The 64,447-nt window shown below is 37.6% G+C and overlaps 1 long non-coding RNA gene across 1 annotated transcript; it reads right to left on the reverse strand.

The window, feature by feature from the left end:
• Positions 1 to 10,968: 10,968 nt before the first annotated feature.
• LOC112629736 lies at positions 10,969 to 47,887 on the reverse strand. The gene is made up of 3 exons (XR_003120748.1): positions 47,805 to 47,887; positions 13,472 to 13,668; positions 10,969 to 11,176 (listed from the first exon to the last, which is right to left on the reverse strand). It is a non-coding gene; the product is annotated as an uncharacterized LOC112629736 (long non-coding RNA).
• Between the last annotated feature and the right edge of the window lie 16,560 nt (positions 47,888 to 64,447).

Raw genomic sequence — 64,447 nt, forward strand, 5'->3', positions numbered from 1 at the left:
AGTTAGCCTAATTTAATCATTCTGCAACATGTACATGTCCCACAACATCACATTGCACCCTATAACATATGCAATTATTATCTCTCAGTTAAAAATAAAATACAATTTTTAAGTGAAAAAAATATTTTTAAAATCAGAATATTGCATATAAAATGTGTATTTCAGCCTTCTATTAAAAATCAGACATTCTAGCAACACTGGCACCATATTCCTGTATAGCACAGTTGTCTGTAAGTGAGTATTAGCTGCTCTCTGGGAACAAAATTCTCTTCAGTTTCCTTAATCCCTAAAGTTCCCTAAAATCTTACTCAGGGGCCATCCACATAACCTGCTGGAACCTTCAGATATTAAGTTTACCTGCCTCCCCCAACCAAATAAATAAATAAATAAATTGCAAAGGAAGATTAGATGTTAAGGCCAATAGTTAGTAGATTTCAAGTGTGAATGGATTATATTCACACTTTTATCAAGTCACAACTTGAAAAATATAACTGACTATCCCTACTTACTTGGAATTCCATTGCCTGAATTAGATTTTTGAGTCTGGGATCATTAAAATATTACAGGAGATAACCCATATACCACCTCTATGCAATGAAAGTGTGGGCCAGTAAAAACAACCAACCAAACAAAAAGCATGCTTTTTAGAATGTAGTTATTCAGGCTACCAAACAATATTAGGAGACAGATGACTTTGCCAATAAGTATAGCAACCACTTTCCCAAATTTAACTGCAATTTTTTCTAGAGATAAAATGTTAAAATCTGAAAAACACAAACTATGTAGCTGGGAAATTATTTTAAATCCCTATGCAAGAAGACTTAAAGCAAGCATCAAATTTGAATCAATAAGACATTTTCACTTGAGAATCTTAAAAATCACTAGATATCGTTCTAGAAAAGCTAACCTCCCAATTATAACTTTTTAAACTGCAAACAACATTTTTATCTTGGAGGTAGAAATTAATTATTCAAGGCCCAAGCCAAGCCCTTTTGACTACTTCAATGACCAGAAGAGGTCAGGTTGCTTAGACACAGACAATAACATGCCATCCAAAAATGGGAATGCCATTAGGAAACATTTCAAATTCAAGAGCAGAAATTAGCCTACCTTCTTATTTTCTAGTGGGGAGGACCCTGGTCATTGTGAGGCAAGACTTTAAGTAGAGGACCTTAAGACTATGTGTAAGATGAAGAAGGAAGTAGAAGACTATAGGATGATTGATGCCCTGGATAAGAGAGTTACCAGAGTTACCAGTTTAAGAAGGCAGACAGGCAAGAGTTCCTGGGAGTACATTCATCCAAGTCTTATCTGCCTTCAGATAAGACAGAGTGCTTCTAGCTTACGGGACCAAATGGAATCAATTAAGGGGAAACACACATATACTTGACACTAACTTATCTAAGGGGATTGATTAATTGATTGTCTTTCTTTTTTCCCTCCCTGCCTCCCTCTCTCCCTTCCTTCTTTCTTTCTTTTGTTTTTTGCACTGCTCATTTTCAAATACTCTTGGTTCCAAATGTTAGTTTCCATTTGCATAGTCAGGCCATAGGACAACACAGATGATCTACCTTCTGTGTGAGCCTCTCTGTCTCTGACACCACTTAATGCCGGAGAAGCCACAGTGTGCAACTCAACCTTTTCCTGCAACTGGATAGTAGGCTTCACCTGGTCTTTGCTTTTTTTTTTTTTTTTTTTTTTTTTTTCAGTCTAAAATGGATGGACACAAGGCCTCAGCCACTTTTCTGTTCTCAATTCTAAAGCTTGTTTGTCCGAAAAAATCAGCTCCTCTACATCTAGGTATAGCTTCTGAATCTAGTCAAACAAATCAGAAGAGGCATTGCCACAGACCTCATGATTTCCACAGGCTTACTTCAGTAGAGTTTGATTGTCAACTGTCTTTCCATCTGGTGACTGGTTGCTTCACCGGTTGGTTGGTTCGGTTAACAAGAGATCTTTTCTGGTTATACATAATCTGAAAGTTATTTTCTAGAGAAAAATCGAGAAAGGAATATAAAACTTCTCCTACCACTAATGTGTAGTCAGCAAAGTGCAAAATAGTGAGAAGTTCTGATCAGCAAGGGAGAATAACAGATATCAGTTTCAAGAGATAGCAGCTTTGAGTTCATTTTGTAGAATACAAAGTAGTTGTTAAAACGTGGGGATCATGGACACCCTTTGAAGACACTAAGAAAACCATGAGCCTTCTCTCCCTAAAAATGCACAATATTAGCCAGTTAAGAACTCTCTACCCCAATCCATAGACTTTAAGAGGTACATGAACCTCAAATGAAAACCCACAGTGAAGAATGTAAATAAACATGCATCTGTTTTCAATCAAAATCTTGGTAGAAACATCAGTTATACTATCAGTTATACTATACAGTTAACAGAAAATCTGTAAGAGACCTTTGCAATATCAAAATATCATTTTATGTACTATAAATATATACAATTTTACTTATCAATTAAAATTAAATTAAGAAAAATATTAAAAGAAAAATGTATCATGATCAACCAGGGGTGCAAGCAGAGCTTAATAGTTTAAAATATATTTAAATTTATCACATATATAGACCAAAGGAAATAAACCATTTGAGCACCTTGATTACTGACATTTGATAAAGTTGAACAATCAATCCTATACATATATACTTAAAAAAAGAAGAATAAAAAGATCCTTCTTTAACATGCTTAAGAATGTTTCAAATGAACAACCAACGTAATACTTACTAAGTGTTCTATGATGTCAAGAATTAGTCAAATTTTCCACTACAATCACTATCATTAACTATTATTTAAATTTTGGAGACAGTCACATCCAATACAGAAAGATAATACAAACCGAGAGGGAGAGAGATTTTTGGGTAATTGCCAACTGAAAGATTAAAAATTTAGTGCAACTTGGATTCGAAATGCTGATGCACAGGAAGGATTATTATTTATTTTTCCTGTTTTACACATTAGAAATTGAGGCCTAGAAAAGGTAAGTTGCCCAAGTTTACTGGCTACTAAGTAATAAAGCTAGAATTCTAATGTACCAAAAATCTATGTTAATGGTGGTGCACTTGTGACTCACCTCAAAATACGTTAATGTATATTTAGCAGGGTTCATAAGCAATAAGTTTTTTTCTCTTTACTTTGTAAGATCACTTAATCTGCATAGAGAATTTATATCTTGATTGAAGTGCACATGACATCAAAAAAAGTGAAAAGTTCTATAGAAAGGCAGAGGGAGAAAGAAGACTATTTTATCTCAATCAAGGTATGAGTATTATTAATTTATTTTTAAGACACTGCCTAAATAAGTGATATAATAATAATAATTATTATTATAATAAAGCGTAACAGTGTCTGTTTCCTTGCATTCTTGCTAAATCTCTATCAGTTACTAGCCAAATAACTTGCCTGAGCCCTCATTTGCTTCATCTGTATACTGAAGGCGCTGACATAAATATTTTCTAAGATTCTATGAGTCTGTGACTCAAGTTAGTGATAGAGAACTTTGGAAGGCAACCTAAAGTTTAGGATTCTGCTAACATATCATTCCAAGGACTTGTCCCTAATGGACCAAGACTGGGCTGGGTGTCCCCTCTGTGTTCCCTTGGAGTCCTCCACTTCTAACACAGCATTTATTACACTATTTATGTGACCATCTTTTTATCTTATTAAAATGTAAGTTCTTCACATGGACACAGGGAGGGAACATCACACACCAGGGCCTGTTGGGGGAAAGGGGGTAAGGGGAGGGAGAGCATTTGGACAAATATGTAATGCATGCAGCGCTTTAAACCTAGATGATGGGTTGATGGGTGCAGCAAACCACCATGGCACATGTATACCTATGTAATAAACCTGCACGTTCTGCACATGTATTCCAGAACTTAAAGTAATTTTTTTTAAGTAAGTTATTTGAACACAGAGGCCTGAGTCATTTTACCATTTGTTGGAGAAGCAGAATAGCATATGGCGCAAGAGCACATACTCTGAAACAACACTGCATTGCCTTTCACATCCAGATCCACTGTCTCTAGCTTTGTGTCCTTGGGAGAGTTAGCCAACCACTCTTTGCCTTGAAATCTTCATATGCAAAATGGAGATATGATGACACCTAACACAGAGAGTTATTGTGAGGTTTATGTGAGCTACAGCATGCAAATCATTCACAAGAGGAATTGGCACATAATAGATAATAAAGTCAGGTATTATTATTATCACTGGTGTCTGACGTTTCTGGTATGTAGTAGATGCCCAGATATTTGCTTAAAAAAGTGACAGATTAACTGTTTTCAAAACGTTTAAGATGTGAAACCAAAAGACTTCAAATTAATAACATATGCCTATGACTTTGGTTTAATACAAAATGAGGTGCCTCTATTATCTAGACTCATACTTTATATTATCTTAGGATGTATTTAGGAGCATTGTTGAGTAGTAACTCAAAATGTTCTTGTGACTGCCTTAAAGTTTTAAGTTCTGGTGAAACCCTGCCCAAATTTCACAGATGAGAGGTTGTGACAAAGGAATCATCCCAATTGCCAACCATCTACCTTGGGATATATACATGAACAAAGACTCCAGTGGGATTTGGTCAGATGAGAGACTTGGAGGCGCTATGAAAAATCTCTATGGCATGACATTTTCTGATGGGAGCATGGCCTCAACTCTTCTTTCTAGTTAGTGAGCCTTAACTTATGAAAGTTCCTGTCTTGGTAGGTTTTGCATCATTCTTCACTGCAAATCCCTCCATTCTGTTTCCACTCTGTGCCTGGGTATGTGATCATAATATTGCCAGTTTTCCTAACACAACGCTGCTAACTCACTTATAACAATAAGCCCATTTAGAATAAATTTAGCTTGCAAATCATGTCTTGGTGTACCACATCTTCAGCTAAATAGACATATATATACCCAAAATAACTTTTAGAAATCTGCGTCACAGTGTCACTGAGCTAAACAGCCCCATATTTTAGCTTCTCTGTGCTCAGAAAAAATAAAATCCTAATAGCAAGTTCTTATTAATTATTTCATGAACAGGACAAACATTTAAAAGGGAGCATTTTTAAAAGGTATTCAAGAGATCTGAACTGCTGTTTCTCCAAGAAATAATTTCTATGCTTCATAAAATAATTGTTTCATATACATTTAAGCTCGATTTTCTTCAACGGATGCCGCAGTAGAAAGGTATCACCCTGCTCCATGTAAGCATAGATTCTTAACTGTGTACTCTCTCTAGAATTTTGACCTGAAATTAGGGGAGATTAAAAAAAGTGAGGGGGTTGGGACTCACCTCCTTGAGTAAGTGTCTTGACCTCTCTGAGCTTCAGTTTTCGTGTTAGGTAACCAAAGGACTGCCAATTTACCATTCCGCTATAGTACTCCATAATCCTATAATCTCACCTCTGTCGATCATTAGACCAAATAAAACTATTTGCCTTCTTTCGCTCAGTAATAAGCAAACTATACTGACAAAATACACAGCACACATGTTAACTTTGAAACATTTGGCTTCCAATGTGGTTTCTTAAAACAACAATGATGCTATGGCAGTTTAATTTGTCAGTAGGTTGACATTAAATTGTTTTCTCAGCTGTGTTAGGCAACAAGAATCAGTTCCACACATTTATCACACAGACTATGATTTATAATTCCTGAAATAAACTTGATATTTTCTTTCACTTATATATTTTTAAATTTTAATTCAAATGCCATTTCTGCAACCCCCAAGTATTATTGTTTTAAAAGCTTTCTTAATGACTATATCAAGGTACAAGAAGAATCTTCAAATACACTCTCTTATGCTACTTCAAAATACATTCTTTCCAGTTGTAGAAAATGAAGCAAATAACATTGAACATATAATGCTGCATATGCACTACAACGAAAGAACCGGCAAAGCTGCTTCAAAAAAAAAAAAAAAAAAAATCTCTCTTAACAATTGGGCTGTATACTGTCACCACCAAGGCAACGCCAAATGCTGACAGACAAAAATGCATTAACTTTCAGCGTGAACATATTTTAGATAAGCTTAATTGTGAAAGAAATTAGATCAGTCTGATTTTATGAGAAAAGGCAGAACTTTACCCAAATTTCCTCATGCAATGGGATGTGGTCTATTTTCAGAGGTTGAACAACCCCTAGACTTCCATTCAATAATTCACCATAATGTCCTGCAAGACATATTCATCCCAGCATCACTGCCACCACCAGCTACAATACATGACTAGTCCATCAAGAAATAAGAGGCCTAGTGAGATCAGGTGGTTGGCCAAAGAAGTAGAATATTCCCAGGTTCTTTTACATGTATCTTTTAAACTAGATTTCCAGAGATTTTTCCCAAGGCTAAAAGGGAAGACCATATCATGTTTTCTAAGGGGAGATGTTTTATTAATTTGATTACTAGTAAATGTAGCAACTGAAAATAAATAATAGAGGGCAGAGATTGGCACTTTTAATAAAATAATACCTTAGAATAACCCATAAAAAATGACAGGGTCAAATAAGTTTGTCTGGGGAGAAAAGTATTGTTTGGGATGAAAAATACTGTTTTAGAAAATAATCTACATGTGTAGCACTTTATAAAGATGTTCTGTGTCCTGTAGTGTAATGCTAGCATGAATTAACACAAGTAAATCAAAAGGTTGAAAGATAAGATGATTTTATCATTGGATTTGCTTCTAAATGTACAGCTAAAATTTGATTCAGAGTTTCAATTATTCTGTTAGAACTAAAAGCAGTGGTTCTCACCTCACATGTTGTGAACATGCATTAGATTATCCACAAATGTTTCTTGAATAAATGATGAAAAACTGAACATTGTTTATCTATTCAAGTTTTATCTAGATACCTCCTGCAGTCTGAGATTTCAGTCAAGGAGCAAGATGCTGATAAACATGCTGCTTGCTAGCTGAGACCCATGAGAAGATTTTTTTTTTTTTAAATTGTACTTTAAGTTCTGGGATACATGTGCAGAATGTGCACGTTTGTTACATAGGTATACATGTGCCATGGTGGTTTGCTGCACCTATCCACCCGTCATCTACATTAGGTATTTCTCCTAATGCTATCCCTCCCCTTGCCCCTCACCCACCGAAAAGCCCCGGTGTGTGATGTTCCCCTCCCTGTACCCATATGTTCTCACTGTTCAACTCCCACTTATGAGTGAGAACATGCGGTGCTTGGTGTTCTGTTCCTGTGTTCGTTTGCTGAGAATGATGGTTTCCAGCTTCATCCATGTCCCTGCAAAGGGCATGAATTCATTCTTTTTTTATGGCTGCATAGTGTTCCATGGTGTATATGTGCCACATTTTCTTTATCCAGTCTAACATTGATGGGCATGTGGATTGGTTCCAAGTCGTTGCTATTGTGAATAGTCCTGCAGTAAACATACATATGCATGTGTCTTTCAAAATTCTACCACAGGTTCTGTAACCAATTAATTCCATAAGCTGAAATTTGTGACACAAAATCACAAATGCATGTTTTAGCTATCTCCCCAAGCCTTATCTCCATCTCTATGCTTAGATAAAAATTCAGGAAGCTCCATAACTTAAACTTAAAAATCTGCATCTTTGCCTGGCATTTTACTTTGATATTTCATATCTATCGGATCCAGTTGCCACAGTTGAAATTTCAAATTCAATATCTTGTTACCTACCCAGAGCTTGTGTTTCACTTTGAAATTTTTGTTATGGAAAAAATAAGTTATCCCTGCATTCTTTGGGAAACATGCAAAACTTGAGGAGAAAGGGGCAACAGAAGAAAAGAGTGGAGGAAAATTTTTTAAAAATAGAACAGAGTACAATGAGTTGTCATTTTCGGTGTCATACCACAATCACATGGATTACTTTGACTTTTGATAATTGTAAAAAGAGACCAAATATATGTATGTGCATGCACACCCACAACCATACACATACATTCTACTTAACTCTTATAGAATTAAATAAGAAACTTAAGTCTTCCATAATTATGTTTTCAATACGAACTATATCAGTGATGTAAAAAAGTGAGCATCAACATACCAGATAAAACACAAACTTCCACATAAAGAAGTGATAGACTGAATTTTTTAAAAAATGAATGATGTAGCTGTTTCTACTTTTATTCTACCTCCACAAAGCAAACTTAAGAATTCATTTACAGTGTGTTCTACGGATTTTATACCAAAAAACAAACAAATGAACAAACAAATTGATACCAGAAAATAGTGTGTGAGGGCCTACTATCCAATAATAATGCTATCAGTATACTGTTACCTGGACATTCACTATGGTGGCTTATTTTCTTTATGTTAACATAGTATTATCTGATAGAAAGCAAGGCTTCTAAGAAATGTAATGCACTCATCTGTTAATCAGACAGCCACATCTTAGTGTGCACCAGAGTGCTGCCTGTGTTCCAGAATTTTTTTTTTTTCCAAGACAGTCTCACTCTGTCACCTAGGCTGGAGTGCAGTGGTGTCATCTCAGCTCACTGCAACCTCCGCCTCTCAGGTTCACACCATTCTCCTGTCTCAGCCTCCAAAGTAGCTGGAATTGAAGGCATGCACCACTACACCCTGCTAATTTTTGTATTTTTAGTAGAGACAGGGTTTCACCATATTGGCCAGGCTGTTCTCAAACTTCTGACCTCAGGTGATCTGTGCACCTCAGCCTCCCAAAGTGCTGGGATTACAGGCATGAGCCACTGCACCCAGCCAGAATTCTTATATTTTAGATAGCATCCTGTATAGAGAGCTATAGCATTAAGTGCTGAGCACTGCTTAGAATGAAGGTCCAGCAAATTAGGAGTGCAAAAGTGCAAGGGATGGATGAGGATGATGAGAGTGGATCCTAAATATTTCTGTATTTAATAGCATCTCAAAATGATTAAGATTAAGCTAAAATACATAATTTCCCCTACAAAACTGTTCTTCCTTCATTCTTCTATCCTTCTTAAGTGGCACTACCAGTTACTCACCAAGTTACTCAAGCCAAAAAATCTGTGAGTCCACCTAGATTCCTCTCCTTCAGGCTCCACATCAAATTCTACAGCACATCCTGTTGTTTGACACCATCTCCATATAATATCTGAGATCCATAAACATTTGTTGAGTCAATCAGTGAGTTCATTTTGGTCTGACTTAGGCTGTGCCTACACGATGCTAACATACTTAGAAGCAAAGTAAGAAACACAATCAATCACCCAGATATTTTATGCATGGAAGATTAAACCTTGAGACACTTGAGAATGTGTAAATAACTTGATTTCCTACTGAGTAACCTGAAAACATATCAACAGAGATATGCAAACTTAGATTGTCAAGTTCTCAGAGACTGAGTCTGTGTAAGACTTATTCTTCTTAGTCAATTCTAAGTAGAGCACAGTTCATACATTGAGTATTAACTGTAACTTACTGAGTGTCTGCCATGTGCCAGGCACTTTACTCAAATGTTCTTGAGAGCAGTAAACAAGACACAGCTCCTGCCCTCATGCAGCTTACATTCAGGTGTTTACTTTGTATGATGAAGCAGTTGGAGAAAATAAACACAGTAATAAAAGTAAATAAGTTAATATACAATTATTTGGTTTACTAGAGACTTTATAATTACCCAAGAATTTTGTTAAAATGAAATCCATTAAGAGTTGTTTTATTTGTCTTTAATATGTATCTTCTATGTACCAGGTACTGTCCTTGGTGCTAAACATACAGAAAGAAATGAAGTACCATTCTGCCTTCTAGATGTTCACAAATAAGGGAAATTGTATGTACATAAATGAACATTTTACAGTCAATAAAAAGAGAAATACACATCCAGGATTAACTAGGTTGAGAAGTCATCTCTTCCTCTTCCTATTTGAATATGAAGAAAAGATTATGGATAACATTAACTATAAACTAATGGATATCTGCCAATCAAAATTGTGGATTAGCATGAGAACCTAATAATCATTTTGCTAATAATAATGATTTACATGTATTAAGTGTTCATACACAGTATCAAGTGTTGTTCATATATTATATAACTTGATTCTCATTTATGTTCTATGAGGTAGGTATTATTATCTCCAGCTTACATATGAGGAAACTAAATCTAAAAGAACTTAAGTAATATGCTGACACTAAACTTACACAATCTTTAAGTGGCTGACTGGGATTACAAAGATAATTCAAGCATTTTCCCCACAGTAGGGTCACCTGAGATGGTCTTCAAAGAAGTAATTTTAGACATTCAGAGATTGAAAGGAAAGGCATTCCAGGTATAGCAAATAGTTTTACTTCTAACTACAATTGTGTGTGGGCCTGGCCCAGAAGAATGGAAGACAAATCTTTGGTAATCAGTGCTGAAATCAAAACCACATATATTTATTTACCTATATGATTATAAGCCCTTTTTCAACAAAGAAGAGAAATACACACATGATTTTAGATAGATTTTGATAGATATTATAGTTTTTATTGAAATTGGCTTTGGATTTCCAATTCTTGTCCTAGGTTTACCCAAAGCCAAGACTGAAAAGAAATGACATTGAGGTAAGAAGGAGTAAACACTCTGAAAAAGAATTAACCAGAAAACAATGGGTAATACATTTGGTGAGGAAACACAAAGGAAGCTCCACTTTGCCAAAGAGACTTAAAAGTAAAAATACATTCCCACAAGGCATAGCAAGAAATTGACAAGATTTTACTCAAGATTATGAAATAGCTCATAACCACAATATCAACACTGAGAAATACATTGTTGAATCATCTGCCCCTCTCTTAGGAAAAAACAAACAAACTAGGCTTGGTACATCAGGAAGAAAATCCACAAATAATTGAGAAGAATTCAGACAGACCACTTATGGCTGAGGCAAAACTCATTGACCATATACAGAAAATCATGACACATGCACAAAATTTCAGTATCTTAAAAGATTAAAGATTTTCACATGGGAATGGAGTGTTCTATAGTTAATTACTCACACATTTAGAGTTTCTACGTCATAACATTCTTATAGTTGGGTGAGACCCATTTTCATAGGTAATCTGATCAACAATTTTGGCCAAAACTCAGATGATTATTTTCTCTTCAAAGAGACCATTACCACATCTTCCAAGAAGGAGTTGCCCAACATCTCAGAAACGAATACAGATTAAGTTGCAGACACCTTCCAAACATCCATGCAAATCATGGAATTCAGTCTTGGTTCCCTAAAATGTGAGTTTTCATCCTCTGAAAACGTAACAGACAAAAATCTTCTGTTCACATACATAATACCTTGCTCTCTCCTACCCAAGGGAAGAGGGCCAACTTACCTGATGGGTGAGCCTGGCAGACAAATAGGAACATGTCTAGCTCAGCAGCTTTTTCCCTCCTATTGTGAAATCTACCTATTCCTGGAACTAGTGAATTTGGTTGTGGACTTTACACCAGAATGTAAGAACTCATGGGTTACGGCTCATCTGCTAGAGTATTTTGTTTCTGTGATTACAATATTGGAGTTTTTGTACTAAATTTAAGGTGCTGCTTCTCCTTGTCTTCTCTGCAGAACTCAACTCCTTCTACTGGGTTAACTCTATGTCTAGAATTAAGGAGGTAACAATGAAAGGCTCCATCTTCTTCATGAATCCAAGGAGCATTCTATGACTTAGTTTTACCAATTATAGAGCTAACATTTATAAATCTCTATCTCTGTGACTCTTGTATCTTTTTATTAATTTGTTCCAAACACAAAATGAGCAGTCAGAACCATAAATAATTATCACTCCCCTAACCCCTAAAATAGTTATCCAATGCAAAGATTCATAGATAAGCCTAGCAACTTTAAAAATCAGGCAATAGGAAATAAGTGCCCCTTGGGTTTTGCCACTTATTCTGGACTCTTATTTTGGTGCCACCTCTTAAAATCACAGTAATCTCAAGCAAAGACTCATTCCCCTATAGTTTTTTTCCTCATCTCTACAAGTGGGATAATAATAGTCCCTACATCAGAAGTTATCACGGAGCTTAGTTGAGCTAAGTACAGTGGCTGACACATAATACATACTGTAAATCTGTTATTAATATTAAGAAAATGTGTTTCTGTTACCTGAACAAACAAAAATTCATCATTAGTCTCGGGACTGAAAGAGGTAAAGAACAGGTACAGAAGCATATTGAAGAAAAACAAGAGTCAATTTCTAAAATTGAACTCAATAATTCACATATAGACCATTAAGAGGACTACATTCACATCAGAAGAAATGTATTTATTTTCAAAGAAAATTTGAGTTATTTTAGACCCATTGATCTAAGCACAGTCTAATAGTAAATCAAAAGACTTCATTAAATAAAACAAATGGAATTTATTAATTCATCATATAATTATTGTGTCTCTCTAAAGTACCAGTTACTATTTTAGTTGCTGAGGATACAGCTGTGAACAATATGACAAATATGAGTGTAAACACACACAAAGTTAGTTGCTTGTTAATGAGCTATTCCCAGTATAATACAATATGCTTTATCTAATGTCATTCTTATCCATCAGACTCTAAAATTGCCTCTAGCTTATAACAAAAATTTGTTTATACAGATCTGTTCCTGCCCCTCCACTACCGCCAAGGAAACACCTTCCAAGGCCGTGTATTTTTCCTAGCAGTTATTTAATGGTTACAACTAACTGGGGCATATCACTAAAACTACTGTGCATATATGGATTTTTTTTTTTTTTTGCTTACTTCAGACATGCAGCCCTTTTATTATTCCAGCAAAACTTTTATTATAATTAGCATGACTAATTAAATTTCAAGAAACAGTAGGCTTTCTTTTTCAAGTTCCTAAGATGACAGCATCCTACATCCACTGAGGAAAGAATCATCAGAAGCCAAATGCCGCTACCCAAATTGCCTTGCTCTGGCATAATTATTCCAGCTGTGAGTTTTTTAAAAAAAAGGACTTTAAAGGGGAATAGACATAAGGAAGCTCCTGGGCCTATTATCTGGAGACATAAATATCTTAATCTTAATATCTGTTTTGTGTAACAAACTATTCTAATACTTAGTCATTAACACAAAATAGTATTATTGTCTCCCATAGTTGTGAGATTGATCTCATCTGGACCACTTGTGCAGTTGCAGTCAGGGGTAACCTGAGGCTGCAATAATCAGAAGTCTTACCTGAGTTAGACATCCAGCCATTCACTTAACTGGAAATTAAGGCTGGCTATTGGCTGGCAGCTCACCTGAGGATGCAGACTAGCTTGCCAACACATGGTTTCTCCATTTGACTTGCACTTCTCATAAACCAGTGGCTTGGTTCCCATGGCAAGCATTCCAAGTGATCCAGAAAGAAGATACAAGACTTCTTAGGATATAACCTTGCAAGTCTCGAAAGTCACTTCTGTGGCATTATATTGGTTAACAAAGTTGCTAATTTCATTCCAGTTTCAAGAGTACAGGAGAAGTACTATGTGCGAATAGAGGAGAAAAAAAAAATAATGGTGGCCATCTCTAGACATTATCTACCACAGCCATGCTCTGGTCATTACAATTCATATCTAAATATGTAAATCACACTTACTTTACTCCCAAGACCTCCAAGACTTCATCAACTCAAAGTCGAGGATGATGTCATCTAAATCAGATTCGAGTTTAGGTGAGACTCATGAGTGTAGCTTCTTGGTTTCAGCAACTTGAATACAGTTCCTCTCAAAATCTGTGAACTAAAGAGACAAATTATTTCCTATGTATCTATCTAATGGTGATAAGATAAATACAATAAACATATTCATTCAAATTCAGTGGTGGGAGGGGTGTTGAAAGCACATAGAAGTCACTACGTCATAGCAATTCTGAAATCCAGCTAGGCATATATCACCATTTCTTTGATGATGATGCAGTCCTGCTGCCTGGGACTTTGTGATTGTTGACGTTTTACTCTGTCAGCCTTCCTTTTTTTAAACAAATACCTTGTGTTTTCAGTTGAATAGGTTTTACAGCTTTCTTCTTATCCAAGAAAAGTTTGGAGTCCTGAGAGCTCTTTTCATTTTGAATTGTCATTGTCCTTTTAAGTTCAATCCAATAGAACTTCAACAATATGGTTCTCTTACAAAGTGTGTGGATCTCCTATGAATCCTCTAATTTATTTCAACAGACAAAAGTTATACCCACAAATCTCTTTGAAACTTTACCCTCTCCAAACTGGGTTGAGAATTAGGTTGTTGAGGGTAAATGCCCTTTATGATGTGTCTAATTGAAGAGGGTCTCCGAAGCATGCCCTTAAAACTTTCTGAAGTCTAAGTAAAAGATCTTGCAACTATGCCCACAAGTTAATCTTTGCTTTCGAGTCATTTCTTATTTTAAGAACCTTTTACTCTGTGAAAAGGCTGGGAATAGAAACAGTTGTATTTTAAAACCCATAAAGCCATGGTTCGTTTATACTTTCCCTAAATTCTACTTGAAAACCAAACAGTTCCTTTTTTTAGTTCATTTCTCTCTAGCTTTACCTTATCATATGTGCCTGAAAGCAACCAGTAATACCTTCAATAGTCTGTCTGAAAATCACCTTAACAAAATTCACCAGTTCATTAAGTATGTTTCTATTTTCCATGTTACTTTAGAGGACAGTGTTGCCACACTTTCTGCTACACCATAATGCAGTCCTTTCTTCTCAATTTTCTAATAACAAGTTCTTTGCTGTCTTGAAACCTTCACTTATGGTCTCCTCAAGGCTCTCCAAGCTTCTTCCAGCCACCTGGTTCCAAAGCTAATGCCTGTATGACTTAGGTTTCTGTTACAGCAGTATCCTGTTTTCAGTATAGCTTCTGTTGTGGCTAACAATTAACACATAATAAATGTCTCATAACTTAGTAACTTAAAATATACGACTGTCTCTCATGGTTCTGTCAGTTGAATGGCCTCAGTTGGGCAGAAGCTGCAAGGATGCTTATGACTTTGGACTTAGAAATCCAAGTATTAATTCCTTCTCACCTGATTGCCCAACAAAGTCACTAAAAACAGCACAGGTCTGGAACAGTGGCTCATACCTCTAATCCCAACCCTAGGAGGCCAAGGTGGGAGGATTGCTTCAGTCCAGGAGTTCCAGACAAGCCTGGGCAACATAGGAAGACCCTGTCCCTACAAAAAATAAATTTAAACAAAATAGCCAAGCATGGTGACACACACCTATAGTCCTAGCTACGCTGGAGGCTGAGGCAGGAGGATCATTCGACCCCAGGAGTTTGAACTTGGAGCAAGACCTTGTCAGGTAAAAAGAAAAACAAGCCCAGATTCAAAGGGAGAAACTAGGTCCCACCTCTTAAGATAAGAAGCAGAACATACATACAGATAGAGAAGAGACTGATGACAACTGTATTTGTGGATCATCTACAACAAAATTCCTTTATTATAAACATATTTTATAGTATAACAAATGGAACATAGAAACTAACTGTGGAATTTTTAAAACTACTACAATCAAATCATATTTATTATATTGTTTTAATCTGTTTCCCCAAGCTCTATTATTTTCCTTCCCTTGCTTACTCATTGTTTTACAAATGCTATTTTGTAATACTCCTAACCAGATCATTAGACAATAGAAGGTAGAAATTTGTCTTATAGTGTTTTGTATCTCTGGCACCTAGCAACCCTCTAGATGTAGTCATTCTTCAAAATGTACTCAGTAATTGCATGTTCAAGCAATAATTAAAATTTCCTAGTTTTATATATAATGTTATAAAACATTTTAAGGTACATTAGATCATATATATATATAATATATATAATGATTGATATCCATAGCAACAACCTGCAGCTCCCAATTCTTTTGCCAAATAGAGATGAAAAATCTAGTATTGGAGGATATTGGAGCAGCAATGGAACTTAGGCTTGTCCTGAGCCCTATTACTGCTCATAGCGCTGTCTTCTTCCCCAATTTCTTCTAGTTGATTTCACTCCCTAAAGTTGGTTACATACATTGCTTTGTGACATGATACTCTAAACTTGTGAAAGCTATAAAGCACAATCAGAATAAGAAAACAAGCACAGTCCTTTTTCAAAGAGTGACCATTGCCCATTTCCCTCAGCAATATAAAACCAGGAGTTATCATAGGGAAATTGCTTCTTAGGGATCCCTTCCACAACAAAAAATGAATATTAAGTTTCTCCTTTAAATTTTTATGTATATATGACTGTATCCACACAATCCCCCACTGGTGTTTTTAAAAGATCAGCTCTATATGAGTCAATACAACAGGGACAGAAGAAGGCATGCCATTTTCAAAGCTGAACTATCAAAGTAATTGCACAATTGCTTTTGCATCAGCCCAATATTAGAGTTCACCATCACCTCTCTGCCCAGTTTCCTGTCACTAGATGACTGTTCTATGCCTTATTAACAGCAGCTTCTGTACAGCACCATGGTATTCTTAATCTTTGCTAATTATTTTCTGCAAGATATTGTCCCGTTTTCAATTTTTTCCTTGTCAGCCACAACCAGTGCAGGGGTGGAAATGATTGATAGGCTTCTTTGGAAGCAGAATGAAGTAAGCAAAGCTGTAACTAGATGATCTTCCTAGTGGAAAAGATAGCTCCTCACCAGAACAAAGATGGTTTTTCAATGTAAATACTTTTTCTGCCATTTGTATAACTTATTAAACACATGGTGATAGAAGTCTGGAAATTCATTATCATTTACCCAATCACATGTTGGTGCTAAAGATAACACATGCCTCTTCTTCTAAGTTCCAGGTATTTCTACATTTCCTTAGGCCCCAAGTTTGTAATGCTTCTCCTTGATGCTCTTTACAATCTTAGAATGTATCTAGATAGATAGACAGGTAGATGATAGATAGAGATAGATAGATAGATAGATAGATAGATATACATACATACACTTGTGTGTACATGTGTATATGTGTGTGTGTGTTCATGTGTGTGTGTGTGCTTGAGAGAGACAGTGGGATATATACATATTTTTTCTAGGACTTCAAGGGACCACAGCCTTCTATTTGTGATATTAATAATATTAAGCTGTACATAAGTGAAAAGGTCTTTGACCTTTAAGTAATAGAAAATCCAATTTGAACTGGCATAAACATCCTGAAAAAGCATTAGCTCACAGAACTGGAAGTCCCAAAGTTAGATGACTTGTTTTGCAAACTTAACACAAAGGCTCTGCCAACTTCCGTGTGTAGTCTTTATTGTCAAGCTGATAAAATGTCCTCAGCTGTTCCAGACCTCACATTCTGACAACATCCATGTAAAGGAAGGTCATTTCTTCCTGTAACTCCTCCTTTAAGAGCAAATAAACTTCTTGAAAGCTCCAGCTACCTTTCTCATAAGTCTTACTGGCTTGAATGGGGTTATGGGTCCATCCTAAACGTATCCCAAGGAATGTATTCAGGCAACCCAAGGAATGTCATGTGATAATTGGCTTTGCCCTGCATTCCTGAACCAGTCATTGGAAACAGAAGATGAGATTATCCTAAGATCACTCAGATTCGCCTATAAAGCTGGGCAAGGGTTGGCTTCTCCTCAGACATGAGAACTGAAATCAAACCAACATTTTATGATGGAGAAGAAAGGAGAATAAAGTCAACATAAGTAACAAGTCTACCAGAGCTTGATTTGGCTAAAAACTGATTTGCAATGGATTTCATAAAAACATTCATTCAATCACAGAAACAGTGGACATATGTTTATTTTCTCATGAAAAATGGTTGGACCCCAGCCAAGTAGGTCTGTACTGGAGACAGTTTCAGACTTGATCAGGAAGCTAGTTTATTGAAGCTTTAAATAAAGGGTGGATGGGGGCCAGGGAGGGCAGAAGAGAGAAGGAAAGGGAGGAACCCCAAAGGCAAGACCAAAGAAGTCAAAGACCAGGGGGGAAAAAAATCAAAAATTTTTTTAATTAGATATATCCAGAAATGAAATGGCAGAGTGAAACATAGCTGGCAGTGAAAACAAACTATCCAGGATTACATCCCCTCATAGGACTGGGATGTCTTCCTACAGCTTGTTCCTTCTTGGTCCTTGCTTTTAATGTATGTGAAATTCAAGGTAGGTCAGACAGTTTCGCTGTGAGCAACTCCTCCTATTCCTCCTCACCCTGTCCATTTCAGGACCCAAGGTAGAATACAGAGCACTAGGCTTCCTTGGGGTCCACAATGTGCCTAACTGAATTCAGCTCCAGATAATGAGACTCATTATACAATAATTAAAATTCACTACTAAGCAGCTTTTTGGCTAAGACATTGAAATACAAATACATTAATACCTTCATTCATACCAAGCCTTTACTAGATATCTGCCATATGTAAGATGCTCTGCTGGGCACTAGCGATCACGTGGCAGTCACAGGAGTGTGCTCTTCAGGTTCTCCTCAAGAGAGAACCTGGTGTCAGGACTGGAGTGAGTGGACAGTGTCTAACTACTGTGCTCTCTGATCCACTGTGGTGTTCATGCTGAGGACATGCTGTCACTGAGCTGCCCCCAACCAGTGACCAAGTACAGCAGGGGTACCATAGTCAAGCCATTCCCACCCAGTGTGGGACTCCTCTAGCTGGTGATCTTTTCTCTGGAGCTTGCCATCAGCCTGGCTGAGACTTTCTCAAAGGCACCTTGTAGCATGAGAATCTTTCTACTCAATCTCCCTTCCTTTCCTCTCTCCCCTCACAGGAGTCAGACCTGCCTCACAGTCAGAGGCTCTCTCCAACAACTCTGGCTGCTTCTCCTCTTTATCCTTCACAGGTGTTTCTAACTCTATATTGGTGTCTATTTCCCAGAGGATCTGAACTGACACAGATCATAAGAGGTGTTAAGATGTGCTCTTCAAGCCCTTAGCATCTATAGATGTTAAATCATAAGAGCTTGAAGAACCTTGATGTTATTTAGCTCAATCTCCTTATTTATTCAGCATCTTTTCTACAGCATTGTCAAAAATGTAAGCAGCAACTGTTTGAGCACTTCTGAGGACTGGAAGTTCCACAATCAGTAGGACAGTCCACTCTGTGCCTGCGCAACTTAGCTTCCCCACTCGTTAAACTGCCTCCTTGTTACTTCTCCCCACCGTGATTAGTTTTGTCCCCTAGGACCACTCATAGTGGGCTTATGTTTTCTTCACATAGTGACCATGAAGGGCAGATGCCTACTTAACCTTCAAATGCAATATACTTGGTTCTTCCCACTGTTATCCACTTGATATGATTGGCAGAGTCATAATCATTATGCTTGTTCTTCTTTTGACACACCCAATTTCTCTATGCCTCTCTGAAAGTGTATCACCCACAGCTGCAAATAATCATCGTTTGTGTATTCTGCAAAATCCACTGTTACTCTAAGTACCACAAGCGCAGATAGCAAATCCCTGCTCTTTACCACATAGTTAATTCATGATAGAAACTCAATGTATGTTTATTGAATGAAGGAGCTTATTGAGCAGTTTATTGAGCAGAAGTAATTGAAAACGATACAATGCAGGTTCTTTTTGTTTAGTCAAGATGAACCCTCCACATTCTGTCTGAAAGTAAACTGTCTTCATGGTAGGAGACTTTCTATCTCCTACTTGGCTGAAGGGTACAATAATCTGAAGAAATTCCTATCCTTCTAATTAAAGAGACAGAAAAAATAAAGGCAAGATATTAGAATCATTGAGGGCAAGCAAGCCTGATTACTAGTAAATATACCTCAGAAAATATTCTGAAATCCTACCAGTTTTGAGAATCATTATTCCCTCTGAGTGTAGACTGAGTAGAATATGTAATTAAAAACGAAAAATATTTGATCTTAACTTCTCTGGATGTTTTCAGGACATTTCATTTCTATTTCTTTCTGGGAAAACAATAATCAGAGCATCATTTATCTTGTTCACCAGGACACTTTTATATTGTTAAGAGTGAATTATATGGGGGGATTTTTATGCCATCTTTTGCACATGCACAATATACTTATACAGTATTCTATGGTAAGCTACACCAGACGACATGACTAGGTTGTTAAGTGGAAGAGTAAATAGGGAATTTTTTTTTCCATGAGGTACAGGGTGAGCCTAAAGTTAGTTTAATTAGCATTCTTTTTATTCTTTTATTTTAGATTTGGGGTATATATGCAGGTTCATTGTATAGGTAAATTGAATGTTACAGGGGTTTAGTGTTCAGATTATTTTGCCACCTATGTAATAAGCATAGTACCCAATAAGTAGTTTTTTGATCCTCACCCTACTCCCTCCCTCCGCTCTCAAGTAGGCCCCAGTGTCTGTTGTTCCCCTCTTGGTGTCTATGAGTTCTCATCATTTAGCTCCCACTTATAAGGGAGAATATGTGGTATTTGGTTTTCTGTTCCTGTGTTAATTTGCTTAGGATAATGCCTCCAGCTCCATCCATGTTGCTGCAAATAATATGATCTCATTCGTTTTTATGACTATGTAGCATTCCATGGTGCATGTGTACCACATTTTCTTTATCCACTCTACCATTGATGGGCATTTAGGCTGATTCCATGTCTTTGCTATTGTGAATAGTGCTGCGATGAATCTATGCACGCATGAGTCTTTATGGTAGAACAATTTATATGCCTTTAGGTACATACACAATAATAGGACTGCTAGGTCAAATGGTAATTCTGCTTTGAGTTTTCTGAGAAATCACCAAACTCTTTTTCCACAGTGACTGAAGTAATTTTTACATTCCCACCAGCAGTGTATAAGCATTCCCTTTTCTCTGCAACCTCTCCAGCATCTGGTATTTTTTGACTTTTTAATAATAGCCATCCTGACTGGTGTGAGATGATATGTTTTTGTGGTTTTGATTTGCATTTCTCTAATAATTAGTCACATTGAGCATTTTTGCATATGCTTATTGTCTTCATGTATGTGTTTATTTGAAAAGTGCCTGTTCATGTCCTTTACCCTCTTTTGAATGGGGTTGTGTGTTTCTTGCTTGTTGGCTTGTTTCAGTTTCTTATAGATTCTGGATATTAAACCTTTGTCAGATGCATAGTTTGCAAATATTTTCTCCCATTCTGTAGGTTGTCTGTTTACTCTGTATTTACTCTGTTGAGTAAACAGACAACCTACAGAATAGGAGAAAATATCTAGTTTCTTTTGCTCTGGAGAAACTTGCCAGTTTAATTAGGTCCCATTTGTCAATTTTTGTTTTTGTTGCAATTGCTTTTCACATCTTTGTCATAAAATCTTTGACAAGTCCTATGTCCAGAATGGTATTTCCTAGGTTATCTTCCAGGATTTGTATAGTTTTAGGTTTTACATGTAAGTCTTTCATTCATCTTGAGTTTATTTTTTATTTTATTTATTTATTTATTTATTTATTTATTTTTTGAGACAGAGTCTTGCTCTGCCACCCAGGCTGGACTGCACTGGCCGGATCTCAGCTCACTGCAAGCTCCGCCTCCCGGGTTCACGCCATTCTCCTGCCTCAGCCTCCCGAGTAGCTGGGACTACAGGCGCCCACCACCTTGCCAGAGTTTATTTTTGTATATAGTGTAAGGAAGGGGTCCAGTTTCAATCATTTGCATATGGCTAGCCAGTTATCCCAGCACTATTTATTGAATGTGGAGTTCTTTACCCATTGCTTGTTTTTGTCAACTTAGTTGAAGATTATATTATTGTAGATGAGCAATTCGAGTTTTCTATTCTGTTCCATTGGCCTGTGTATCTGTTTTTGTACCAGTACTTTGCTGTTTGGATTACTGAAGCCCTGTAGCATTGTGTGAAGCTGAGTAATGTGATGCCTCCAGCTTTGTTATTTTTGCTTAGGGTTGCCTTGGCTATGTGAGCTTGTATTTGGTTCTATATAAATTTTTAAATATTTTTTCTAATTCTGTGAAGAATGTCATTGGTAATTTGGTAGCAATAGCATTGAATCAGTAAATTGCTTTGGGCAGTATGGCCATTTTAACAATATTGATTCTTCCCATCCATGAGCATGGAATGTTTTTCCATTTGTTTGTGTCATCTCTGATTTCTTTGAGCAGTGTTTTGTAATTGTTGTTGTAGTGATCTTTCACGTCTCTGGTTAGCTGTATTCCTAGGGATTTTATTCTTTATGTGGCAGTTGTGAATGAGATTGTGTTCTTGATTTGGCTCTAAGCTTGGATGTTGTTGGTGTATAGGAATTCTACTGATTTTTGTACGTTGATTTTGTATCATGAGACTTTGCTGAAGTTATTTATCAGAACAAGGAGCTTTTGGGCCAATATTATGGGGGTTTTCTATGTATAGGATCATGTCATCTGCAAACAGATAGTTTGACTTCTCTCTTCCTATTTTGATGGCTTTTCTTTCTTTCTTTTGCTTGATTGCTCTGTCTAGAACCTCTAGTAGTTGTTGAATAGAAGTGGTAAGAGAGAGCATCCTTGTCTTGCTCTGGTTTTCAAGAGGAATACTTCCAGCTTTTTCCCATTCAGTACGATGTTGGCTGTGGGTTTGTCATAGATGGCTTTTATTATTTTAAAGTATGATCCTTCATTGTCTAGTTTGTTGAGGGTTTTTAATATGAAGGAATGTTGAATTTTATCGAAAGTCTTTTCTGCATCTTTTAAGATGATCATGTGGTTTTTGTTTTCAGTTCTGTTTATGTGATGAATCACATTTGTTGATTTGCATATGTTGAACCAATCTTGCATCCTGGAGATAAAGCCTACTTTATCATGGTGGATTAGCATTTTGATAATGCTGCTGGATTCAGTTTGCTAGTATTTTGTTGAGAATTTTTGTGCCTATGTTCATTGATGATATTGGCTTGAAGATCTATTTTTTGTTGTGTTTGTGCCAGGTTTTTGGTATCAGGATGATGATGGTCTCATAGAATGAGTTAGGAGGGAGTCCCTCCTCCTCTTTTTTTTTTTTTTTTTTGGAATAGTTTCAGTAGGAATGGTATCAGCTCTTCTCTACATCTGGCAGAATGTAGCTGTGAATTCATCAGGTCATGGACTTTTTCTTGTTGGTAGGCTTTTTATTAATGATTCAATTTTAGAGCTCCTTATTGGTCTGTTCAGGTATTCAATTTATTCCTGGTTCAATCTTCAGAGGTTATGGTAACTCCAAAACCAAAGTACCTTCTTACCTGCAAACAACCACACTAGGTCCCCAGCAGTGGTTCTTAATCAGGCTGAAATGATTGAAATAAAAGAAATAGAATTCAGAATGTGAAAGGAAGGAAGATAACCGAGATTCAGGAGACAGTTGAAACCCAATCTAAGGATTCTAAGAAATACAATAAAATGACAAGGAGATGAAAGGCAAAGAACCAAACTGATCAAATAGAGCTGAAAAACTTACTTCAAGAATTTCAGAACACAGTCACAAGTGTCAACTGCAGAATCAACCACGCTGAGGAAAGGGTCTCAGAACCTAAAGAGTGACTCTCCAAAATAACTCAATCTGACAAAAATTTTTTAAAAAGTAATACATAAACAAAATCTCCAAGAAATATGGGATTATGTAAAGAGGCCAAATCTAATTAATATTCTCTGTAATGCATTTTAGTATCTTCTGAGGGGCATAAGCTAAACTTTCCAATGGCCATAGAAGACTAAAAGTATATATGCAGTAAACCACCCCAATAAAAATAAGACTGCAATTGCAGCGATTCAGTGCAGGCCCTTTCCCCAAGTGAACAGCTACTCAGCCCAAATGGCTAAAAATACAAATTGTTGGAAAGTGTTGAAAGAAGGAAACCTTTATTTTCTTATGCTCCTATTTTGTTACAAATGAAAGTATACTCAAATAAACCTTTTGATTCCTCTATCCATCTATTTTTCCATCTCTTCAGTGTAACAGAAGCAATCAATGTGATTTCTGAGACTCTAACCACCTTGATACTGGTGAGCAAAGTTTCTCTAACTCAAGTGCAAAGCAACTCCCAACCCCTGTCTTTGGTTCTGCATGACTCCTTAGATCTTTACGAAGTCCAGAGGTGATGATACTTCCAGAATCCAGGTAGTAAAAGCACAGGACTATTGTGTCTATATCTGTGACACTCATGGGCCTGGTTTTCTGCAATTCAGTAAGGAAAAAGAATAGGATGTCCTATAATATCATCCACATTCTTCAACAGAGCTTACCACGGTCATAAATTTGGAAGTCTTTTGGCACTGACTGGCCATTAATTAAAATAACATTTTGACCACTATTGCTGCAAGTCCTTTTTATGCATACTTTATTAGCTAGAACCTGGAGGGCCAGAAACCTGAATTACTTATTTTAATAAGTTAATTGACTCAATAAGTGACAATATTCATTCCCTCGCTGTTTTGGAAATAGAAAATTTAGAATAACATTTCCTAAACTGTGGCACACAAAATACTATTAATAATTCCAAAAGAGAGCAATATGTGCTGTTTTTAAAAATAAAATTTATAGTCAAATATGTTTGGGAAATAAGAGTTAAAGTTAAGCGGGTTTTTTTTTTTCTATAGCTTTTGATATCTAAAGCCCACTACAAATATCCAAGATAGAGGTGCAGTTTGTAATAGTTCCCATAATTATTTGCTCATGAAACTTGTTTGTTTTAAGCAGAGAATATTGAAGAGAGACCCTCACAGAATTTTCCTTACTTTGGAAAATTCTGATTTGGAGTATTTCTACAGAGCGAGCACCATTTCTTAAATAAAAAATTTAAAAATTAAATTTAAAAAAACTCAGTAAGAACCTACTATATGCTGGGCGTTGTATGTGACAATGAAAAAAAATTGAAATAAGAGAAAGTATCTGCTTTCTAAGAGCTTATGTCCTCATGAAGAGGTAAGACCCAGAGAAGGCAAGGCAGAAAACCAATCAAGGGTTTAATGCATCAGACCTGATATGAAAAGTAGCTCTGAGTTAAGGCTGTAGGAGAAAAAGAGGAGTAGCATGGGAGGAATTTATAAGAATCAAAAGATGTTTCTGGAATGTATATTCCATGCAAGACAATGTGTTAGATATATGACATATTACATTTCATATAAAAGTTCAAAAAGAACCTTACCAGAATGTGAATATCCTTTAAACAGACTTCTCTTGAAGTGACTGCAGATTAAATTGGTAGGATAAAGGAAAAGAATAAAATCAGAAATACAATGTTACGGGATAGTCAAGGCTGATCCCAATGTTTGCAGCAAGAGCGGCATTGCTGTGAATTTTAGTTTTAGCTAAAATCCACAGCAGTGAGGAGCTCATCATACCTCACAGATGAACATGATTCATACAGTGGAAGTATGGAAAGATAAAGTTGTAAAGCCACAAAGAGGGAGCTTTACTGCCAACTTCGAAGCTAGGCAGAAGGGACATTTAATTGGGAGAGATTTTTTAAAAATAAAGATGAAAGCATTTTGAACCAAGAAGTATTTGAGACATCTTCTACAAAAATAAATTAATTCCACATTACAAAAAGTGATTTTTGGAACTGCCAGCCAGAGAAATCAGGCAAGAAAGAGAAATAAAAAATATCCAAATAGGAAAAGAAGACGTAAAACAACCTCTCTTCACTGATTGTATAATTCTATACCTAGAAAACCATTAAGACCCAACCAAAAGGCTCCTGGAACTGATAAATGACTTCAGTGAAGTTTCAGGTTACAAAATCAGTGTCTAAAAATTAGCAGCATTTCTATACACCAATAACATTCAAGTTGAGAGCTAAATCAAGAATACAATCCCATTTACAATAGCAACAGACACACACACACACACACAAATACCTAGAAGTATATGAAAGCAAGGAGGTGAAAGATCTCTACAAGTAGAACTACAAAACATTGCAGAAAGAAATCATAGATGACACAAACAGAAAAACATTACATGACGTTTTGGGATTGGAAGGATCAATATTTATTAACATGGCCATGCTACCCAAAGTGATTTACAGATTCAATGGTATTACTATAGATCTACTAATGTCATTTTTCGCAGAACTAGAAAAACTATCCTGACATTCATACGGAACCAAAAAAGAGCCCAAATAGCCAAAGCAAGTCTAAGCAAAAAGCAAAGCTAGCAGTATCACATTACCCAACTTCAAACTACACTACAAGGCTATGGTAAGCAAAACAACATGGTACAAAATCAGACACATAGATCAATGTAACAGAATAGAATAAAGAAACTAGAAATAAAGCCACACACCTACAGCCATCTGATCTTCAACAAAATAAGCAATAGGGAAAGGACTTCCTATTCAATAAATGCTGCTGGGATAACTGGACAGCCACATGCAGAAGAACGAAATTGGACCCCTTCTTTTCACCATAAACAAAAATAAACTCAAGATGGATTAAATATTTAAATGTAAGACCTCAGACTACAAGAATCCTGGAAGAAACCCTAGGAAACAACATTCTGGACATCAACCTTGGAAAAGAACGTATGACTAAGTCCTCAAAATCAATTGAGACAAAAACAAAAATTGACAAATTGGACCTAATTAAACTATGGAGCTTCTGCACAGGAAAAGAAACTATCAACAGAGTAAACAGACGACCTACAGAATGGGAGAAAATGTTCACAAACTATGCATTTGACAAAGGTCTAATATCCAGAATTGATAAGGAACTTAAACAAATTAACAAGCAAAAAACAACCCCATTTAAAAAAAAATGGGCAAAAGACATGAACAGACATTTATCAAAGGAAGACATACAAGCAGCCAACAAACATATGAAAACATGGTCAACATCATTAATCACTAGAGAAATGCAAATCAAAACCACAATGAGATACCATCTCACACCAGTCAGAATGGCTATTACTATAAAGACAAAAAACAATGGATGCTGGTGAGATTGAAGAGAAAAGGGAATGCTTCATCACTGATGATGGGAATGTAAATTAGTTCAGCCACTGTGGAAAGCAGTTTGGAGGTTTCTCAAAAACCTTAGAACTACCATTTGACCCAGCAATCGCATTACTGGATATATATCCAAAAGAAAATAAATCATTCTATCAAAAAGACACATGCATGCGTATGTTTATTTCTGCACTATTCACAATAGCAAAGACATGGAATCAACCTAAATGCTCATCAATGAAAGACTGCATAAAGAAAATGCAGTACCCATACACCATGGAATACTATGCAGCTGTAAAAAGGAATGAAACCATGTCCTCTGCAGGAACATGGATGCAGCTGGAGACTGTTATCTTAGGCAAACAGAAAACCAAATACCAAATATTCTCACTTATAAGTGAAAACATGGGAGCTAAACATTCGATACTCATGGACACAAAAACAATAGATACTAGGGACTAGAGGAAGGATGGAGAGAGGCAAGGGTTGAAAAACTAACTATTGGGTACTATGCTCAGTACCTCAGTGACCGGATCATTCATACCCCAAACCTCAGCATCACACAATATAACAGGTAACAAACCTGCCCATATACCCATGAATCTAAAATAAAAGTTGAAAAGTGTCTTTTAAAACAAAATTATCCCATAGAAGTAGCAAAAACTGTAGAAGGCATTCATGGGCACAGAGCATTTCATTGAGACCTCTGCAGCCCTGAGAGTTGTACACCCAAGGCATTCACTGTGCATGGGTTTGTGCAGTAGCGATTCAGATGCAAATAATTAGGTGAGTACAAATATGTTGCAGAACTTAGATAAGGTAGAAATTTGGAAAGATTGAACTTTTAAGTGACTGCAGGTGAAGAGAAAGAAAACTCTGCAATTAATGTATCGTCAGCTCCAAAACAAAAGTGCCCAGTCTTGCATAAATCTCATCATGAACACAAATGGGGCAACCTAAGAAATGGAGTTATAGACATAGACTAAGGAAATGAAAAGGAAGGGGACCCAAACTAGATGTGTGACCAATGCTCCCAGCAAAGGGCTTCAGCCAAAAAGAAGTACAGTTGGCCCTCCATATCCAAGCTTCTGCAATGACAGTTTCAACCAACTGTGGATTGAAAATGTTTGGGGAAAAAAATAATAGAACAACACAAAGTAATATTAATTTTTAAAAATACAGTATAATGACTATTTACATAGTATTGTATTAGATATTATAAGTAATCTCCAGATGATTTAAAGTATATGGGAGGATTCACATAGGTTTTATGCAAATATGATGCCATTTTATATAAGGGACTTATGTACCCATAAATTTTGGTATTGGGGACATCCAGGAATCAATCCCCTGTGGATACTGTGGGATGATTGTAAGGGCTTCCACAGGCCTCAGGAAATAGAGCAGGAAGTACCATAGCTATCTTTCATTCAAGGGTTACAATAAGACACACATACACCCTATTGAAAGTAAATTCAAGATTTTACAACAGATGCACTTCAGACTGATCCAAACTAGATTTACACAGTTGATTGCAACTGCCAAGGACAATCATTCTATCGACATGACTGTGTCCATTCTGGAAGTGCTTCAAGTTTGTCCATCTTTCCTCTTCCCCAGTAAATGTTTTTATGTGGAATGCTTAATTTTTCTTCTTTACTTTTCAGGCAACAAACCCCATCTTTGGTAAATTAACACATGACAATTTTCCAACTTCAGCATTTCTTTATAGGGTCTATGCAGGAAGAGAAGCAGAACGAATTTATCTCCCTTCTTCTTACAGCCTTGTCTCATGGTTCTGATCCAAATTCATTCCTCCCTTCCACAACTCCCTTTGCAATAAGTGTATATATACCACAAATTGTTACTCCTTTGTATGCGGTAAATCAGATTGTTCTCCACTGCTCAAAACCTTCCCATGGCTTCCTTCTCATGCTAAATAAAAACAAAAGGAAAAACTATCTGAATTCCCTACTATAGCATTATAGACCCATAGGAATGCCCTCTCTGACCTCAGTCTTCCCTGGCCTGCCCTGGCTTCCTCCACTCCAGTCTCCCGGGCCTCCTTGCCCTCCCTTCAGCCAGGTTGCTCCCCTTAGCCTTTGTACTTAATATTTCCTGCCTGGCACACTCTGCCTCATCTCCCAGATAGATTTAAGCTCATTCTCACCTCATTTGGGCTCCTTTCAAAGGTCACCTTATCAGAGAGCCCTTCCTTGACTGCTGTATGTAAATAACTGCTACTTGAATCCCATCCTTACCACTTGATATAATGTGTATTTATTTGTGTGTTTATTGTGTCTCTCTGCCCAGGGATCAGAGTGTTTATGCATAATGCCATGGCTGTTCAATTAAAGGGGTTGCATTAATAGATTGAAAGGTCTCTTAATTATTTGTTCTCTGTATATCTTACCTGACTCACTTATGCAATCCCCCTAAAACACATGCAAAGCAACCTGCCTGCCCCTTTCATCTACCCCCACATGGGGACAGGCCACTGGAAGTTAGTCTGCCACAGGCATTATTCAAAAATCCCACCAGAGGGCTCCTGTGCTATGCTCATCTCCATGACCAGACCCTCTCTCTTATCCCAGACAGCAAAGAGCCTCATGCTGGCGCATCCGCTTGCCCAAGAACTCCCCTCACCTTACCTATCCCTGCATGAGTAATATACCTTTGAAATGCTTGTGGTTACTGACTCTGGTGTGGTGTGTACTGACATGCAATACCTGAAATGGGATGGAAGGGTAGCCCTGACGAGAGGCCAGGTAAGTCTGTAACACCCTGCCACTATCACAGGGCACCTCCAGGTAGAGGGAGACAGAAGACTCCATCCTCATCACCCTGATTCAAAGTGCTTCTCTTGGAAACTTGCTGAATCTGAACTCAATCTGGCTTTCAACCCTCTCAACTGCTAACCTTATTACGCATCCTACTATTTTCCTCTTAGTGTCTCCCTGGGATGCGATATTAGGTCTTATTGATTCCTCTCAGGGAAAGTCTCACTTTCCGTCTGATTCTGCTGCCACTGACCACATGTCAGTAGAGGTGACAAGTAAACTGATACCCAAGACTTGTCTCCAAATCTTGGGTGCCGATTTACTCAACATCCCAGGAGCACCTCTTTGCTCTGAAGGGAGCTCTGCCATGGGGAGAAAATGAGAATCTATGTTTCCATAAACAATAAATATTTTCATCTTTAAAGACTCACAAAATCAAATACCTGTAGGAGTCAGACAGGTATCCTCAGTGTGAGAAGTGGCCGGGTATAACACAAGAGATTGTTGAGACTGCCACTGTGCAGTGCAGACCTTGCCTAGGGTCTTTCTAATTCAATCATATTTAACCTTGTTCTGTGCTGGTCAAACAAAAGAGGATTCAGCTCAAGGGCTACTAGATTAGAACCCCTGAGATAGAGTTAATGAAAGGTATTAGAATTAGATGGGACAAAAAAACCATCTGGACCAAGGTAGTGTTTTTCAACCTTGGTCACACATAATCACCCAGACACTTTAAAAAGTATTGATGCCAGGATCCTGTCCCTAGAGATGCTGATATAATTACTCAGGTTTACCCAGGGCATCAGATACTTTGAAGGATTGCTAAATGATTCTAATGTACAGCCAAGTAAGCACTACTTCTTTCAGGAGTCCATTTGAATACAACTTACCATGCTTCTGGTAACACAGGTAAAGTCTATCCATCCAATCCTTCTTTCCAAAGTAGTCAATATTTTATTTAATAACAGACATCACAAACTTAGAAGAAAAGCCAGTTGCTTATAAAAGAAACATAAACAGTAAATATTTAGGGGACTAGAGATTTCAGAGAAATACAGGGCCTTATTAAAGTTTTAGCATAACAGCCATTTCCTAACCCAAAGTTTTCCCAACAGAACCTTAGTAGAACGAAATGCTTTAAGCACATAGTGTACACCCTCATTGCATGTCCAGAAGAACTGGTATTATTTCAGGAAGAACAACTCATCTCTAAGGGCTTGAGCAACATTTCTGGAATATCTTAAGATGAAAAGAAACCATGTTTTCTTTGGAAGACTTGAGGGCATACATACCAGGAGGTTCATTTCATTTCAAACCCATGGATTTACCCACAGATGTTGTAAGCATCAACCCCCTCACCATCTTGTGGTGAGAGTGATGGAACTGAAATCCTACAACATAAGGAAACTGTGCTTCTTTACTAGAGTCATTGGATGGGAGACTGGATGAAGTCAGTTTTGAATGAGTTCACTTCTTTTTGGTTTACCCATGAACCACATTCTTTGAAAACAAAACAAAACAAAACAGAACATGGTTTGTAGAAATGTCGTCCATAAATCATTCGGGACTTCTACATTTTTTAAAATTGCTACATTGAGATTCCTGGATGCCTTAACTGTGGATCGCAGTGCCTTCTCAATCAAGCTAACCTCATCTAGAAGCATGGAGTTCATAAAGCTTGATGAGCCTGCAGCTCTCCTTGGAAGGAAATGCAGTCTAAGAGAACGGTATCTTGTGTTGCTTATAATGATAGGAATCACCACCCTGCCTGTATCCACACAGTGCAGTGATCATTAAAACTCTTGTTGTTTCGAATAAAGTGAAACAGAATGTCCCGTTGTGCTCTGTGAGAAGTTCTCAAAATAAGGAATTACAGTAAAATACATTTAAGAAAGGTGCGCAACCTGTCTCCCTCTCATAGATTCACAAAGCTCATTAGGATAGTAAAGGCTCAGGGTAGTGGGGGAGGGGAAACGGGTTTCAAAAAAAGAATACAGAATTCCTTTCTTTTTAAAAAAAATTTCATCAAGCATTATTCCATGGAATTACCATTTAGGGGTGTCCATTTTTAAAAAACATTTGTGTTTAGTGCAGAACATTGTACTCCACAGCAGAAAGCCAAGGATCTGGTCCCTTATTTGGCATGAGCACCTGTGTGACTGTGAGGAAACCACTTAAGTTCTCCGTTTTCAGTTTGCAAAACTATAAAAGGAAGAATTTTGGCTCAAAATTCTAACCTGGAACTTGGAGATTTCTGGATTCCAATAATTTATCTACCACTCAATATTAATTCAGATCCACAATCCCTTATTCACAATTTCAAAATACGAAAAGGCTCTGGAAATTGAAAGGTTTTTGTAATTACTTAGTGACTAAATCTGGCCTGAACTTATGTAAGCCTATTTATATTTTCTGTTTTTGGTTTTTTTTTTTCCACTTACAACAATCATTCATCTATTGGGTTGCAAACTGCCAAAGTGTTTGATTATAGGGTGCCCTCGACCCTGCTGTAGCTGTTATGTAAAATAGTATTTGCTTCATATTACTGTTCTAAAATCTGAAAAATTCTGAATTCAAAAACCTATCTCTCCCTTAGGGTTTCAGATAAGAGACCATGGATCTATTGGAATACTCTGATCATCCTTATGTATCCGGCATTGTTCTAAATGCTTTAAAAATATTAACTCATCATTCTCCATCACTATACGAAGTAGAAACTATTATTCCTAATTTCATATATGAACACTGAGAAACAAAAAAGATGAGTAACTTACTTAGAATAACATAGATAATGATGGAGCCAGTTTTCTAACACAGGCAGTCTGTCCTACAGCCTGGCTTTTGACCACTGTGTTGGTACTTCCGAAGTTACGAGTCTTATATAAAGGCCTTTGGTTTCCTCATGTGTAATATGGTATTAACAACCACCTTTCAGGGAAAACTTATAGCCAACTCTCAATGGCCTTTGCAAAGGAGAATCCACTTTGAACATTCAGTAACTTTGATACAGTATTTTCTCAGTTATGTACAGGAGTGCAAGGGGCGACACAGGTGTCTGAAAGAAGATCCTACATGAAGCTGGTTACTCCTTTGCATCTAAAGCATTCCCACTCTCCTGTGTAATTTAGACACCAACATTAAAATAGTGTTATGCCCAGAGGCACATTACAAATTACCTAAAAGCACATTGCAACATGCCATTTAAAATTTAAATGAAACACTATAATCTCCAATCCAAGCAGTTTAATATCAGGAACTGTGAAGTTTGGGAGCTGATGCATAATGAAGGAATTGAGGGTCCTTTTACCAGCAGCTGTTCTAGCAGGGCACCCCATGATAAACACCTAAAACTCAGGCATATGAGCCGCCTGCCCAAACTGGGGTAACAGCTGGACAAGCCACCAGGGAAGTGGAAAGGCAATAAACCAAATAAGCTTGATTTATTTTTATATCTCCCCAGGGCTCTGTATATTTTAGGGTTCATATTTTGCCTTCCAGGTGCATTTGGCTAACATCTTTGAGTCTAATCTTTGAATCCACTCTGGTCTTACCTTCTTCCTTATTTCCATGCTACCTTTACCTCCAGTCTGTTTAGCATTACCCTCCTGACCTTAGGCTGATTGTCTTCAATTAAGCCTAAGGATTTCCTCTTCCTGGACCAAAGTCAGGTTACAGAGCAGGAATAATAAAAGACTGAATGGAACCGTAGTATCATAGCCAGAGCCCCAGTGTCAACCTTTTGAAAACAACCTGACCGCAGATACCCTATTCTGCTGGGAGATTCAGCACAGCAGCATTGCAGTCCACCAGTGTCAGAGAATTGGCATCTGTGCCAAGGAATGTTTTCTCTAGGAATCTGGTTTCTCATTAAAAGAATTGGGCAGAGGGAATCAAGAAGAAAAAAAATGGTAAGTTAAATCAAAATATGATATGAGTTCATAAAAAAAAATCAACTGTGATTAATCATACTACAAGGTGATTTAATATGTTTGGAAGAAATTCAGAGCCAGTGAATTCACCAGCACTTTCAACAAATATGTGCCCTAAAAAATAATTAAGGCACAGCACATAAGTTAGGAATGTTTCTTAAGAGGCTCCATGATATTCACCTTAATCGGTATAAAATGCACATGTATACAGAATAAAGAAATAATTATAATTAGAGTCACTTATAGTCATTTAAAGTAGAATCTTATCTATATTTTAGTACAAAAACAAGCATGGTAAAACATCTGTGCTTTACCAAAGGCAATGAAAGGCTAAGAAGGCAATATTTTAAACAAGGCACATTTGGATTTTTTGTATAACACTCTCAACTATCTCATCAGTAAAAATCTTCAGAACACTCCTGGGAAATAGGTAAACAATACAGAATAGTTTCTACTCCAAAGTCAAATCCTATCCTTGTAATCATAACTCTCTTTCCTCCCCCACCTCCATAATCAAATAGCCATGGAAAGCCTGAGGATGGGGAGTTGAGAGCAGGAAGGAATGATGGCAGACAGCAGCAACCTTTAGACCTGTATATAAGTATGATAATTATGGGCAGCTTTTCCTCATTTGCTCATCAATATCTTTTTTTTTTTTTTTTTTTTTTTTGAAGAAGTCTTGCTCTGTCACCCAGCCTGGAGTGCAATGCCACGATCTCGGCTCGCTGCAACCTCCGCCTTCTGGTTTCAAGTGATTCTCCTGCCTCAGCCTCCCTAGTAACTGAGATTACAGGTGCACACCACCACACATGGCTAATTTTTATATTTTTAGTAGAGACAGGGTTTCGACATATTGGCCAGACTGGTCTTGAACCCCTGATCTCAGGTGATCCGCCTGCTTCAGCCTCCCAAAGTGCTGGGATTACAGGCATGAGCCCCCGCACCCGGCCTGCTTATGAACATTTTATACGCAGATCTTTCCCCATTCTTTCATTCATTCCAACACATTAGGTTACCTACTACCTTCATGCCCTTACCCTTTGCTGCTCATCTCAGCATCATCCTAGTCCTAACACCACATATGTAAATAAACTGAAAATGTAACCAATTTCTTTGTTGCCAAATAAGCATATATTTAGCCTCAACTATGATTGATTCTGCCCATCCTGTACAGTTCCTGTAATAAACCAGGATTTCCCAAGCAATATGGCCCTAGACTGCAGTACCTTGCCACTACTATGGTGTCAACACACTCATCTGTGGCATTCCTGCAGGTTGTGTCTGTTTGACTGCTTTGTGCCTACTTACCTGATGCATTGGCCTTCTCTGCTTCGGCCCTACTTTGTCAACCCTCTTTCTTAACTGCTGGACAGGCAGCCTAATTTTGAACGTATTATGCTGACCTAGACCCTGGCACCTCTTCAGGAGACAACTTCCAATCTGCACCTTCACAGGATGAGAGGCACTCTATCCCCATGCCAGTCCTGCCCTCTGCACTACTATCAAGCAAGCTTTTCCTCACCAAGGCACTGTCCAACAAAGGAAAGAGACTGGGTACAAATGTTGAATCTTACAGCTGTAAGAGATACTCTTTGCAATGGACCAAACTTCAGTTCACGATAAAGATGCTTGGTATCATATAGTTCACACCTAACCACTAGTCTAGAGTCAGGGAAACATATCTTTACCAATCCGTTTGCCCTCACTTATATGGTAGGAATTCTGTATTTGCATTTGTCTCTTCTTCCACTTTCTCCTGACTTCTAGCCCACACATTCAGACGGTTTAACTGCAATATTGGTAGAGTTTGTTTAGATTTTACTCAAGAGTTGAAACCTGCACTTGTCTAACTTCACATGAAAGCAGAAATATGAATAAACTATTATATTAAAATTGATTTGCAGCCTGACAGAGCCAACCTGTCTCAATGAATAGATTATTTTAAAACTTTCCAACATTCAGTTTAAAAGACACTTGTATTTTGAAGCCTCTTTAGTCTTTCCATTTTGAATTCTTTCTTCATCTTTTTGTTTACCTCAAAGAGTCCAGAGGTCAATTCATTAGGATGGATGGATAATGAAATTAATAGAAAATTGCTAAACACAAACTCCCAGGTAGCTATGCACAATTTCTTGTCTATCACTAGGGTAATACGAAAACATTTGCAGTGTACTCCATAATATACAGCTTTGCCTTGTTAGGATAACCACATACCTTTACTCCATCATCTAGATGGTATAGTGTGAGCTTCTATAGTTAAAGGGTGGATGCCTAGCCGTCTTGGGGGCAAATCATAATTACCTGCCTCACCACTTCCACTCCCTCAATCACAGTTCACTGGTCAATGGGTGGACACCAATCCCAAGTTAGACCAATAATCTCAAATCTTTTCTTGAGATTTCAACTGGAAGTGAAGGATTATTCCTTCTTTTTGGTGGTAACTCCAAGATGAAAATCTTAAAACCTCTGAGGTGGACGAAGATAACGAGAAAGAAAAATTACATGCAGAAAACAGCAGAGATGAGAGACACAGTGTCCAATAGTGCTAAAGATCCTAGTTTCTGTTTTTCTCAAAGCAGGTGTTCCCAGAGTCCTATTGATCCCACATTCTGATTTTGAACACTACTTTGATGCATGAACCTATGAGTTCTTCATTTTGTCCTAAGCAAGCCTACATTTGGCTTTGACTACTTATGCTCAGACAAAAACTTACTATATAGTTTATTGATTATATACTGCTATATAACAAACCATTTCAAAACTCATTATTCATAAACTGGAAGGTTCTTCTGCCCTCAGTCAAGCATTTCAGGACTTGTTGAGGCAATGGTTTTTTAACCCTAAAACTGAGAAATGGGTGAAACAGTAGTAGTAAAAGCTCAATCTCCTAGAATGCACAAAAGTAAAAGTATAGCCCCCCACACTCACTGTCACAACATCTGATGGGATTAAGGCAGTTATGTCTGGAACCAGTTCATACCGGCTCAACAAGAGTCAATGGTTAAATTTTTAGAAATCTGTAAGACAGTTGTTAAATACAAGTATCTATAGGGCTGAAATATAGGGCAATGAACATTTCAATGCAGATGTCGACAGGATAACTACCTCTAATGTTTGCTCCTTAATTTTTAAAAAATAACTTATTTTTGAACAAAGGTAATAAATACTCAAAACTCATTGTTTTCTAATTATTTTATAAGCTGTTACTATTATCTATGCTATTGAAGTTATTCATGTCTATATTATCTCCCATGGTGGGTAATTATATCAATTACATTCACAGCTTGAAACTGGCAATGGTGGGAGTATTTATGCCCTAGAAATCATAAAATGCTAGAAATCAGGGTTGGTTGGTTTGTTTTTGGAGAGCTAGTTTTTAAACATTTACCATCCCATCGCTGGAATAATAATCCCATTTCAGATTAAGAATGGCACAGGATAAACTTTTTCAAGTAAACAAAATGTGCCAGGGAAAATAGACATCTTCACAATTAAGTGAAGAGAGGAGAAATGAAGAAATCTAAGAAGTATGTCTGTAAGATAACTATAACCTTCCTTGACACATGAAACTGACTAAAATTAAACAGATAAAAAGCTATAATTTGGGGAAAATTACACTGCCTAAAGAACCATCAGCCTGGATTAAACATGAATGTATACTATTTGAGACTTAAAACCAACATGGGATTCCCCAGTTATCTACATGTAGATAGTGAGCTACAATCTCAGTCAGCTCCTAAGTGAGTCATATTCGTCACTGCCCTCTTCAAGCATTGTGGCCAGAGAGAATAAAGGAGAGAAACTCCCAGAGGGTGGACCTAAAGTTCACAGTGAGCAACTGTGTAGGGAGATATACCCTCCCCGCAGACTTATCAAGGAACGTTCCCCACTGAGTCAGGAGACCTTGGTAATGCCTACCCAGTGGAATTTCAAAATTGCTTCAGAAGACTGACTACTGTGTGTCTCCCATTCTTACGCTCTGTGAATGCAAGTGTTGGTAATGATAAAGTCCCTTTTCTATCTTTCACATTAATTGTGTGGCATAGGGAATTGGTGAGAGGAACACAGCAAGTAGCCTTCTTAGTCCATAGGTCTCCGGATCAAGAGAAGCCACATTCAAACCCGATATAGAAGCCACTGCTTACCACCTCCTAATGCAGAAGTCATCTTACATAATCAGATATCCTGTTTCTAAACTAGATGATAGAAACGGATTGAATTTGTGAACTGATTCCTCTAAGGAGGCGATAAGTACGTTCAGCATATAGTAAGAGTGTGAACAGGATATGATGTGACCAGAAGTGTAAATGGTGGTAGCCACTATTGCTGTCTACCAAATATTTCCACCTCTTCTCTCATGCGTTTGGTGTGACTACATTTCCCCAAATCACTGAAGATGGGTGTGGCCCATGTAACATGCAAGAGAAATATGAGCACCAGTAGCATAGGTACATTTAAGAGCAGTGAGACATTTCCATCTTCTTTTTTCCCTCTGCCGCAAGGACCAGCAATGTTCCAAACAGTGGCTACTTTCTATCAGCATGGGTCCTAGAGAGGATAATATGGACAAAAGCTCCCAGCCAATCCAGAAAACTGTGTAGTATGAGCAAGAAATAAGCCCTGTGGTTTTAAGCCACAGATATTTTGATATAGTCTAGCCCATCCTGCCGAGCACAACCACAATTCCATATTTTCTGGCAAAGCATCCCCAGAAGTAGATAACACTGTGTTATATTTGATTACTGAAATACATGCCAAGGTATATTGCATACCAAGAAATGCAACTGAAGGGAGGAAAAGGTTGCCAAATCCAACAAAATTAACTTAGAGAAATTTCAAAGCAATGAAGTGCTGGTGTGAGCGAGTTATGCATCATTCAGGACCGCCATTACATTGTCAAATATCAGTTTGTCTACAGTTCACTATGACTCTGAAGAGAAACTGCTTAACTTCTGATGTCAACATGAGATTCAACTGAAAAAAAATTACAAATAGGAATGTAGCAACATCAAAATTGAAGAGCATATCAGCAGTTCAAAAGAAAGAGGATAGCAGTGTCAAAAAAAATTCTGAGTCTTAATGATTAAAAATATTTCAGTGTGGAATATGAAGAAGTTCCTTCTTATGTGTATACAAAGTGAACGTAATACAATTCATAAATCTAAATACGTCAAAAAGAGCTCTTTTAACAAGTATGACTCAAAATTCAAAATGTCAGGAAAGTATTACTCACATTTCCATTTGCAGGATCATTTCTTCATCCTTAGTGATACATAAAATAATAATGTGTCTTAAAATCAATGTTATGTTAGTATTGATAAAGTAATAGAAAAGTAATAATAATCACTAATAATGATTACAGGATATGGCTAAATGGTAGCATCATAATTTGTATTCAAATTAGCCATTTACTACAAGAGAGTAAAACAATTAGACTTTCAATACATTTTTCTTAATGAGAGAGAACAAGACCCACCCAACAATAAAATACCTTTTCCCGTATGACTGTGGTTCAAAAATACATATACACACACATACACACATACATAATAGAATTTTTTTTGGTTATTTTGTAAGTGAAGAATGGAGAAAAATGTTTTGTTATGGAGATACTTTCTTGAAAGTTCCAGAGGAATGACATATTGGATGGATAAACGAGGTACCTTGACTTTCCTAAAAGGCATAAATAGAAAATAAATGACTGTAATTCTTCCTAGGGAAATGTTTAAGTAAATGTGATGAAATGCTTTTGAAAGAAAACAGACTGTGAAGAAATACCTATGACAAAGCATCACATGTCATAATAGGTAAAAGGCCCTTATAGATCATCCAGAATGTCTTGTTTGAGCAGACACACAGTGTCTATATTTTTTCATGGGACATTTACTTTGAGAAGTGGCCCCAAGCTCTAGCCGTCCTATACATTGCATTCTCAATCTGCCATGAAAAGTGTGAGCTGATTTAGTTGTTCAGAAACAGGATGCCCAATTAGTTTTCAAAGACACATGCATCAAATCATAGTCACTGTAGAATTTTTTTCTTACCACTACAAGTTTCTCTGATTCCCTTCTCTGACATTTTGAGTCCTTAAAGTTGTGCCTGGTCCTTTAGCACTTAATCGCATACTCTCTTGTGCTGGTCGCAAACCTTGATTATTTTCTGCCACCCTCCAATCATACTATAAGTTCTTGAATGTAAAAAATTGGCTTATACTTTTGAAAACCTGGTAATGAGTAATAATAATAGTAGCTAGCAGTTATGAAATGTTTACTTTGTGAGTAAACTTTCACAAGGCTAAGTGCTTTACATGTGTTCTCTTTATAATTTCCACAATAATCTGGTGACTTAATCATACAGTTAGTTAGAGACTCCAACCTGTGTCCCACTGCATTTTACTGCCACCCATGCAGCTCCCTTGAGTGCATATTAGATCTTCATTAGGGCTATGGACATTTTGATTCAGACGTGCATATTAGTATAAATGTCTATCGGATAATCTTCCCTGACATATACTGCTTATCTAGTCCTCCATTCTGGACACTGGTCACCTGGTTTAGATAGCTCTTTTCCAATACTGGGAGTGTCTTTTTTTTCTTTTTTTTAATTATACTTTAAGTTCTAGGGTACATGTGCATAATGTGTAGGTTTGTTACATATGTATACTTGTGCCATGTTGGTGTGCTGCACCTATCAACTTGTCAGCACCCATCAACTCGTCATTTACATCAGGTATAACTCCCAGTGCAATCCCTCCCCACTCCCCGCTCCCCATGATAGGCCCCGGTGTGTGATGTTCCCCTTCCCGAGTCCAAGTGATCTCATTGTTCAGTTCCCGCCCATGAGTGAGAACATGCGGTGTTTGGTTTTCTGTTCTTGCGATAGATTGCTGAGAATGATCGTTTCCAACTGCATCCATGTCCCTACAAAGGACACAAACTCATCCTTTTTTATGGCTGCATAGTATTCCATGGTGGATATGTGCCACATTTTCTGAATCCAGTCTGTCATTGATGGACATGGGAGTGTCTTTTAACTCAGAATTTCATAATCTCGGCAATTAAACCCACATATTTCAAATGGAATCAACTCTCATTACAGAGCTAGAACTATATCAAGTATATGGTATATAGGTACTTGACTACACTGTAGAATGTAACTACAATTAGAATGAGAAAGACAAACAGAAAGAGATTGATACTGAGATTAAGAAAACCCTGAGAAGCTGGGTGATAAAACAGAATTAAAACCTGAATTTACAGACCCAAGGAGTTAAACAGTGTTTATGAGAGAGAGAGAGAGAGAGAGAGAGAGAGAGAGAGAGAGAACTCATTATGATGGTTCAAGTGCAAACTTCCAATATATTCCTGCTCTTTACAATGAATTTATGAAATTCATTGTAGATCAGGCCCATGATTCATCAGCATCAGAATCATCCAGGTTGCTTATTAAACTTCAGATTCCCAAGCACCATCCAATCTTGATTTGGAGAGTGAGGTCTGGAGACTTAACTTGGATCCCTCAATAGCAGACGCTGAGACCAGAATGGATAAGAGAAAATGAGGCAAGGATATGAAGGTACCAACACTGAATACGTTAATGAGCAGGTCACTGCTTCACACACCTGGGGCCGAATCTCTGCGGGTCTGGGAGATGGTAGAGAGCAGTGATTCTCAAATGTTTTGGTTTTAGAATCCCTTTATGTTCTTAAAAATTGTTGATGACTCCAAAGAGTTTTTGTGTGAATTACAGCTATTGATACCTACTATATTAGAAATTAAAACTAATATGTTTTAAACACAAGAATTCATAGGGGTGACATTATCACCTGTCAGGTAGCCTCTGGGATACTTCATTGTACCCTTGTGATAGAAGGAGAGTGAAAGAGGCAAGTGATATCTTGATAGTAGTTCAAAAATAGTTTTGATCTCAAAGACCTTCTAATAGAATTTTAGGGACCCTCCGGAGGTCCCCAGAGCACACTTTGAGAACCACTAGTGTAGAACATTATTTCAAAGTTGTACAATTTGAAGAATATGGACCCTGGGGTATCTGTGTCCCAACTCTCATTCCTGATTGTTTGAGGGCATACTAGCTCCCTGGAACTTCCAGGCTGCTATGCACAGAGGTCGAGCGTGTTTGTTTCTAGGTCTAGAGGGAAAGTCCCCAAGCAGAGAGTTAGAGATGCTTGTTGTATAGAGTCTTTGAGGTGTACAGGAAGATGAGATGCCCGGAATATGTGCAGTGCACTGACAGCAGCTGCCACTCCTGCAAACCTCCATGATATTTAATTTAATGCACACTAAAGCTGAAGCACCATTGTTTTAGGGTCTAAAAGAATTATCTCTGATTCCGTTCAACCAGTATTCCCTTTTGTTTTCATCTTTCTAGTCTGCACTGTGACTATTACACTTTTACATAAGAGTTTTCGACATTGCTTTTAGAAAACTATCAGTCTCTCAGTTTACAATGGTTCGAAGTTCAGACTTTACTAATTATGGAGTAGTTCTCAAGTGTATTTCTTATAAGGTTTCAATTTCTACCAATATGCTTTATAAAAATTCTATCATCTGTAATTTATAATTTTAGAATTGACTGTTTTATTCATTTACCACTAAAACTCAACCCTGCCTCTCTGTCTCTTCAACATCCAGTAATCCATGTCTCTGTATTTCTGCTACAGTAGGAGAGAAATTTATAGCCCCTTATATTTTGGTACAAATAATATCTTCCAGATTGGATCCAAAAGGAAAACAGGTCTTCATTATAAAGAAATATTTTTTGTTGATCACTAACATATCACTGTTTGTCCTACAGAAAAGACGGGAAAGTTTCTAAGATCTTGCAACTCCATTCTCAAAATTACTAAAGGAGACAAGATTCAGGTCAGGCTTCTTTGTCCAAAAACAGGAATGGTTATCTGGGTTCCACTTGCCTTGTGCTGGCTGATCCAGAGTCCCTGAGTATGCAGGAATGTGCAGGAGGGTTAGAGGCAGTGGTGTGCAAGCTTGCAAGAGCTGAGTGCACATTGCTTTCCAACTCTGCATCAGCAACGCCTAATTTGTAGCTTGAAACCACTCATGGAGGAAGTACCAGGGGTATTTACACTATGAAAATCGACAAACACTAAAACTCAGACCCTTTTGTTTTCTACTGGCCAGTTGTTTAACTTTAACCTGCACAACACAAGTAAAGAGTTCCAGTAATGTGAGGCTCTGCTGGCATGAGCAGCTTTCTTCTTGTCTAGGTATCTTCTCCAGGCTTATGCTCTCTCCAGTCTATCCAGGACAAACAGAGCTCCTTCTGGGATTTTGAGATACTAGAATGGGCAGGTCACAAATCTTTCAGCAATGGCCACATAATAGCCTATTCTTATGTCTAAGTGATCCCTAAATATACAGAGACATATTTGGAGTTTCCTCCCAGAGTAACACAAGTCCTTCTTTCCGGAGCTCTCCTCACTGCTACAGTACAGAAAGGCTAATGGAAAACCAAAACATCACCCTATTTATCATATTTTCATTCTGTTGGATGAAGGGGTGTCCCTTTCCTAAAGAACTCCATCCTATGGAGCATCTAAAGAGTCCCCCGTGTATTCTCACAGACACACAGGAGAAGGAGTCAAATCACTGTGCTTATTCTGATCAATGAACTTACCACTCTCACCCCCGGTCAAGAGTCTACATCTTTGCAAGTTCTATCATACAACTCCTCGCATTGCTGTTAATTTTTTTACAGTAGTTAAAATGAAAGGAAGACCATAATTTAGAAACCTGACTACTGTTTATCAGAAAGGTTTTATACTATAAGCCTTTTTAGGTTCTCACCACAACTAAGAGATACTGACTCCTGCCGAGGTATCATTATCAGATAGGAAGGTGAAATACAAAGAAAGTAATTGATCAGGGAGGTGAGCAGCCATGGAACACGGTAGAATAGGACTAACTCCAGCCTCAAAATGAACCAGCTTTACAACTCTTCTTTTTTTTCTTTCATGTAGGATTTCTCCTTTTAACAGGAAAACAGTTGGGGTTTAAGTATTGTTCTGCAACTTGCTTTCCTTTGGTTTGTATCTACTCGCAGAATGGAAGTTTGAAAAGTTCTTAAAGACATCTTAATTTTAATTTTTCTTCAAATCATGATTTGTGGTGTGCTTTCATGGTTGTGTGATTCAGGAATGGCTGGCCTCTGTTGATCTTGCTGTCGGATATATCAACCATGAAAAATAACTGCCTCGGCCAGCCAAGTGGCCAAAACAGTTTTTGAAATATTTCCATTGGCCTGAATCATTGAAACAGCCTCTGTCTCCCTCTATAGGCCATGTCTCTCACACCCAGCTACTGATTAATAAATGGAAATCTATTATAAACAAAGATGGTTAAGAATGTGACAAAATTAATGCCTGCCCCCAGGAAACCATGCAAATACAAACCTTGAGTAACAGGTCTTCAGTATCCCTTTCATACAAAGCTGTGATTTGGGGGAAAAAAACACCTTTTCTATTGATGGGCAAGATCAGAATGATCAAAGAAAGTACTAAGTTTGACTCCAGAGGAAAAGGAAGGAAAAAAGTAATAAATGTCCAAGAGAGCATAGACCCAAGTGGGGTGGCTCACTGGATATGACTGTTAAATATTCATTCCATCCTCTCACACACGTGCACACACACACACACGCACACACGAAGAAATCCACAAGCTCCAGGTAAAAACAATGTTTCAATAAGACACTCAGTTCTCTGATCACATTCCTATTGGCTTATTACATTATTGGATGAGCTGATTTTGTTCCACACCATTCCTATCATGACAAAACATAATGCTATTTGCCTCCTCCCCACCTAAGCTAACATGGTACTTGCTGTCCCACATTACAGAGCCTTCTCTTGACAGCTGTAATCAGAAAGTAAGTAAATACAATTCTGCGGATACTTTTCACATAGTATTTAAGGGGAAGTCTGCCTGGCCTTTTCAGCACCAGGAATAAGAGATGCACCCACTAAGTCTTCAGAACTCAGATCTCTTCCTTCTAATCAGCTCAGACAGAACAAAAGAAATCAAGAGAGAGTTGCTGTAATGTACAAGTGCGTGTCTATGCATTTAATGGCTTGATGTTAAAGAATTAGAAAAACAAATTGTTCTGATGTAGATACACAGATTTTACCCTCCAACCTCTTCTCATCTGGATAGCACCACTCTCTCCATCATTTCCACAAATAACCTCTTGACAGCACAGAATATATTTCCAAATATCTCACTCCTTTCAAATGTATTTATGCAAACAAATTTCACCCAAAGGGAGAATTTTGGCAGCTTCTTGGAGTTGACTAAAATTTTAGGGCAACAGCATTTAACAAGAATATATTGAGCCTCTGCTAACAGCACAGTAAGAGGCAATGTAGTGACAGTTGAGAGCCCAGGTAGAAGTAGGTTTGAACATTAGCTCTGTCACTTACTAGCTATGGACTTTAATCAAGGCATATAATATTTCTGTGCATTAGTATCTCATATAGAAAATGGAAATGTAATACTCACCCATTGGTCAGCTATATGAGGATTAAATATGATAATTCATGTGAAAGCTTAACACTGGACCTGGGAGCATTTCATGAATTATCAATATTGCTACACGCCATGCACTTAAGATCCAAAATGAATAGAAAAAGATCAGTGCTCTTAAGCACTGCGAGTCTGATAATGAGGGTCTACTTCATTATATGAGGCCGGGTTGGAACCATGAAAACCAAGACACAGAGTGGAGGAGTTTTGTGAACAACTTTTGGGGTACCTTCCCAGTCTCTAACACCCCACTCCACTCACAGGAGTGGCTTCCAACAGTCACATCTATGCCACACAACACTTCCCTCTAACTTTGGCTTAGTCGATTCAATCAGGGAAGGACATTTGACTAAGGCCAGGACAATGAGATTCTAAATATTAAACTCCCAGGACTTTAGAATTTAGAATCTCAACCAAGAGTGTTGAGCAAGTCCTTGTGGGTAGCCTAGAACAATAACACATAAGCCTAGGAACAAGCATGTGGAATGAAGGAGAGAAATTTGGTCTTCAGAGAAAGTGGGTCACTCAGCAGATTAAGAAAAAAAAAAGATGAGAATAGAGAAAAACTAGTCTTTGCACTCCTAAGGCCTAACTACTTTCTGCTTTTAAATTATTTGAGACATTCCTATACACACATGATATTTTCCCCTTTCTTGCTAATGCTAGAGGAGGTTGGTTTCTCTTACTCTCTGAAAAATAATGTCAGGTGGAAGGTTTGCTTTCCTTTTGGCCAAAACATGACCACTGAACAGAGGCCCCCAGGAGACAGCATAAGGGCCACAGGCTTCAGTGCTTCTGGTCTTAACAAGTTTGTTCACTAAACTTCCCCCAGTAGATATATTAGGCCTTACCTATGCTCACATCTCCCAAATCCAGGCCAGACTGCTCCTCTGAACGCCATACCTATAACTTTAATTGGATACTAAAACTAATCATCATCATCAGTGAAGCACTGCTCTAGGCATTTTGCATATAATCATTTTATATAATCTTATAACAACATTATTCCCATTTTACATATGAGAAAACTAAGGCTTGCAGAGTTTAAGTGACTCACCCAAAGACTTAGGGAAGTAAGGGAAATGATTGAAAAGTGTTGGACTCCACCCCAAGCCTGAACTCTTTTCTCTCCACTACGTTTTGTTTATTGTTGGTTTTTTGTTTGTTTGTTTGTTTTTGTATTTTTTGAGATGGAGTCTTGCTCTGTCACCCAGGCCGGAGTGCAGTGGTATGATCTCAGCTTACTGCAACCTCTGCCTCCCACATTCAAGCAATTCTTGTGCCTCAGCCTCCCAAGTAGCTGGGATTACAGGCATGCACCATCTTGCCTGGCTAATTTTTTTTTTTTTTTTTTTTTTTTTTTTTGTAGGGACAAGGTTTCACCATTTTGGCCAGGCTGGTCTCGAACTCCTGATCTCAAGTGATCCGCCCACCTCTACCTACCCACTGTTTTGTAATAGCTCCTCAAGGATGTCCCATAGCTTCTCATGGTCAATGAATTATAAATCAATTCACTGGATTGGAAGTGGCATGGAAAGAGTTTAAATCCTGGTCCCATTTCCTAACATTGCATGATCCATAGCAGTCATTTAAACACCCTCAGGTTCAACTTCTTCATCAGCAAACTTGGTCAATAGTAGCGGTCCTATCTACCTACTTAAGATTGGCGGGGAGATGAAGGAAGTTGATATATAGGAAAGCACTATATAAATACTGAAAAAGTATGCCAATGATATATCATTATTATCATTTAGACTTCATGGTTTCAGCATAATTAAGATAAAAACACCTAATCTACATCCTTTTCAGAATCTTTGTGATACCTAAAGACTTAAAATAAAATGTGTGTGAAAACACCTCATAAACTCTGAAATGCTATGTAAACTTAAGAGATTAGCATATTAAGTTAACCTTTAATTATTGCAAGATTGTATCAGATGGTCCCTGACCTCCTAAAGTTTGTAATTTCTTAGAGAAGGCAGAAAGTTTAAGAAAGTAAGGACATCAAGCTTTAAATATGATATGCAAATTATCCAATGAAAATGTCTTTATCTGCCTCTCTTACTATTGGTCTCTGACTTTACCTTTACTTGAAACCTTCTCTAAACCCCTTGTGCAACCACTTCCTGTGGTGCTATGTGACTGCCTTCTTAGCTTTATGTATAATTGCCAGGCAAGTATTTGTTTATGTGTCCTCAGTCTCCTCTAGACTATGGTTTGGTTGGCAGCAAGGTTTATGGCTTATTCTTTATATCATCAGCACCTAGCCATGTTCACCAGACTCAAGGTTCAGTAAATTCATCCATTCATTCATTTAACAAATACTTACTGAGCACCTACGAGGTACAGACACTGAATATGCATTGTTGAATAAATAGAAAACCCCTCCCTCCAGGAATTTGCATTCTAGTTGGGATGGAGCCGGAGAATAAACAAATAAGTAAAATATATACTATGAGAGATGGTAGTAAGCATTGTGGAAAACAACAGGTTAGAAAAGAGAAACATGGAGTATGAGATGGGGGAAATGTTTTCAATTTTAAAGAGGGTTGATAGGGAAGGGCTTAGGTGGCTGTGTTCATTCCTATTACTGTCATAATAAGTTACCACAACCTAGTGACCTAAACAATACAGATCCATTGTCTTAGAGTTTGGCAGGTCATAAGTCTAATAGAGGTCTCACTGGGCTAAAATCAAGGTGTCATAAAAGTTTTATTCTTTTCTAGAGGCTTGTATTAGTCCATTCTCACACTGCTATAAGGAAATACCCAAGACTGGGTAATTTATAAAGGAAAGAGGTTTAATTGACTCACAGTTTCACATGGCTGGGAGACACCAGGAAACGTACAATCATGGCAGAAGGGGAAGCAGGCACCTTCTTCACAGGGCGGCAGGAGAGCATGTGAGCAAGAACAAGGAAGTGCCACATTTTAAAACCATCAGCTCTCGTGAGAACTCACTATCATGAGAACAGCATAGCGGAAACTGCTCCCATGATCCAATCACCTCCCACCAGGTCCCCCCCTAAACACGTAGGGATTATGGGGATTACAATTGGAGAAGAGATTTGGGTGGGGATACAGCTAAGCCATATCAAGGCGCTGAAGGAGTATTCATTTTTTGCCTTTTCCAGCTCCTAGAAGTCACTCACTTTTCCTTACTTCCTATTCCCCTTCTCTCATCTTCAGAACCAGCAGTGTTGCATCTCTCTGAATGTTATCCTGTATTTGCATCTCCTGGCGCAGCTTCTTCTACTTCCCTCTTCTTCTTTTAAGGGCTCATAATTACATTGAACACACCGGAATAAATCCAGGCTTCTTCCCCTATTAAAGTCAATGGATTAGCAATATTAATCCATCTCCAACCTTAATCACTCTTTGCCATGTAACATAACATCTTTACAGGTTCCAGAGCTTCTTTTGGAGGCCATTATTCAGCCTATCATAGTGACACTTAAATCAAGATGTAAAGAGGGTAAGGAATGAAGCTTTGTGGATATTTAGGAGGCAGAGCTTTCCAGGAATAGGGAAAAGTGAAAACTGAGACACTTATGGGTGTGTACTCTTGGGATGTTGGAGGAACAGCAAGGAGGGATGTATAACTTGAACAGAGTGAGAGAGTGGAAGGAGATGAAGTCAGAAATGTATAAAGGGAAGATACTGCAGTGTCTTGTAGGCCTTGTAGATGACTGAAGGACCCTGAGTAAAATGGAAATAACTGAAGGAAGTTTACCAGGAGAAAGGCATGACCTGACCGAAGTTTTAATAGCATCCTGCTTGCTACTCTGTTGAGAATTTACCGTAGTAGTCAATGTCAGAAGCAGGAGACCAGTTAGGAGACCAATAAAAAAACAAAATGGTGAGAGATAATAGTGACTTGAACCTGAATCCAGCAGTGGATATGGTGAAAAATGGTCAGATGCTACAAATATTTTGAAAGTAGAGCCAACAGGGTTTTCTGATAGAATTAGTTATTAGGTGGGAGAGAGAGGCCTTGATTGGCTTAAGCACTTGGAAGGATAAATTACCTTTTACCTGGATAAGGATAACCACAGGAGGAACAGATCCTTAGAAAAAGATTAGCTCAGCTTGGGATATATTAGGTTTAAAAATTTTATCAGGTAATCAAGTGGAGATGTCAAGTAGGCAGTTAGAGGAAGCCAATATATGTTATTTAAATTTATTTGATACACAAGGAAATGAATGAAATCGGAAAAAAAAAAAAAAAAGGTTTAAGGTTGAATAAAATTTAAAGGAAAGAGAAAATGAAGAGTCAGGTTTTTTTGTTTTGTTTTGTTTTTGTTTTTGTTTTTGTTTTTGTTTTTGTTTACAAAATCTTTTACATTCCAGTGCCTAAGGCAATTTGCTAGAGTATAAACAAGAATGGATTCTCAAACATTAGCTGTAAGGCTCTGGAAACAAGTGACAGAGCATAACATGGAGAAACCTTATCAGTAATAACATCAAATCTAATTTGTCATCCTGAAAGCCTTGCATATAGTGTTAGTGTTAGGGATATGTAAACTCCAAACACTGGAGAAATCAGTTAGGAAAAAAAAAAAAGACAAGACATAATACATTGGAACCTAAAGCTTTGTTTTGTCCAAAGAGCTTAAACTACTTATTTCCACTATGGAGAAAGAGTAGTAAACCTGAAGATAATTATTTAAAATGTAAAGGTGTGACAACAATTGGCTGTCTTGTCATTCTATTGTTAAAATCTCATAGAATTGCAGAACTTCATTTTTGGAGGAGTCATCAGTAGACAGCTTACATCTTAAGCACTCAGTACACAGTACATAGCAGATGCTCAGTAATTGTTCTCTGAATGAACTACTGATTCTAGTCCAACACCCTCAGATTATACGTTAGAATAATAACACTAGCACCTTTTCACAGACACTTCTGGGATCCACTCTCCCCATTCCTCAGCTATTTCATAGGAGCTGCCATATTCCTACATGAACTCATGCTTCTCTGGCCACCGTTAATTTATTCCACCATAAGTATCTAGCCCAAGCTGGGCCAACCAGAGCTTTTTCCTTTGTTTAATTTAATTTTTTAAAATTAGAGATGAAGTCGAATTATATTGCTCAGGTTGGTCTTGAACTCCTGGCCTCAAGTGATCCTCCTGCACATCTCCCTTGAGTCTCTGTGAGCAGGACTGCTCTCAAATCACAGCTGAGACATGGGTGGTAATGGATGTGTTAACTAATTTGTGGTAATCGTTACACAATGTATGTGTGTATCAAATCATCACGTTGTACACCTTGAATGTAGTCCGTCTTTACTTTTCAATTAAATATTTTAAAATTTAAAAAGAGAAAAAAGTCAGTGAATCAGACCTAGTATCATTGATCACCTACTTTTCATTGTTTCTGAGGCTTAGATGGCTCCCTGTCCTTCTTGAGTTTTGTTGTTCAACATTTTATTGGAATCCATGAGCCAGTTAATTCCCTTTAATTGGACTTCTCTCATTTACAGCCTAATGACTTGCAACCTAGAACTCATACAATGAAAACCTGAAAATCAGAGAAGTGAAGTCTTTTATTCACAGGTGCTATCCATAATTAGTGAGAGAGTTAGGAATCAACAGAGATTTTAGTCCCCCACTTAATTCCCTTTGGAATCTCCCCACTGAATAATATAATCCAAGTGATGAATTCTACCTTAAACTATTTCCCATATCTATTCACTCCATTTCCACTGCTACCTCCCTAGTCCAAGCAACCATCATTTCTCACCTGCACTACTGTTTTCATTGTACCAAGAATAAAACCAAAATGCTTTAAAATGTTATGCAGTGCTCTACCATGCTTACTTTTCTGACCTCAGTTAGCCGCCTCTTCACATCACTCAATGTGTTCCAGCCATGCAAGCCTTCTTTCAGTTTCTAAAACTTGAGTTCTTTCTCCCTTGGAACACTTGTATAGCTATTTTCTTTTTCTGGAATGTTTCTCCCTTGACTCTGCATGACTAGCTCCTCAACTTTCACTTCCCTGGCTGCTTGTGAGGACATCCTCCACCACCTATTAAGTAGGATCCCACCCTTTCTTCACTATCTCAGCACTTTGTATTTTTTATAATACTTTACTTATAATACTTTACACAATTTTGAATTTGGATTAACATCGTGTTTGCTTTAAAAAAAAAAAATCTCCCGGTAACCTATAAGCTCCATGTGGGCAGGGACTTTATTTGTGTTCCTCACCACTACATACTCATGTCTCAGCCAAAAACATAGCATTCAACTTGACTCCTCAATATCTCTCACACACTATATCCAACCCATTAACAAATGCTGTTGGCTCTAGTTTAAAAAATGTATTTCAAATATGGCCACTTCTCTTCATCTCAGCCACTACCACTGTAGTCTACATCAATATAATCTCTCACACGGACTGAAGTCATTTCCTCCTAGAAGGTCTTCCTACCTCCTCTATTGATCTCCTAAACCCTACTACTCCAAAGCAGCCTAGAGATTCTCTTAAAATATGAATATTGTATCATTCTCTTTAAAACATTCTGTTGTCTTTCTATTATTAAAAAAAAGTATCCAAAACTTGCAAATAAGGAAAGAGGGTGATTTTATGTTCTTTCAATATGAGGCATTATTGAGGCTTACCTAAGAATTGTTTAATTATCAAGGAGAACACACCTTAATTTGTCCTTGATACTTACTTTTCACATAAAGCCCAAATTTTAGGAAGTGGCATGTTAAATCATAGATTTCTGTCTGATATAAAAGATAAACCAAAAGGTTACAGTTATATTGTCCTCTATGATATTAACCAGTGCATATGTATTAGCAAATTTAAGTTCAAAATTATTTTATATGAAAATTTAAATCACCATTCCTCCAATTCTCTTTTGAACCAGCTTTGCCATCTTACAGGTTACCTTATTAATTAATGAGTAGCATAAACACATTTGATACATGGTTATTTTATATTTGCATAAGAGTCATTCCAAGATTTTGAAAATTAAACTTGACAGTTTTGAGGTTCTCACCAAGATGTCCAAGTTGACTTACCTGTTGGAACCAGTGAAACTATAGTTTTCCAAAAAAGCATGTGATAGACATTTTAAGCTCAAACACATCTCTTTTTTCTCCTCAAATGATACTCAAAACACACTAGAAGTTTATCTTTTTTAAGTCTTTCTCTGACTCTGCGTTTTTGTTTCTCATTCTGGTTCTTGGCTAGGTTTGGTTCTGGTTTCATGATGCCCCACTCAATTTCAGATGGATTATTTTATACTGTAAAATATACCAGACTGGACCTCTCTGGACTTTAAGTTTAATAAATTAATTATTAGATTACTAATAATATTATCTGACATTCATCAAATGTTTATTATGTACCAGGTGCAAATACAAGCACTTTAACCCTATGAATTATTTAATCCTCATATCAACTTTAAAAAGAGGTATTATTATTTCCATTTGACAGATGGAAAAATGCATGCACACATATACTTTTTTATTTTTAGTTGGTTTATAAAGCAGTTTCCACATACATTACTTCACCTTGATAAAGACTCTATAAAATTGAAAGTGTCATAATTCTTATTCCATTTTACAGATGGGGAAATACAGATCCAGATATCAGATGAGTCGTCTGAGGTCCCAAGTTTTCTGCTTTCAAATATAGTATTTTTGCTTCCATACTATACTCTATTAATATAAATGAGCAAAAATAAAAACAAAGACATCACAACAAAACCCCAAAAAACTAAAAACAAAGAAGTTGAGGACTATACTCAGGAAAGAAATTACTTAAGTTAAATTTTAGATAATTACCTTAGATAAATCACCAAGAGCCAACTGAATTTTTTTTTAAATGCTAAGTCTTCATTATAAAAATGTCTGCCACATTTAAAATAAATAAACACAACATACACATTAAAACCAGAATATTAAACAGAATCTTTTTATTTTACCTTGGATAGCACAAAGTTTTTTTCTAAACTACTGTATGTTGAACATATCAGCAGTTGTTTTTGGTAACTTTTGAAGTGAACCAAGAAAAGTCAATTTAAAAAATATATATATATTGACAAGTTACCACTATTGTTCTTAAGAAATTATGGCTCTAACTTGATCGAGCTCCAAAGGGGCTTCAATTAAAGTAAATCTCTCTTTGCAGGATTTAAAAATTAATGTTCACCAGACTTCTTGCCAACTCCACAGGAAGAAGTAAGTTAAAGTCCAAAAATATGCTTAATATTAGATTCAAGTTACATGTCAATCTGAATGGAGTGAATATAATAACCCAACAAAATTGAACCTGAATTGCCCTAAGAGAATCTGTAGATTCACTAAGGAATTCTACTCCACATTGTCATAACTGAGATTAGGAGATTCCTATTAAGGGCAAAACAAGACAAGATTTCAGAATCACACTGAAAAGTGCTTCTATTGATCAAGAATGGAGTTTAAAACTACTAAAATTGAAATAATACCAAATGGTTATGAACTTCTAAATCTACCCAACTCAACTCTCCTGCTCTCTTAAAGAAGATAGTGGATGGCTACATATTTGGATGGTGATTAACCTTTTATTTCTTCCTTCTTTCAAATTATATCCTAAAACACTTCTGCTACTTCTATAATATTTTTGTGCTTGTGATATTAAAAGTTCCTATTTCAGTTTCTTCTTCAAATTACAAACCTCATCATTCTGCTTTAGTCATCCAGGAAAAAGTATTGATTAATGAATTGGCTACAGTGTGTGAGAGAGATTGAGGACTCAAGTCTATGCCAGATTTTTCTCTCTTTTTTTTTTTTTTTTTTTTTTTTTTTGCTAGATTCAATATATTTCAAAAGGCAACCTATTTTGCTGCCAATGTTTACTGGCATATTGTGAAGAAAACATGCATTTACACACACACACTCTCACACATATACAGTAATATGTGACAAATGCTAACCCGTATTCCTCATAGAGGTTTTCTCTGACCTTTTTAATAAGGCAACCACCACCCCTCTGCCCTTATGGAAAAACACCATCAGCCACACTTCTATGAGATTAATACTAATCAGACCTGTAGCCATTTTTATGGCTTAAAGTTTACATTAACCCCAGGGTGGACACAATGGAAACAGTAGGTAGAGGGGAGTGATATAAAAGAAATCAAGGCATCACCAGGGCCAACATCAAGAATTTTATTTTATTTTATTTTTTATTGAGGATAGGGGGAAAACTGGAGATAGGTTGATAAACCTGTTTCATGTGGCTTTACCTTCCAAACTTTAGAGACTGAGATTTGTATTCAAACAAACCTCAGTTCAAATTCTGTCCTTATGAGTACTATAATCTTTTAAAAATTTTTATTCTCTTAAGCTTCAATTTGGCTCACTTGTCAAGCTGAGATGATAGTACTTGCCACACAATACCAAAACCCCCAAAATTAAGATAATTCATGTAACAGATTTAGTGAGATTCCTGGCACATAATAACTACGTTGGAAATGGTAGATATGGTTATGATTATTCATGGTGGTTACCAAGTATTTATTCATCCATTCAACAAAGAATAATTAAGCTTATACTAATGTATTTTCTCAATTCTGAGACCAACCATTTTTCACATTTCAGCAATCAAAGTGCATTTAATATACATAATGGCTTTTTTCTTCTGCAAAGATGTCTATTAATTTGCTGATATATCATAAAGTGACAATGTCCTAGGTCTAGCCACTGTGCTAGAAAGTGGAGGGTGACAAAAATAAGTAAGAAAGCCCCTGCCCTTTTTACAGACCGTGATGCCTGGCAGAGAGGCCACATGACTTCAGCCTTCAACTTCAAAATTCTAAGCTACCACTGCATGCTTCCATATGCTGTTCCGATTGTTCCAAAAACTGGGGGTATCACACACCGCTTTGAGAATCTCATGAAAGTTGTGGGCTTTCTCTACAGGACAAAAGTACACATATATGAGTTTTACAAAGAATCTTAGGAGTTTTGTAGACTCCCCAAAGACAATCCTCCGTGGTGTCCCCTAAAAGAATTTATAAAACGTAGGTAAGAATCCCTGCTTGCCCTCTTAGGAAAATTCCCCAGTTATTCTGCAAGTCACTTCTATGATACTACAACCCTTGGAGCTTAAGCATAAGTATGCCCTGAAGATGAGGAGTGGAGTGCAAAGCTAGGAATCACCAGCTCAGAGAGTCCTTGACAACAGTTTATGTTGGGCTGGGAGCCAAAAGAATCCAATATAAGAAGAGAGAAAAGGGGGTTTACATCAGCCTTAGGAAAAACAATGTACAACTCATTACTTTCTTTATTCATTTAGCACAAGTCAACCAACCACAGTATCAATGTCTGATTTATTCCCCCACTATGCTCACCCATCTTTGTAGCCTCATGATCGCTACTCCAAATCTAGACTCGTAGTTTGGCTGCATCTCAGGACTTTCACCATAAATGTCAATTTAAATGCACATTTTCTAGAAGGATGACAAAATTCAAAACATTCTATTTTCAGGAAACTAATGTGCAAACGTACCATTATAATATCCTTTTATCTACAATTTATAAAACTCTGGTCAAAATGTTTGTCTAAAAAAATTCCTGGCGGGATGCTGACATGAGCCTCCAGGCTCTCTCTTCTTTAACAAAGGCAATTCATCAGGCTACGCACAAAAGCACCCAAAAGTCTGCAGTGGTTCTCTTTAAATAAAGGCTTGAAGCACGCAGGGGCCTTTTGTAGAAAGAGAAATAGAGGAGATCCCCAAGGTCGGGGTGCTGTACACAGAACAAGGATCTTAAAGCAGGAAGAACTCATTTGTGACATAGTCATTGCAAGGGCAGAGATGAATAAAGCCAGAAACCACACCTGGACTCCAATGTCTAATTATCGAATACAATCAGGAAGAATGAAAAATCTATAGAAGACTAGAAATGGACATTAAAGTTGGGTATTGAGTCAAAATTTGAAACAAAGGAAGAAATGTCATAATTTAGAATATAAATGGTGGGAAGAGAGTGGGTAAAATGGGTGGTGGGAGCCTGATTTGAGAGATGATCTCAGACACCATCTGGATTTTGCAGTTTGTTTTAATGATTAGTTGAGATGTGTTGGTTGTAAGGATGGACTTGGCTTAAAAACCTGAAAATGGGGTCATAAAAATGCTTTTTTAAATATGCATGACTTTTTAAATAGCAGGGTACTTTTAAAAGCTATAGAAAAATCTCATGGTGCATTGAATTCTGAAACAACACATTGAATTTGGAATATCTTGGCAGGTTCCAACAAAGCTGAATATTTCAGTAATATTCATGATACTGTGTCCTATCTAGTGATTATTTCCCAGTAGCTCATAAAGCCAGGGTGTGTTTGTAAATAGAGCCACATTCTTTCATTTGTGACTCCTTTCTCTGTACACACACACACATACACACACACACACGTACACATATATATATACACATTAAGACTACATACAGATATATGCAGTCGTATGTCTTCTTCTGATTTAAAAAAAATAATAAAACATGTTGCTGGGCCCTAGGCATCTCATGCATAATTGTAGTAAATTGACCCTGGTTGTAAACACTTTTTCAGTTCTTGGCGGAACCCAATTCCTGAAGTTGAGGCTGAAAACACAGACTCTAGGATCTAAACTCAAGGGGAAAGGGTTATGGAGATAAGATATAATGTGGAGTATTATCTACACCTGCCACAAAAGGGAGATGGAGCATGTCATCTCTTGATGTAAGATTTTTGGCTAAAATTATACCATGTTTAAAAACAACTAAAGAACATGTCTCAAAAGCAAATGCACAGACGATACCTTGGTGATTCTCTACCAGAGGTGAAATAACCCCACTGGGGGGCTCCTGAGTAAGTAGGAGGGGGCTGGTTGTCATAATAACCAGGAGGAATTTGCTACTGCCCTGTAGGGGGTGAGAGCCAAGGAGGTTAAATGCCCTATAATGAGTGGACAGTCCATGCGACGAAAAATGGCCTGGACCGAGATGCTAACATCACCTCTATGAAGAAGTCAATCAGATTGACTTAGAAGACAATGTTTAACAAAGACAGAAAGAACAAGAGACTTTTATCTCTCTTAGTTACATATGAACAAACCAGGAAATAAAATGTTCTGTTGAAAGATGGCTAATGATTTAAAGTAATGTTAATTGTCACTTAACCTCTTTGTGATAATTCCTTCATCTGTAAGTGGGAATGATAGTAATTATTTCATAGATCTATTAAGATTTCATTGAGTTAATATATTTAAAGCATGTTCAATAATACCTGGCACATAACAATCCCTAAATAAGGCTTATTTTATTATTTCTAAGAAAAAAATTGAACTGTAAAAATTTCCTTTGAAGAAAAGTAACTTTTAACTTTGCTTTTGAACAGAAGTCAACCAATATGTGTTCAAATAGCCTTGCTTCCAAAATGAAAAGCTTTTCACCATTACCATAGATGTTTTTCTCCTCTCTAGGTCCCTAACTCCACCCATCCACAGAAATGTGCAGGGAATGTCCTTTCCACCAGACCCCAGTGCTTCTCCAGGCAGAGACGACACAGCCCAAGGGGATTGAGAAAGAACAAGCTGTCTCTGCCAAAACCTGTCTCCCAGAAATCATCAGACCTGCTCTGGCCCCAGCTGGACTCTGAAGCCACAACTTAGGTAATTAGCAGTGGCCTTTGCCAACCTGCTGAGTTCACAACTCCTGGTTCTGCGCTGCTCCAGAGCCTTCTGAGTCAACTCTGATGTCACGGCATATGGTCTGCAATTTTGCCTGGGGTTCTTTGTTGGGGATGGCTCCAAGGAGTTTACAGGAGATGCAGCCTATCAGTACCGCAGGACCTGACATCTCCCATGTTGCGGACTGGTCCCTTAGTATCTCCTAGGACACTGCACAGATGGTGCAGGTATAGTCATTTGATTTAACAGGACTCTCCAGCTTAATTTCACCACAAATGAAGAGACTTGGAAGATTTTCAGAGTACAAAGCTAATGACAGTTTGGGGAATCCCATAATTTACAGGGTGATTATGTCTTAATCCATTGACAAAAACAAGACATATAAACAAAAACCTAGTTTTTAATCCCAGGAGCCTAATTGCAAGTCAGTACATCAGTCCTAACAATGAGGGGGTTAGAGGGACCTGAATCCAAGGTGAAGAATGTTTTCTAAACTCTACTGCAGGCTCCACATCCACCTAAGGAAAAAAGAAATATCCTGACTCTGTAGAAAAAGTATATTCCCTTTTAATAGTATGTACCAATAAGAAAAAGTAATTAAAATTGGTTAGAATCTTGGCTCTACTACTTACAAGGTATGAGATTTATGCAAGTTTTTAGACTTCTCTGAGGTTCAATTTCCTCCTTGTTGATTAAGATAATAGTATTGACTGCCTCATAAGATTGCCATGAAGACTAAATGTGATAATGTAGTTCAGTATTTAATAAGTACTTGGCACACAGAAAATCCTCAATAAAAATGACCATTATTATAACTATTATTATTTTCATTAGCATCATGTTCATTACTTTTCTTTTCTTTTTTTTTTTTGAGATGGGGTCTCACTCTTGTTGCCCAGGCTGGAGTGCAATGGCATGATCTTGGCTCACTGCAACCTCCGCCTCCTAAGTTCAAGCAATTCTCCTGCCGCAGCCTCCAGAGTATCTGGGATTACAGATGCCCACCACCATGCCTGGCTAATTTTTATATTTATAGTAGAGATGGGGTTTCACCATGTTGGTCAGGCTGGTCTCAAACTCCTGACCTCAGATGAACGATCCTCCTCGGCCTCCCAAAGTGCTGGGATTACAGGCTTGAGCCACTGTACCTGGCCTTGTTAATTTTTTTATTACATTGCCTCTCAATCAAATAATTATGGGTTCACTATTTTTTAATTTACCAAATATTGATTGACCACCTACTCTGTGTTAGGGACTATCCATGATGCAGACAGATAAGTTCTCTTCTCTAATGAGGTTTATACTCTTTGTGTGTGTGTGTGTGTGTGTGTGTGTGTGTGTGTTATAATATAATATACATATTTGGTCTTTGTCCCTAATCTGGTTCCCAGCACAGAGATCCTAAAACACAGTTTCTTGAATGATAAAAGTATCTTTTATTATTCACACCGGGAGCAGTAGCTCATGCCTGTAATTCCAGCACTTTGGGAGACCAAGGCAGGCAGATGACCTGAGGTCAGGAGTTCGAGACTAACCTGGCCAACATGGTGAAACCCCGTCTCTACTAAAAAATAGAAAAAATTAGCTGGGCGTGGCAGCTTACACCTGTAGTCCCAGCTACTTGGAAGGCTGAAGCAGAAGAATCACTTAACCTGAGAGGCGGAGGTTGCAGTGAGCAGAGATTGCACCACTGTACTCCTGGGTAACAGAGTAAACCCTGTGTCCAAAAAAAAAAAAAGTATCTTTTGTTATTCATAATGAGTTCCTTTTGACCATACCTGAGCTTATGCTAAGCAGATGACTCACGGTGAGAGTGAGAGGGGAACAAGGAAGGAGCTAAATAGCTTCAGGATGAGGGCTGGTCACACCAGAAAAACCAACCACATGATTAGAGGGTTAGAATTTTCAGTCCCCAGCCTCCAGAGAGAGGAAAGGGGCTAGAAATTGAGTTCAATCACCAATGGCCAATAATTTAATCAATCATGTTGCCTACATAATGAAGCTTTCATTAAAAATCTGAAACAAGGAGTCTAATGAAACTTCTGGGTTGGAGAACTCGTCATCATGAGGGAGGGTGGCACACCCAAAGTTCTGTGCTCCACCCGCCACCCCACTTCCCACTCCCTCCCCCTCCACTGTGTGTGCATGCGCATGAGCGCGCACGCGCGCGCACGCACACGCACACACACACACACGCACACACACATCTATCCCCAAACCTTGCCTTATCCATCTCTTTCACTTGGGTGTTTCTGAGTTGTGTCCTTTATAATAAACCATATGGGAACCTCCATATTTGTAGCCAGCTCAGACAGAAGTGTGGGTAGACTGGGCACCTTGTTTGTGTTTGCATTGGAAGCGGGAGCATTCTTGCAAGACTGAGCCCTTAAACCCTGGGTAGTTAATGTCAGAAGTGAATTGAATTGAGTTGTTGCCCTCTCTGTTGCTGTCAGAGAATTAGAGAATTGGTTAGTGTTTGGAAAAAAACTACACAATGTGTGTATTGGGGGTGGTGGCCAGAGACAAGCAACGAACAGATAGATAGGACTCTGTCCTTTTACAAAATGATAAATGCTGTGATAAAAATGATAGAGTGGTACCAACAAGAGTAACAGATGTGGTGGCCACATTTGATAGGGTGGTAAGGGAGGCCTCTCAGAAGAAGAAACACCATGCTAAGTGCAACGAGTATATGGATCATTGAAACCCTAAGCACTATGCAGTATATTGTTCATTTTATGGAAAAATATGCTGAAGGAGAGTGAGATTAATCATTTGCCATGGTCACACAGCAAAAAAATGGTAGAGCTAGAATTCTAACTTAATTCTTTCTTATCATCCCAACATCCCGTACCTATTTCAATCTGGTCCATGCTGTCCAGTAGAACGTCCCAGGGACAGTTCAATTTCTGTGCTATCCTCTGGTGCATATGTGACTACGGAGTGCTGGAAATATGACTACAGAGACTGAGAAACTGAATTTATTTTATTTAATTTTCACCATTTGAATTCAAACAGTAACATGTAGCTAGTGGCTTCTATCTTGCACAGTGAAGGTCTAGGATTTCTTTCTTGTGTGACACCTCCTATCACTTGGGTTTCTTCCTGATGTTCTGAAGCTTTCTGGACTCCACTTTCTAAGAAAGACGTCTGGCAGCAAACACACCTGCTAACGATTAGCTACATTCAACCCCCCACAGGCCTGTGTCATTATAATTAGTCACTGTGTTCCAAAAATGGATATTGATTATCTGTCTTTATTTCATTTTATATTTTACATACATGTTTTTTAATGTTAAAAAAACTGCAATGTTTTAGGCACACCCAAATGCCAGAAGCCTATTAAACCAAAGGTGCAAAGGAGAATGCTGATTGAGACCACATGGGCATTTTCTTAGAACAAACCTTAGAGAAAAGAAAGGCAGTGTGAAGGGAAAGCCTCTGCCTCACCAAATGGCTGCAACTTTAATTCTCAAGAAGTAAGCGATGTTATCAGGCAAACCTCACAGACAGTGATCATGGATGGATTGACTTATTTTACTCTTTCTGCATCGAGTCCCAAAAGCAAAAATCAGCCCTGCAAACAATAAAACAATGCCACAGTCCAAAACCATACTCTGGAACCTTCTGTATTCTGATTGACTGACATGAGTCATGCTATGTGAACAGAACACAGCTCATGTGTGATTCAAAATCCATGAGTTTCAGACCTAGCACAGCCACCCAAATTTGCTAAATGACTTGGGAAAATCATTTACCTCTCTGAGCTCAGCTTACACATATGTAGAATGAAAATAAAAACAGAACCAGCTGTTTTGGTGTTTGTTGAAAATTAAATGAGATGATAATTGTGTAGAATGTAACATGACATCTGATATTAATATCGAATATGCAAAATGAAGAGATTGAGAAGGGAAAGTGGCTGACTAGACACAGCCAGGTGGAACAGCTGCCACCGAGAAACTGAAACAACTGGTGCACTCCTAACAGATCTTCAGAGGGAAGGCACTGAGAGTGGATGGAGGGAACACACATAAGCTAGGCTGAAGTGGGAGGAAGCTGGGAACCCTGCACAGGACTACTGTACAATGGGAAACTCGTTACTGGCCCCCAATGACCCCAAGGGAATGGGTGAGTTGAACTGGCAAGGAGTAATTCGCTCTTGCCGCTGGTTTCTGGAATCCTGGCAGAGGAGAATAATGTGCTCCTAAATGACTTTTGGGTAAATAATGAGATTAAGTCTGAACTTGAGAAATTCTTTAAAACTAATGAGAACAAAGACACAACATACCAGAATCTCATAGACGCAGCTAAGGCAGTGTTAAGCAGAAAATTTACAGCATTAAATGACCATATCAAAAAGTTAGACAGATCTCAGTTTGACAACCTAACCTAATTCTCTAAAAGAATTAGACAACCAAAAGCAAACATATCCCAAAGCTGGCACACAACAAGAAATAACCAAAATCAGAGCTGAACTGAAGGACACTGAGACATTTAAAACTATTCAAAAGATTAATAAATCTAATGATTGATTTTTTTTTTAAATGGTCGAATAGGTAGACTGCTAGCTAGGCTAATAAAGAAGAAAAGAGAGAAGATTCAAATAAACACAATTAGAAACAACAAAGGGGATATTACCACTGACCCCACAGAAATACAAGTAATCATTAGAGAATATCATGAATACCTCTATACACATAAACTAGAAAATCTAGAAGAAACTGATAAATTCCTAGACACACACACTCTCCCAAGACTGAGCTGGGAAGAAATTAAATCTCTGAAAAGACCAATAGTGAGCTTCATAATTGAGTCAGTAACCCAAGACTAGACAAAGTAACAGCCAAATTCTACCAGATTTACAAAGAGCTGGTACCATTGCTAAAGAAAATATTCCAAAGAACTGAAAAGGAGAGATCCTTCCCTAACTCATTCTATGTGGTCAACATCATCCTGATACCCAAATCTGGCAGAGACACAACAAAAAAAGAAAACTCCAGGCCAATATCATTGATGAACATTGATGCAAAAGTCCTCAACAAAATACTAGCAAACTGAATCCAGCAGTGCATCAAAAAGCTCATCCACCATGACAAACTAGGCTTTATCCCTGAGATGCAAGGTTGATTCAACATACACAAATTTAAAAATGTGACTCATCACATAAACATAACTAAAAACAAAAACCACATAATTATCTCCATACATACAGAAAAGGCTTTCAATAAAATTCAACATCCTTTCATATTAAAAACTCTCAATAAACTAGGTGTTGAAGGACATACCTCAAAATAATAAGAGCCATCTATGACAAACCCACATCCAACACCATACTGAGTGAACAAAAGCAGGAAGCATTCTCCTTCAAACTGGAACAAGACAAGGATGTTCTTTCCCACCACTTCTATTCAACATAGTATTGGAAATCCTTTTCAGAGCAATTAGACAAGAGAAAGAAATAAAGAGCATGTGAGTAGGAAGACAGAAAGTCAGACTAACCCTGTTTGTAGACATGACACTATATCCAGAAAACCCCATAGTATTGACCCAAAACTCCTTAAGCTGATAAACAACTTCAGCAAAGTCTCAGGATACAAATCAATGAACAAAAATCTGCAGGATTTCTTTTTTTTTTTTTTTATACTTTAAGTTCTAGGGTACATGTGCACAACGTGCAGATTTGTTACATATGTATACATGTGCATTGTTGGTGTGCTGCACCCATCAACTCATCAGCACCCATCAGCTCATCATTTACATCAGTTATAACTCCCAATGCCATCCCTCCCCCCCTCCCCTCCCCATAATGGGCCCTGGTGTGTGATGTTCCCCTTCCCATGTCCAAGTGATCTCATTGTTCAATTCCCACCTATGAGTGAGAACATGCGGTGTTTGGTTTTGTGTTCTTGTGAAAGTTTGCTGAGAATGATGGTTTCCAGCTGCACCCATGTCCCTACAAATGACATGAACTCATCCTTTTTTATGGCTGCATAGTATTCCATGGTGGATATGTGCCACATTTTCTTAATCCAGTCTGTCACTGATGGACATCTGGGTTGATTCCAAGTCTTTGCTATTGTGAATAGTGTCGCAATAAACATATGTGTGCATGTGTCTTTATAGCAGCATGATTTATAATCCTTTGGGTATATACCCAGTAATGCGATGGCTGGGTCATATGGTATCTCTAGTTCTAGATCCTTGAGGAATCGCCATACTGTTTTCCATGGTGGTTGAACTAGTTTACAATCCCACCAACAGTGTAAAAGTTTTCCTATTTTTCCACATCCTCTCCAGCACCTGTTGTTTCCTGACTTTTTAATGATTGCCATTCTAACTGGTGTGAGATGGTATCTCACTGTGGTTTTGATTTGCATTTCTCTGACGGCAAGTGATGATGAGCATTTTTTCATGTGTCTGTTGGCTGTATGAATGTCTTCTTTTGAGAAATGTCTGTTCATATCCTTTGCCCACTTTTCGATGGGGTTGTTTGTTTTTTTCTTGTAAATTTGTTTGAGTTCTTTGTAGGTTCTGGATATTAGCCCTTTGTCAGATAAGTAGATTGCAAAAATTTTCTCCCATTCTGTAGGTTGCCTGTTCACTCTGATGGTAGTTTCTTTTGCTGTGCAGAAGCTCTTTAGTTTAATGAGATCCCATTTGTCAATTTTGGCTTTTGCTGCCGTTGCTTTTGGTGTTTTAGACATGAAGTCCTTGCCCATGCCTATGTCCTGAATGGTATTACCTAGGTTTTCTTCTAGGGTTTTTATGGTATTAGGTCTAACATTTAA

This window comes from Theropithecus gelada, chromosome 8 (genome assembly GCF_003255815.1).
Source record: "Theropithecus gelada isolate Dixy chromosome 8, Tgel_1.0, whole genome shotgun sequence".
Taxonomy (NCBI): domain Eukaryota; kingdom Metazoa; phylum Chordata; class Mammalia; order Primates; family Cercopithecidae; genus Theropithecus; species Theropithecus gelada.